This window comes from Suncus etruscus, chromosome 10 (assembly GCF_024139225.1).
Source record: "Suncus etruscus isolate mSunEtr1 chromosome 10, mSunEtr1.pri.cur, whole genome shotgun sequence".
NCBI lineage: Eukaryota > Metazoa > Chordata > Mammalia > Eulipotyphla > Soricidae > Suncus > Suncus etruscus.
Genome location: NC_064857.1, coordinates 37,151,504 through 37,221,416, shown reverse-complemented (window position 1 = coordinate 37,221,416; position 69,913 = coordinate 37,151,504). Strand labels below are relative to the sequence as shown.

General features: G+C 48.8%; 3 protein-coding genes and 1 non-coding gene across 6 annotated transcripts; 2 read left to right on the top strand and 2 right to left on the bottom strand.

Annotated features, from left to right (window-relative positions):
• Positions 1–4,435: 4,435 nt before the first annotated feature.
• LOC126021673 (U6 spliceosomal RNA) lies at positions 4,436–4,542 on the top strand. The gene has a single exon (XR_007500167.1). It is a non-coding gene; the product is annotated as a U6 spliceosomal RNA (small nuclear RNA).
• Positions 4,543–14,205: 9,663 nt separating this feature from the next.
• DPM3 (dolichyl-phosphate mannosyltransferase subunit 3, regulatory) lies at positions 14,206–14,895 on the top strand. Its single transcript, XM_049782373.1, has 2 exons — positions 14,206–14,236; positions 14,548–14,895. Exon 2 carries the CDS (start codon positions 14,553–14,555, stop codon positions 14,829–14,831), a length of 279 nt encoding a protein of 92 aa, XP_049638330.1. The 5' UTR covers positions 14,206–14,236; positions 14,548–14,552; the 3' UTR covers positions 14,832–14,895.
• A 1,030-nt stretch (positions 14,896–15,925) lies between these two features.
• SLC50A1 (solute carrier family 50 member 1) lies at positions 15,926–19,257 on the bottom strand. 3 transcript variants are annotated; one of them, XM_049782330.1, is made up of 6 exons: positions 19,146–19,257; positions 18,750–18,827; positions 18,507–18,630; positions 17,367–17,525; positions 16,170–16,289; positions 15,926–16,081 (listed from the first exon to the last, which is right to left on the bottom strand). In XM_049782330.1, the coding sequence occupies exons 1-6, from the start codon at positions 19,226–19,228 to the stop codon at positions 15,980–15,982; spliced, it is 666 nt and encodes a 221-aa protein (XP_049638287.1). In that variant the 5' UTR covers positions 19,229–19,257; the 3' UTR covers positions 15,926–15,979. The 3 variants fall into 3 exon arrangements, with proteins under 3 accessions (XP_049638287.1, XP_049638288.1, XP_049638286.1); XM_049782331.1 differs by having other exon boundaries at positions 18,507–18,656; positions 19,146–19,243; XM_049782329.1 differs by lacking the exon at positions 19,146–19,257 and having other exon boundaries at positions 18,507–18,656; positions 18,750–18,993.
• Positions 19,258–21,134: 1,877 nt separating this feature from the next.
• On the bottom strand, positions 21,135–27,821 carry EFNA1 (ephrin A1). The gene is made up of 5 exons (XM_049782344.1): positions 27,641–27,821; positions 24,016–24,308; positions 22,289–22,354; positions 22,090–22,137; positions 21,135–21,963 (listed from the first exon to the last, which is right to left on the bottom strand). Exons 1-5 carry the CDS (start codon positions 27,730–27,732, stop codon positions 21,851–21,853), a joined length of 612 nt encoding a protein of 203 aa, XP_049638301.1. The 5' UTR covers positions 27,733–27,821; the 3' UTR covers positions 21,135–21,850.
• Positions 27,822–69,913: the final 42,092 nt, after the last annotated feature.

The window sequence follows — 69,913 nt, the reverse complement described above, 5'->3', positions numbered from 1 at the left end:
GCAAACACCTACCCACTATCATATTGCTCTGGCCCCTGGAATTCACATTTTCTTTTTTTTTTTGGGGGGGGTCCACACCTGGCAGTGCTCAGGGGTTCCTCCTGGCTCTACACTCAAAAATCGCTCCTGGCAGGCTCGGGGGACCATATAGGATGCCGGGATTCAAACCACTGACCTTCTGCATGCAAGGCAAACACCTTACCTCCATGCTATCTCTCCAGTCCCAGAGAATTTACGTTTTTAAAAGGCAAAATCGTTGCAAATTGAATTTTCCCTCTCTGGAGCTGCTGCCAACCTTGTCTTTAGCTAAACCAATATAAGCTTGGCCCATTTCTTCTTTCTTTTTCCTGTCACACTGATCGGGGAGGGGAGAGGGAGGCAGTGGGCAGAAGCCCAGTCCCTAGGCTCCGTAGTCAGATCATCTGGGTGTGTACTTCATTTTGCTCATTTGTGGAATGGAGGTAATAATAGAGCCTCCTTCACATGGTGGCTGTGAAGATGGACAGATAATGCATATAAAGTGCACATCACAGTGTCTGCTCAGTAATCAATCAATGAATGTCAGCTGCTAGGTTCATCTCCATGTGCCCTGCCCACTCCTGAACCAGTAACCCGGGATGACAGATGACTCAGTGCAGACAGAGTTCTGTGTGGGAGAGACAAGCGCTGCTGCTTACGACTGACATGACCTTGGGCCCATCACTGCCCCTTTACTGTCTGTTTTGACTTCCTCATTCCATCCCTGGGGATAAAAAATTACCTACAGAGCACGGTGGGAAAATTGAAGCTGCCCTTGTTCCATAGCATGTAATAACCATCCATTGTACACGGCATATATGACTCACTGAAGGCTTCTCCTTTCTCCATGAATGAGTTTTATAGTTACAACTCAATCTCTCTCTTTTTGGGTAGAGGGACAAGTCCTTCTTATGCTTTCCCCCCAGCTTTCTTTCTTTCTGGGGAGGGGTTAATCTTCTAGGGTCAGGCTAAGCTGTGGGTCAATGGAATCAAATTTGGTTAAGCAGAGCAGATATCTGCCTAAAGCCCTGATTATGTGAGTGCCTGGAAGTCATCATGACCCAGGAGGTTTTGATGATAACTTGAAGAATCGGGGGGTAAACAGGGCAGTAGAGGAGTGGAGATTTAGAATCTCAGCCAGGATTTTTGTCTTGTTTTGGCTGCACTTAGTGATGCTTGGGGCTTACTTCTTTTTTTTTTTTTTTGGTTTTGGTTTTTGGGTCACAATCGGCAGCGCTCAGGGGTTACTCCTGGCTCTAGGCTCAGAAATCGTCCCTGGCAGGCATGGGGAACCATATGGGATGCTGGGATTCAAACCACTGTTCTTCTGCATGAAAGGCAAACGCCTTACTTCCATGCTATCTCTCCGGCTTCTTGGGGCTTACTTCTGACTCTATGCTGGTGGGATTTGGGGGATGATGTAGGGTATTGCAGATTGAAGTCTATCAGCTGAGTTCAGGCAAATGCCTTATGCACTGTACTATCACTCTAGCCCTAGCCAAGCTTCTGTGTGTGTGTGTGTGTGTGTGTGTGTGTGTGTCTGTGTGTGTTTTGTTTTGTTTTGAGGCCACACCTGGTGACACTCAGGGGTTACTCCTGGCTATGAGCTCAGAAATCACTCCTGGCTTGGGGGGCCATATGAGACGCTGGGGATAGAACCCAGGTTTGTCCTGGGTCAGCCGTGTGCAAGGCAAGCGCCCTACCGCTGTGCCATCGCTCTGACCCCAAGCCAACCTTCTTAAATATGGGTCATGACTCTCTACAGTCTCACAAAACTTAGTTGGGGGAGGAATGCAGAAATCTTAACATTTAGTTTTCAGGGGGCAGAGAGATAGCATGAGGTAAGGCATTTGCCTTGCATGCAGAAAGACGGTGGTTTGAATCCCGGCATCCCATATGGTCCCCTGTGCCAGCCAGGAGTGATTTCTGAGCGTAGAGCCAGGAGTAACTCCTGAGCACTGCCGGGTGTGACCCAAAAACTAAAAAAATAAAGCAAAAACATTTAGTTTTCAAATAAATTTCTCTGAGACCTATTATTAAATAAATGTTTAATTTGTATACATTTCATTTACCGATATACCTGGGTTACATAAACATTTCTGAGTCAAGGGGCCAGAGAGATAACACAGTGGTAGGATGTTTGCCTTCCAAGCAGTTGACCCAGGACCCATAGTGGTTTGAATCCTGGCATCCCATATGGTCCCCCATGCCTGCCAAAGGCGATTTCTGAGTGCAAAGCCAGGTGTAACCCTTGAGCACTGCCGGGTATGGCCCAAAAACCAAAATAATAATAATAATAAATAATAATAATAATAATTCTGGGTCTCAAAGGAGTTCTGTATGAAAGAAGTTTAAGGAATACTGGTTTATGGCATCTGACTTGCAAGTATGTGAGGTCATGAGTTGAATCCCCAGTGTCCCACATGCCATTAGTGACATTTGCATCTCTGTCTGTAGTCCCTAGCAACCTCGAGTGATATCAGTCATACCACAGCCACACAGTGTGGAATAAAGAGCCAAAGGGCATGACCACTGGCAAGCATCCCAATTTTTTTGTGTTTTTTATTTTGGAGGGCCACTCTGGCTCAGGGTTATTCTTGGCTCTGTGCTCAGAAATTGTTCCTAGCAGATTTGAGGGACTATATGGGATGCCACGGAATGAACCCAGGTCAGCAGCATGCAAGGCAGAAAACTTACCTGCAGTGCTATTGCTTTGATCCTATTTGTTTTTGTTTTTTGGACCATACCCAGTGGTACTGAGGGGTAACTCCTGACTCTGTACTCAGAAATTACTCCTGAAAATCTCAAGAGACCATATGAGATGCTAAGGATCAAACCCAGGTTGACTGCATCCAAGGCAAATGCCCTACTCACTGTGTTATCTCTCTGGCCCCATCAAGGATCACAATTTAAAAAAGGATTTTCGGGGCCGGAGAGATAGCATGGAGGTAAGGCGTTTGCCTTTCATGCAGAAGGTCATCAGTTCAAATCCCGGCGTCCCATATGGTCCCCATGCCTGCCAGGAGCAATTTCTGAGCATGGAGCCAGGAATAACCCCTGAGCACTGCCGGATGTGACCCAAAAACCACAAAAAAAAAAAAAAAAAGGATTTTCAAGGGCCAGAGATCTCAGGTGCCCAATGGGTTGCTCAAGGCTTAAGGAACCCTGGGGCGGGAGGAATAGCACAGGAGGGAAGACACTTGCTTTGCATGTGGTTCTCTCTGCCTTGAATCTGGTTTGAATTTCCAGTACCTCACACGATCTCCTGAGCACCATCCAGGGTCATTCCTGACCACAGAGCCAGGAATAGCCTCTGAGCCTGCTAAGTGTGGTCCCAAGGAAACAAAAGACTAAGGTGCTTCCTTTGCATCTGCAGAACCCCATCAAATTCCTGGCATTATGTATGGCCCCCTGATTATGACCTGGAGGGGTCTCTCCTGAGCACAGACCAGATAGCCCCTGAGTATGAGCCTTGAAGTATGGGTATGGACTAACACCCCCTTCTCCCCCCAAAAAAGAATGGCAAGTTCTTCAGTCAGGAAGTGTGGCCCCTACAAATGTGAGTATGAGCATCACAGTGATCCCTGACAAGCAGTACAATCTGAATGTCAGAAAGTGCTTGTCATAAATAAAGAGTGACCACCCTGTGAGCTTGCGTGAAAGCACAAATAAAGGAGCATGAACCTTGGAAAGAATCACAGGTGAAGGGCCAGAGAGATAGCACAGCGGTAGGGTGATAGCCTTGCAAACGGACCCAGGACCAATGGTGGTTCGAATCCTGGCATCTCATATGGTCCCCTGAGCCTGCCAGGGGCAATTTCTGAGCACAGAGCCAGGAGTAAGCCCTGAGTGCTGCTGGGTGTGACCCAAAAACCAAAAACAAAACAAAACAAACAAAGAATTACAGGTGAGCATGAAAGTGTTGCAACCTGATGGGCGGCCCACAGTGAGTGAGTATTCCAACCAGACACTTGTACAACCCCCCCCCCCCCCGCCTCTGGTCATTGAGGTAATAACATGGGAAGGGAATAAAAGAAAACAAAACTCCACTAGGACCAGAGACATAGCCCAAATAACATACTTTGCATGTAGATGTTCTGGATTTCTCTTTTCTTTTTTTTTTTTGGGGGGGGGCCACACCCGGTGGTGCTCAGGGGTTACTCCTGGCTGTCTGCTCAGAAATAGCTCCTGGCAGGCACAGGGGACCATATGGGACACCGGGATTCGAACCAACCACCTTTGGTCCTGGATCGACTGCTTGCAAGGCAAACGCCACTGTGCTATCTCTCCAGGCCCCCTGGATTTTTCTTTTCTTTTCTTTTTTTCTTTTTTTTTTTTTTTTTTTTTTGGGTTTTTGGGTCACACCCAGCAGCACTCAGGGGTTACTCCTGGCTCTATGCTCAGAAATCGCTCCTGGGTGCTCGCTTCAGCAGCACATATACTAAAATTGGGACGATACAGAGAAGATTAGCATGGCCCCTGCTCAAGAATGACATGCAAATTAAAAAAAAAAAATAAGAAAGAAAGAAATCGCTCCTGGCAGGCTCAGGGGACCATATGGGATGCCGGGATTTGAACCACTGACCCTCTGCCATACTATCTCTCTGGCCCCATTTTGTTTTTGTTTTTGTTTTTGGGCCACAGCTGGTGGTGCTCACGAGTTATTCCTGGCTCTTCCCTTAGAAGTCACTCCTGGCAGGCTCAGGGACCATATGGATGCTAAATGCAAATGCCTTCACAGCTCTGGCCCCTGTATTGTTTTCTGTTTGTTTGTTTGTTTGTTTTGGGGCCACACCTGGTGATGCTCAGGGGTTACTCCTGGCTATGTGCTCAGAAATTGCTTCTGGCTTGGGGGACCATATGTGACACCTGGGGATAGAACCACGATCCATCCTAGGCAAATGCCCTACCACCTGCGCCACCACTCAGGCCCCTGTTTTGTTTGTTTGTTTGTTTGTTTGTTTGGGAGGGGTACACTTGGCATTATTCATGTCTTACTCCTATGGGCTCAGAGTATCATAAGGGGTGCTGAGGATCAGATTCTGGTTGGTTGCATGCAATTCCTTTCCCACTGTACTATCTCTCTGGTCTCATGGTGCTCTACTTTGAACCAATCACTGCATGGTCCTCTGAGTACGTACTTCTAGGAGCAACCTTTTGAGGAACTGAGCACAAGTAAGATGCCATCCATGGACAAACACACACACACACACACACAAGTAAGATGCCATCCATGGACAAACACACACACACACACACACACACAAGTAAGATGCCATCCATGGACAAACACACACACACACACACACACACACACACACACACACACACACAAAGTATCTATAAAGTCACTCTTTTTTTTTTTTTTTTTGGTTTTTGGGCCACACCTGGCAGTGCTCAGGGGTTACTCCTGGCTGTCTGCTCAGAAATAGCTCCTGGCAGGCACGGGGGACCATAAACGCCACTGTGCTATCTCTCCAGGCCCAAGTCACTCATTCTTGGGGCTGGTGAGATAGTACAGAGGATAAAGCACGTGCCTTGCACACAGCTGACCTGGATTTAATCTCTAGCATTCCATATGGTTCCCCTGAGCTCATCAGGTGTGGTCCCTGAGTGCAGAGCCAGGTGTAACCCTTGAATACTGCCAGGTGTGGTTCAAAAAACCAAAATATTAAAAAAAAAAAATAAAGCCACTCATTTCACAAAGCATTTGTTTTATTTTATTATTTACATTTTTGTTTGTTTTTGTTTTGTCCATACCTGGTGATGCTAAGGGATTACTTAGGCCTGGTTCTGCACTCAGAAATTATTCCTGGGGCCTGGAGAGATAGCACAGCGGCCATTTGCCTTGCAAGCAGCTGATCCAGGATCAAAGGTGGTTGATTCGAATCCCGGTGTCCCATATGGTCCCCCGTGCCTGCCAGGAGCTATTTCTGAGCAGACAGCCAGGAGTAACCCCTGAGCATCGCCGGGTGTGGCCCAAAAAACCAAAAAAAAAAAAAAAAAAAAGAAAAAGAAATTATTCCTGGCTACGGGGCCAGAGCCATAGCACAGCATTAGGGCATTTGACTTGGATGCAGCTGCCTAGTATGAACATGGATTCGTTCGATCTCTGGCATCCCATATGATCCCCTGATCCAGGAGCAATTTCTGAGCAGATAGTCAGGAGTAACCCCTGAGTGTCACCGGTGTGGCCCAAAAACCAAAGACAAAAAAAATTATTCCTGGTTATGATCAAGGGACCATATGGGATTCTGGGGATTGAACCCAGGTTGCTTGAGTGAAAGGTAAGTACCCTACCCTCTGTACTATCTCTTGGGTCCTTCCACAAAATATTTAATGAGAAACAATAAATAGCTCCTTATTCACTTTTCACATCTAGGTACATACTTTCTGGGTTTTTTGGTGTGTGTGTTTGTGTGTGTATGTGTGTGTGTGTATGGGTGGCCTTTGGATTATATCCAGTGGTGCTCAGGTGTTACTCCTGACCTTGTGCTCAGAAATTATTCCTGGCAAGCTTGGAGGACCATATGGGATGCTGGTGATTGAACCCGGATTGGCCATGTGCAAGGCAAAAGCCCTACCCTCTTTGTGTGTTTTCTTCCTTTGGGAGGGGGGTTACACACACTTCTACATCAAAACAAGAAACTTTTGCTTCCTGGCTGCATCTTTCTTGGGGGTTATACCTGGCAGTGTTCAGTGTTTACTCCTGGCTCTGAGCTAAGGGATCACTCTAGGTGGGGCTTTGGGACCATATTTGAGATATTTGAGACCATATTTGAGTTCTATCAGATATCTATTTGATAGAACATGGGGCAGCACTGGACAAGGTAAGCACCATCCCGGCTATACTATCCAGCTCCTTTGACTGCATCCTTTAATATTTATCCCAGTATTTCTAAATATTATTAATATATATAAACATATAGTTTTTATTGGCCACACCCAGTGATTACTTTTTCTCTGTGCTCAGAAATTACTCCTGGTTGGCTTGGGATACCAGGGATTGAACCCAGGACAGCCAAGTGCAAACCAAATCCTTATGGGGCCTATTCCTCTGGCCCCACTATTATTATTTTTTGGGGGGATCATACCTGGCAGTGCTCAGGCGTTACTTCTGGCTCTGTGCTCAGAAATTTCTCCTGGAAAGCATGGGGGACCATATGGGATGCTGGAATTTGAACCACCGTCTTGAATTGGCTGCATGCAAGGCAAACACCCTACTGCTGCGCTATCTCTCCAGCCCTCAAATATTCTTTTTAATCTTACACATAATAATCTGGGGCAGACTTGGGACTGACCCGGGTTCAGTTCCTGGCATCTCATATGGTCTTCTGAGCCTACCAGGAGCGATTTTTTTTTTAAATTTTTAACTTTATTTAAGCACCGTGATTACAAAATTCATTGTTAGGTTTCAGTCATACAGTGTACACCATCCTTCACCAGTGCACACTTCCATAGGAGCGATTTCTGAGCACTGAGCCAGGAGTAACTCTGAGCACCACCGGGTGTGGCCCAAAAACTAAAAAACAAACAAACAAATAAACAAAAGATCTCCAAGCACTACCAGGAGTGATTCCTACCGCTGCCTGGCTCCAGGATCTTATGAAATTATGAGAATCACCTTAACAGTTGTACTAGCTTTCTGATCCTCAGTATTTTCGTTCTTTTTGTTTATTTGTTTCTGTTTTTGGTCTACACTTGGCAGTGTTCAGGACTTATTCAGGAGTCACTCCTATCGGTGTTCAGGGGGACCATATATAATGCTGGAGATGGAACCCTGCAGGTTGTTCGCATGCAAGGCAAGTGCCCTATTCACCATACTATGGCTCCAGCACTAGTATTTACATTATTTTGGTTTTTGTTTTTGGGTCACACCCAGCAGTGCTCAGGAGTTACTCCCAGTTCTATGCTCAGAAATCGCTCCTGGCAGGTTTGGGGGATGATATGGGATGCCGAGATTCGAACCACCATCCTTCTGCATGCAAGGCAAACGCCCTACCTCCATGCTATCTCTCCAGTTCGTATTTACATTCTTATGTCTGTGAAAATATTCTTCATGGCTGAGGTTATTGTTTGGAGTGAATCTGTGAAAACTGCTTTTAATTAACATCAAGAACAGGGGCTGAAACTCTTTGTTTTCTAAACTCATTGCTGGTCCTGAACTTTGTTATTTGAACTCAACGAAGTCAAACAGCACAGTTCTTGCTAGAAATCTGAGTCATGTGGATAACTTTGGCATAAGAAACAGATTTGATTTCTTTTTTCTTTTTGTCTTTTTTGGCCCATAGCTGGTGGTGGTCAGAACTAGTCCTGACTCTGCTCAAGAATCACTCCTGGGGCCGGAGCAGTGGCACAAGTCATAAGGCGTTTGCTTTGTGCGCGCTAGCCAAGGACGGACTATGGATCGATCCCCTGGCGCCCCATATGGTCCCCCAAAAGCCAGGAGCAATTTCTGAGCGTATAGCCAGGAGTCACCCCTGAGCATCACTGGTTGTGGCAAAAAACAAAAACAAAAACAAAAACAGAATCACTCTTGGTAAGGCTGGGAGGGACCCTGCCGGTGCTAGAGATCAAATCCAAGTCAGCTGTGTGCAAGGTAAGTTCCTTCCCTGCTGTGTTATTGCTCCAGTCCTTGATTTCCACTAGGTCCAAAGCTTGATACAACAGTGGAAAACATTCTATATTTGAAGTGATAGCACAGTGGGTAGGGTGTTTGTCTTGCATGTGGCTGACCTGGGTTCGATCGCTGGCATCCCATATGGTCCCCTGAGCCTGCCAGGAGTGATTTCTGAGCTCAGAGCCAGGAGTAACCCTTGAGTGCTGCCAGGTGTGGCCCAGAAACCATAAAACCAAACCAAAACAAACAAAAGATTCACTCCTGACAGGCTTGAGGTCTATATGAGATATCAGAAATTGAACCTGGGTTGGCCACATGCAAGACAAAATGCTTCCCCCACTGTGCATTGTAAAGCACAATATTTATCTGTGGTCACTATATTTATCTTAATTTTGTAATTATTTCTTACATAATTCCTTATAATTAATTTTCTTCCTTCCTTCCTTCCTCCCTCCCTCCCTCCCTTCCTTCCTTCCTCCCTTCCTCCCTCCCTCCCTTCCTCCCTTCCTCCCTTCCTCCCTCCCTTCCTTCCTTCCTCCCTTCCTCCCTCCCTCCCTCCCTCCCTTCCTTCCTCCCTCCCTCCCTCCCTCCCTCCCTCCCTCCCTCCCTCCCTCCCTCCCTCCCTTCCTCCCTTCCTTCCTTCCTTCCTTCCTTCCTTCCTTCCTTCCTTCCTTCCTTCCTTCCTTCCTTCCTTCCTTCCTTCCTTCCTTCCTTCCTTCCTTCCTTCCTTCCTTCCTTTTTGGTTTTTGGGTCACATCCGGCAGAGCTCAGGGGTTATTCCTGGCTCTACACTCAGAAATCGCTCCTGGCAGGCTCGGGGGACCATATGGGATGCTGGGATTCGAACCACCATACTTCTGCGTCTAAGGCAAATGCCTTACTGCTGTGCTATTTCTCCGGCCCCGTAATTAATTTTCTTAATTTTGGAGTTTCCAATTAGATCCTTAGAAACCTTGGTTCCTGTGTGTTGTTGATTCCACCTTTCACTTACATCCTTCTTACTTTGAACCAAAACACTGTTTTTGTATAAATATTACCTACACCCAAACCTTTCCCAGGTCCTGTAATGACCCAGATTTTTCTTTTGTTTGATGAGCCGCTGAAGTTACCCTAGTGTGCTCTGTCTTGCATCAACAAGTTAATAAATAAATCTAATTGTCTAACTGCAGTTATTTTCCCAGCGGTCTTTATCACACAGGGCTTTATTTTGTTTTTTGGAGTCACACCCAGCAGTGCTCTGGGCTTAATCCTGGCTCTATGCTTAGGGATCAAACTCCTAGCAGGGTTTAGGGGACCCTACATGGAGCTAGGGATCAAACACAGGTTAGCCATGTACTAGGAAACAGCCCTCCCTGCTGTACTATCTCTCTGAACTCGAGACTTGTGAATTCACTGTCTCCTGCCTGGCCAGGAGACTGGTATTACTCCCAGATCCTTGTGGTTTTGGGAATTAAATCCAGGATCTGACACATGTAAGACAAGGGCTGTACCACTGAGTAACATCCCTGCCCTGGTTGCCTCTCATTTCTTTTATAACTCTTAATTCTCTCTGACGTTGATAATTGCCTGACCCTTTCTTCTTTGACTTGGTTTTCTATATACGTATCATTAATTCAACCCCAAACTTTCTTTGCCTTTATTGTTTTTAATTTTATTATTATTATTTTGGTTTTTGGGGGCCACACCTGGTAACACTCAGAGGTTACTCCTGGCTATGAGCTCAGAAATTGCTCCTGACTTGGGGTCCATATGGGATGCCGGGGAATCAAACTGAGGTCCATCCTAGGTTAGCAAATGCCCTACTGCTTGTGCAACCACTCCAGCCCCCTTTTCTTTGCTTTTAGTTAGATATTTTTAGGAGGTTACACCTAGAAGCGCTCAGGGGTTACTCCTGGCTCTGAGCTCAGAAATGGCTCCTGGCAGGCTGGAGGGACCATATGGGATGCCGGGTAGACACCTTCTTAGACGCAGAAGTATGTCTACCTTCTGTCCCTGGTAGTACAGCGTCCAAGGCAGACACCCTACTGCTGTGCTATCTCTCCAGCCTAGTTAGAATATTTTTTGTTTGTTTTTGTTTTTGTTTATGGGTCACACCCGGCAGCGCTCGGGGATTACTTATGGCTCTTTGCTCAGAAATTGCTCCTGGCAAGTTCAGGGAACCATATGGGATGCTGGGATTCGAACCACTGTCCTTTTGCATGCAAGGCAAACACCTTACCTCTATGCTATCTCTCTGGCCCCCTAGTTAGAATTTTAAAAAATATGGGGTCGGGTGGTGGCGCTAAAGGTAAGGTGCCTGCCTTGCCTGCACTAGCCTTGGACGGACCTCGGTTCGATCCCCCGGTGTCCCATATGGTCCCCCAAGCCAGGAGCAACTTCTGAGCACATAGCCAGGAGCAACTCCTGAGCGTTACCGGGTGTGGCCCAAAAGCCAAAAAAAAAAAAAAAATGTTAGGGCCTGTGGTTTACAAAACACCTGTGACAAAAACACCATTCTAGCATCACACCTCTCAGCAGATGTCCATTTCCCTCCATCATTGTTTCTGTGCCACTCCAAGCACAATTTTGTAGACCAGTTTTTAGACACATTTTTTTTTGTTTTTGTGGGTTTTTTTTGTGGGGGGTCACACCCCGGAAAAATCAGAGTATTTCTAGATTTGTATCCAAGAATTACACCAATTGGTGCTCAGAAGACCAGATGAGATGCTGGTGTCAAACCTGGATTGGCTGAGGCCAGAGCTATAGCGCAGTTGTAGGACATTTGCCTTGCACGCGGCCGACCTGGGACTGACCTGGCATCCCATATGGTCCCCCACGCCTACCAGAAGCCTGCCAGGAGTAACCCCTGAGTGCTGTTAGATGTGGCCAAAAATGAAACAAAATAAAACAAAAAACACAATAGGGGCCAGAGAGATGGCATGGAGGTAAGGCGTTTGCTTTGCATGCAGAAGGACAGTGGTTTGAATTCCAGTATCTCATATGGTCCCTTGAGCCTGCCAGGAGTGATTTCTGAGCATAGAGCATAGGCTCAGGAGCCCCTGAGCCTGCCAGCTGTGACAAAAACAAACAAACAAAAAAAAACCCCACAAAAACCTGGATTAGTTACATGCGAGGCAAGCACTCTACTCTACTATCTCTCCAGAAACCCAGAAAACTCTTTTTCAGATAAGAATACACCTCACAGGGCTAGAGATACAGTCTAGAAAGTAGGGTGCTTGCCCTACACACAGCCTACTGGGGTTTGATCCCTAGCCCAGCATTCCATATAGTCCCCTAAACACCACCAGGAATAATTCCTGAATGTAAAGTCAGGAGTAACCCCTGAGTGCTGCCAGGTGTGACCCCCAAAACTTAAAAATATATATAATTCTCAATATCTTAAATATATCAAATAATTCCTATGTCCCCACTCTCTAATTCTTAATTCTGTCCTCAGAGATCATTCCTGTGAAGGGCTTGGTGGACTCTATGGAGTGCCTGGGATTTAACCTGGATCTGTTGTGGCAAGATAAGAGCCCTGGGACACCGCCTGGGGTTCTGAGAAGATAATACAGAAGATAAGATGCTTGCTTTGCTTATGGCTGACCCTGATCCCCAACACTGCAGATAGTTTCTTAGTTTCTTAAGTACCACCAGGAGTGATCTGAGTCAGAAGACCTGGTATAGCCCCTGAGTATCATGCAGGGTATGATTCAATTTCTCCCCCCATGCCAAGGAAAGACGCCTCCTGCAGCTCTTCTGACTGCAACCAGTCTGGATTGCATTGCCCCCATCTCAAGATCGTGTTCTAACTAAATCTCAAACTATCACTATTGTTTGCTTTCTATACTTTCTCTTGAACTCCCCAACACTCTCTTGAACTCCCCTACACCTGAGGAGGGACCGTGTATCTTGAAGTCATTATTTCACCAAACACTCAAGAAATGTGCGAATGCAAGAACGAAGAATAAATAAGTGGGGAGAGGGGGGTTATTGGTGGTGGGAATGTTGCACTAGTGAAGGGGGGTATTCTGTTTATGACTGAAAACCAATTACAATCATGCTTGTAATCATGGTGCTTATTTTATACATATTAAAAAAATAAACAATGTTTTCCTATACATAGATGTACATGGAATCTATTATGCTGAGTGAAATAAGTCGGAGAGAGACAGAAACAGAATAGTATCATTCATCTATGGATTTTAAGAAAAATAAAAACTTTTGTATCTTTTTTTTTTTTTGGTTTTTGGGTCACACCCAGCGGTGCTCAGGGGCTACTCCTGGCTGTCTGCTCAGAAATAGCTCCTGGCAGGCATGGGGGACCATATGGGACACCGGGATTTGAACCAACCACCTTTGGTCCTGGATAGGCTGCTTGCAAGGCAAACACCGCTGTGCTATCTCTCCGGGCCCAAAACTTTTGTAATAATTCTCAGAGAAAATAGAGATGAGGGCTGGAAGGCCCAGCTTATGATATGAAGCTCACCACAAAGAGTGGTGAGTAAGTTAGAGAAATAACTACACTGACAACTAACATAACAATGTGAATGAGTGAAGGAAGTAGAAAGCTTGTCTCAAATACAGGCGGGAAGGGAAGGAGGGAGATTTAGGGCATTGGTGATGAGAATGTTGCACTGGTGAAGGTAGGTGTTCTTTATATGACTGAAACCCAACTACAATCATGTTTGTAATCAAGGTGTTTAAATAAAGATATAGGGACCAGAGAGATAGCATGGAGGTAAGGCATTTGCCTTGCATGCAAAAGGACGGTGGTTCGAATTCCGGCATCCCATAGGGTCCCCTGATCAGGCCTGCCAGGAGCGATTTTTGAGCATGGAGCCAGGAGTAACCCCTGAGCGCTGCCAGGTGTGATCCAAAAACCAAAAATAAATAAATAAATAATAAATAAATAAATAAATAAATAAAGATATAAAAAATAAACAATGAGATTGGGGGGGGGTCACACCCAGCAGCGCTCAGGGGTTACTCCTGGCTCTATGCTCAGAAATCACTACTGGCAGGTACAGGGGACCCTATGGGATGCCAGGATTTGAACCCATGACCTTCTGCATGAAAGGCAAATGCCTTACCTCCATGCTATCTCTCCAGCCCAACAATGAGCTTATTAACATGCCTGATTAAAAAAGAATAATAAAAAAAAGAATAAATAAGTGAAAAGACAATGGCAGTTAGTTGAAGGCAAGAAAACTGAGTAGAGGAGGATTGTGCCATGGTTGCAAACTTTAAGGGAGTCTTCAGATGTTTTTACAAGCCCCCAGCCCAGCTCGTAACGGGGGAGTCCTCTGGGAGAGAAGTAGCCTAATCCCTCCTGGCAGGCACTGTGGAACCAGATGGGATGCCGGGATTCGAACCATCATCCTTCTGCATGCAAGGCATGCGCCCTACCACTGTGCTATCTCTCCGGCCCCTCCCAGGTTGCCATAGGATGAGCAGAGAGCTAGGGGAGAGACCTAGGCAAGATTCTCTGGAAGTCCTTTCACCGTGACTACAACTCCCAGAATGGTCCGCGGAGCGCGGGCCCGGGCGCATGCGCCAGCGAGGACTTCCGGTTCCGGCTTCCGGCCTCTCCGGGAAGGGAAGGTGCGGTACTATCAGGTAGGGCCTGCGAGAGTGGGCCTGGCCGGGGAGCGCAGGGAGGGCGAGAGCGGAAGGAATAGTGTGGGAGCTCGACGAGCTGCAGAGGAGCGTGGAAGGGATCTCAGACCTCTATTTTTGGGGGGGGGGGGTCACACCCGGCAGCGCTCAGGGGTTCCTTCTGGATCTGCATTCAAATCATTCCTGGCAGGCTTGGGGGACCATATGGGATGGCGGGATTTGAACCACCGTCCTTTTGCATGCAAGGCAAATGCCTTACTCCATGCCATCTCTCCAGCCCCATCAGATCTCGATTTCTCCTCCTTCTGCAGTGGCCATGACGAAGTTGACACAGTGGCTCTGGGGACTCCTGCTCCTGGGCTCTGCCTGGGCGGCCCTGACCCTGGGCGCCCTGGATCTGAAGCTGTCCTCGGCGTGCAGGGAGGTGCTGTGGCCGCTGCCCGCCTACCTGCTGGTGTCCGCCGGCTGCTATGCCCTGGGCACCGTCGGCTACCGCGTGGCCACTTTCCACGACTGCGAGGACGCCGCCCGCGAGCTGCAGAGCCAGATCCACGAAGCGAGAGTCGATTTGGCCCGCAGGGGGCTGCGCTTCTGACCCTCCTGATTCATTCCCGCTCGCTCACCCCACGCCCCATTAAAGAGCATGTTTATTTTCCTAACTTTTGTTTAGCACGGGGAATTGGTATTCTGGGGCCCACCAGACTAGATGAGGCTGTCTCAAGCCGTTCTGCAGCCTGCCATGCCCCTTCCTTTTTTGCAAAACTTCAAAGGAAGCAAAGGGGGGCCCTTGAGTTCTCAAGATGTGTCGTGCCGTGGCATTCTCCTGGTCTGGCTCGCTTCTTTAAGTGGTATTTCATGAAATCTCACTCCTGGCAGGGATGGAGAGATCATATAGGATGCCAGGGAGTAAACCTGATTGGGTTGGCCGCATGCAAGGCAAGCACCCTACTTGTTGTGCTATCACTGGAGCCCCTTGACTAGTTTTTATGAGCCAGCTCTACTAACCCAATAAGGGAGTCAAACCGTGCACTTCTATTCTTCACCAAACCAGACAGGTTGAAAATCACTCGATTGTATGTGATGGCTAACCTTTTTGAGCCCGAGTGCCCAAATTGTAGTACAAAACCAAAGAATATCCTCAAAAGTGCCAGCACATCAACCTTAATAACAAGATTTTAGTATCTAAAAAGCATATCTTCATTGCGGACCTTCCCGCGTGCCACCGCTGGAACGCGTGCTATAGGTTCGCCATCGTGGGATAAGAAATGACCAGGATGGAATCCAAGTCCTAGTCACACAAGGCATTCACTGGACCCTGAGCCACATCTCCAGCCTAAGATAAGGGCTAGAGCCACAGTCCAGCCTTGCATGTGACTGAACCGGGTCCCATCCCAGCATTCCATATGGTCTGAACCCACCAGGAGTATTTCCTGAGCATCATAGGTGTGGCCCAAAAACCAAACAAAAAAATCATGCAAGATAGTCAGATTTAAGAGGCAGGGATAGGGAACAGTTTATTTTAAGGCACATTCTAAATATTTCTCCCTAACTTCCCAAATTGAAAAATATCATTTCAAAAAAAAATATATAAAAGTGATCCATTTCCCAGGTCCCATTCTTCTAAATGAATCTGTCTTTGGTTCCTCAATTCTCTGAGACAGCTTTGTGTTCTGCGGCAGGATTAAATGGTTCGAACAAGCATTCTCTTTGGCATTAAGGTGTCTAGTGGGCACATGAACTGCATCAGGATTGCAAGAGCTCGTAGCTCCTGTCTCTGTCCTGTGGGTACTTCCAAAAGAGCCAGAGGCGAAGAAGGCTGGTGAGAATTCCTGGAAAGTTGGGCACCTGAAATCATGAGGATTTGTAAGAAAAGGAGCAAAGCTCTCAACCCTTGCATGACTGTGTCCCCTCCCCTCATCCCTCTTCAGCTCACTGTAATGTAGGGGTCCTGGAAATGGAGCCCATAGTAGGTCCAGGAGGCAGAAGAGAGGAGGGAAGCAATAGTGAGTGGCCAAGAAAGGCCTTGTGTGGACTTAGTGTGAATGATCTTGGCCTGTGGAAAGATGAAGGACAGATGCATAGTGAAACACTTACCTTCGGCTGGAGAGAGAACTCAGGGGCACATGTATGTGGTACCAAAGACTGGTCTTGGGACTTCTTTGGTTCAGGTTTAATCCCCAACACCATACAGTATGCCAACCCTTGCCAGAAATAACCCTGAGTACTAAACAAGGAATAATCCTCCCCCCAACTTAAAAAACAAAACAAAACTGCTGCTGTGTCTAATGACCTTTCTTGTTTGGGGGCCACATCTGGCTATGCTTGGTGGTTACTCCTGGCTGTGCTCTCAGGAATCACTCCTGGCAGGCTTGGGGAGACCATATGGAAGTCTAGAGCTTGAACCTGGGTCGATCTCTACCCTAACCCCTGTATTATCCTTCTAGCCCCCCCTTTTTTTAGTTCTTAAGTAATTATTTTTGGGGGGCCACATCCAGCGATGCTCAAGGCTTACTCCCACCTCTGCTTAGGGTCACTGGTAGGTGCTGGGGATGGAACCAGGGTCAGTGTATACAAAGCCAGCACCTTGCCCACTGCACTATCTCTGTTTTGTTTTTTTGGGTCACACCCGGCAGTGCTCAGGGGTTACTCCTGGTTCTATGCTCAGAAATCGCTCCTGGCAGGCTCGGGACCATACGGGATACCGGGATTCATACGGGATACCGGGATTCGAACCACCGACCTTCTGCATGCCTTACCTCCATGCTATCTCTCCGGCCCCCATTATCTCTTTAGTTCAATCAAAAGAAAGCTCAAACATCTTTGCCAATCATCTGTTACCCAACCTTTCCCTATCTCCCATTCACTGGCTTTCACTTTCCAAGGCCTGAATCTTAACTTCTTTAGGAGAAGCTAAGGTCTCTGACTAAGGGAATCATGACCCTTCTTTCTTGTTTTAAATTTTGAGACACACCAGAAGTGCTGAGGGGTTACTCCTGGAAGGCCCAGGGGACCATATGGGATGTTGGGGGTCAACCCATGTCCGCAGAGTAATGCAAATGCCCTACCCGCTGTGATATGGCTCTGGCCCCTTATGACCCTTCTTATCTCTCCTATCTCCCTGAACACTCACCAATCCAGCCATTGGTGAGAGGTACATGAAGATGGTACAGACACAGCAGAAGAGGCCCAGCTGCTGCAGCTGCTCTTCCTCAGGCACTAGCAGCCAAAAGTAGCTGAAAGCCAGGAGCGAGAAGCCCAGCAGGGTTACAGTCTGAAGGAGTACAGTGCGCTGCAAGGGGGGGGGGGAGAGTGATCTTCTAGAAAAACCTTCCCAACAGCCTGCTGAAATGTCTGCTGCAAACAATCCAGCCCCTTTTCTTTCAGTCTTTGGGCCACACACCACAGAGCTAGGGATCATTCCTGAGACCTGCTTGCATGCAAGACCGCTGTCTCCTCTCTTTCCAGCTTGTCCTGCCCTTTTTCTAACCCTTGTCTAAGACTCCAGGATCACACTTCTTTTTTTTTTTTTTTTTTTTTTTTTTGGGGGGGGTCACACCCGGCAGCTCTCAGGGGTTACTCCTGGCTCTATGCTGAGAAATCACTTCTGGCAGGCTCAGGGGACTGTATGGGATGCCGGGATTTGAACCACCGACCTTCTGGATGCAAGGCAAAAGCCTTACCTCCATGCTATTTTTTTTTTTTTTTTTGGGCCACACCTGGCGGTGCCCAGGGGTTACTCCTGGCTGTCTGCTCAGAAATAGCTCCTGGCAGGCACGGGGGACCACATGGGACACGGGACTCGAACCAACCACCTTTGGTCCTGGATCGGCTGCCTGCAAGGCAAACGCCGCTGTGCTATCTCTCTGGACCCGGATCACACTTCTTAACCTCTTCCCCTCAGCCCCTTGGGCTCACATCTGCTCCTCCAACAAGAAGGAGGCTTCCCAGATTGGAAAGGGTATTGGTTGTGATCTGGGTAACACAGAAGGGGAGACGGGTCGGTGCTTGTGCTAAGTGAATGAGAAGCAGAGCAAAGCATTTGGGGCTCAGCCACTGGCCCTGGCTGAATCAGGCAAGAAGCCCTTTCCCCCTGCGAGCAGCCTTGACAAGGGGCATGTGTCAGGAGGGTTCCATCTGGAATGCCTGCCAGGCCTTCCAGGAAAAGAAGCAGTGCCATTCTGCTGATCTTCTAGGAAGCAGGTCTGCAGTGCCAGCAGGGCAGGGCAAGGTGTGCCACGCAGAAGGGGGTGCAGGGAGGGTGGGCATCTACCTTCCGGGGGCAGAAGTGCAGATACATCAGGACGTAGAGGGTCTGCAGGGCAGTGCCCACGGCGTTCACCACGATCACCGTCCAGTCTCCCTTCAGGGCCCCGTAGCTCAGCCAGCTCAGGGTGCTGCGGAGGTGGAGGGGTGGCAATGGCTGAGGGGGGAAGGGGTTGAGTGTGGAAAGGAAAGGGGGTGCCTCTTCATCACCCCTCATCATGCCCACTCCTCTTGGGGGGGCAGCTCTCACTTGATGTCCGTGGTGAGAAAGGGCAGGAATTGCACATGCTCCACGCTCCGTGTCTTCCATATGTGCCTGAAGTCCGAGCTGCAAGGGCAACCCCCACCGAACCCCCCCAAAAAGCAGGGGTGATTTCAGGGAGACTCCTGGAGTGGCAATCCCTCTCTGCCTGTCATCTGTGGTCTTCCCGGATCCTCCCTCAGCCCAGATCAAGAGACTAACCTCGTCCTTGAACCCTGATCCCTCTGACCCCCTTCCCACACTAGGGGTGTGTGTGTGGGGGACCCCAGATTCAGGATGCAAGCCCAGGCTGAGGCCCAGTCACCCATCCTGTCTCTCACTCGGCTTCCCAGGCTTCTTGGTCCTGCCCCAGCCCAGCCCAGCCCAGCCCCGCGGCGCTCTCACAGGCCCGAGGAGAACATGCAGAGGGTGAAGAACACGCAAGCTCCTGCAAGGAGCGAGTCGCCCACGCCGCCGCCCGCCTCCATCCCGCCCCGGTGGGATTCCCGCACAGCGCGCGCCGTGCCAGCCAGCCTGCCAGCCACATCCGGGACCTGCGACCCGAGGCCACGCCCACCACAGAATACGCTCCCGTTGTTGATTACGCCCCCATGTAACCACGCCTCCCGGAAGTGAAGCCGGAAGTCGGCCAGTCCGAGAACGACGAACCGGATCTCAGGTTCCCGCCCCTGCCTGCGCCTGGCTGGGGGATCCTATGGGACGTCGGGGATCGAATCCAGGGCCATCCTAGGTTAGCGCGTGCAAGGCGAACGCCCTACGGCTTGTGCCACCGCTCCTCCGGTCCCCCTCACTGGCAGCTTCTAATGTTCTTGGCTTACTTCTTACCTCTCCCTCCACTCACTACCAGTCCTCTAGCCTGTCCGCCATTCAGTCACCCCCCATGATCTTGCTAGGCCACCTCCAAGTGGAATTCAGAATACAGACCCCCATAACGGAGAAATAGGGCTCTAAGTTGGAGTGTTGTAGCCAAAACCCATGAATTTTGCCTGCAGTTCTGAGGTCGGTTGTCTGCTGCACATGTACTCCTGAGCACTGTTTGGAAATGACAGGAGCACTGAGCTGGGCGTAGCAGTTACCATTGTTTTTTTTCCAAACCAAAGAAAAAAAAAGGCAGCGAATCTAGTTTATTAGTGGACTCAGCTCATGCTTTATTTATTTTGCATGTTGTCAGCCCAGGGGTTTATCCACCATCTAGAGTGAACCCCCCAGTATGGGATTCTGCATACCCTTCAACCTGTGGCTCCTAAAATGAAAAAAAAAAAAATAAGCTGCTTTTTTTTCTTTTCCCATTTTTTGGGCCACACCAAGTGGTGCTCAGGGATCATTCCTGAAGGACTCCAGACCATATGACGATGGCGAACCTATGGCGAAGGCTTGCAGCTGGCACGCAGGAAGGTCCGCAATTCATAAATTTATAAAATTTATAAAGTTTTTATATACTAAAATCTTGCTATTAAAGTTTAATTGACATGCTGGCACTTTGAGGAAATTCTTTGGTTTTGTGCGGCAGTTTGGGCGCTTGGGCTCAAAAAGGTTAGCCATCACTGCCATGAGATGCCCAGGTCTGTAGCATGCAAAGCAATACCTTATCTGCTGTATTACGGTTCAGGCTCCAAAACAAACAAGTTGCTTCCCAGCCAGAGTTGCTTCACATCTGAATCTTAGCTGCTCAGAATTTGAAAGGTTTTTTCCCCCTTCTGAACTTCCCAGGTTCTCCCCTAAATAACAGGGATTTCCAGGAACCACCAAATCTTTGGAAGGAGTTCCTGTCACCCTTCAATTACAGGCCAACTCACCCTCGAGTGTAATCTGCCAGAATCAGTCCTCTATCACCAAGTACATATCACTGCCCCCCCTTCAGTCCTGCTGCTGGGAATGTTCCCTCCTTCCTCCCACACGTCTGTTGGTGGGGCTATGGGGCGGATGCATGCCTCAGCTGGCGTTCCCCCAGCCCTGACTCACCCGTGAGTACCTGAACGGAATGGTATGCCAAGCCCCAGCGCCCAGAGGGTGGGAGTGGGACTGAGACTGGAGAGGAAGTGCTTTTAAAGTGGGTTACAGGCTAGAAGGTGTAGTGGGAAGAAAACACCCCAAGCCTTTCTTTTAGTCCTTTTTCTTTGGTTTGGGGAGGGCACACCTGGCTCTGCTCAGGGATCACTTCTGTTGGGGCTCTGAGAACTTTGTAGTGCCAAGGATATAACTGAGATGGGCTGGATGCCAGCCAAAGCTTTCCTCTGCTGTTTCCTATCTCATGCCCCCATCCCCAGCCTCTAAGAGAGCTGAGAACACGTGTTCTTTGGAGAAAGGCAAAATATCACACACTGCAAGGGACTCTGTGGTCCTAAATGAGGGTGCAGAGGCAGATGACACACATCCAAAAACAAATGGCTTTATTTCAGGTGAGGAACTACCACCGTTCCTTGTATAAAAAAAAAAAATCCAGTTGTAGAAATCAACACAGACATACACAGAGCGAATTTATATACAGATCCTGTACTGTGGGCCCTGCCCTTGCAACTACATTCTGAGAACAGGCTACCACGGCCTTCCCGCTAGCACAGCTCGGGGAAAGGCTTGCAGTGCGCGCCCCTACAAACCTCCCCGTGGTTGCCCCACCAACCAAAATCTTGGGGGAGATGCGGGGTCAGCTCAAGCTTTGCCTCTCTCTCTTGTACCAAGTTTCCAAGCTGCCGCTGCTTTTCCTTCAGTCAGTTCACACGCGCATCCTGGCCAAGCTCAGAGTCCACCTTGCGTGTGTCCAGGCTGTTCCAGCTGGGTTCCCCTGATGCCCTGTGTGGGAGTCCCAGCAAACTTGTTTTTCTTTGGCATAAAGGCAGGAATGGCAAAAAAAAAAAAAAAAAGGCCCTTCTTCCACGACTCTGTCCCACTTAGGTGGAAGGAGGGGTGTCGGCACCATCAGGCTTGCTGGCCTCCTTTGGGTTAAAACCCTGAACACTGACCCGTTCTGAGCTTGTGCATGTGGGTTCCAGAACTGGGGCTTTGTTTGGGATCAGCAGGGACAGGGGAGGAGGGCCTGCCCCTGCAACCTCCGCCCAGTTCCACTCCTAAGGCCGGATGTGGCGCCATCTTCATGGGGCCTGTAGCAGCAAGAACGGCAATAGCAGAACCGCCCAGGCCAGTGGGAAGAGGCGAGGAGCAGCGCTGTGACCGATGCTGTGTAGTACCTGCACTGTGGGGTCATCTGCAGAGACAAGAAAGCAAAGGAATCTAGGGTGAAGAGTCCACTAGTGACACTGACCCCCCCAAACCCCCAAGCCCACCTCCTCGCCTGCCCTCTTCCAGCAGACCTGCTGCTCAGCTGTCTTACCTGACAAACTCTTGTCCTGTGGGTTGGCATGGGCTTGAGGGTTGTGAGCTGAAAGAGAAGAGAGAGTGGTAAGGTCTAGACTGGGAGCGGAGGGCTGGGTGGAGACTTCCTCAACTACACCAGACCACCAGACCACCAGACCACCAGACCAGGCCTAGCAGAGATGGGGGAAGGAGATTACAAGGACCCCAACACTCACCGATTTTTCCATTGATGGTCACCTTCAACCTTAAGCACTGGTCTTCTTGTTGATGAATGGGTTTGGCTGCAAGACAGAGCCACAGGTTATTAATCAGGAAGCTTGTAATCAAAGCGCAAATGTCACTAGGCCTGCTTCCTTTTGCCTAATTTCTGCCTGAACGCCCCTGCTTTAGACAAACACATCAGTAGGAGTAAACAGGCTACAGTGGTGGGAGGAAAGAGGCACTTTTCCAGCCCCACATTCCACCCTTCACTCCAGACCTGTATGTAGCGGGTGGATCCCTTTACTGTGTCCTCTCCTCCCTGAGCTTTTTTTTTATTCTGGGTTTGAGGCCCACACCCAGTGGTGCTCAGGCATCACTCCTGGCAGGGCTTGAGGAAGTCCATGTGGAGTAATGGCTTGGCTTTGTCAAGGCGAGAACCCTACTTTCCTGCTGTCCTCTCTGGACCTGAACCACTTAATTATTATTTTTTTAATTTCTGGTGTTGGGGCTTGAACACCAGCCTCTGAACCTCATTCCAGGACCTCTCTAGGCCATTTTACTTTTGGGACACACCCAGTGGCATTCGGGGTTACTCCTGGCTCTGTGCTCCGAAATCGCTCCTGACAGGCTTGGGGGACTATATGGGATGTCCAGAACTAAACCTGGGCCTGTCCTGGATCCGCTGTGTGCAAGGCAAACACCCTACCACCGTGCTCTCTCTCCGGTTCCACCATTTTACTTTTTTATTTATTTATTTTGGTTTTTGGGCCACACCCAGTAGCACTCAGGGTTACTCCTGGCTCTGTGCTCAGAAATCGGTTCTGGCAGGCACGGGGGATCATATGGGGTGCCGGGATTCGAACAACCATCCATCCTGGATTGGCTGCGTGCAAGGCAAACGCCCTATTGCTGTGCTATATCTGTTTGGCCCCTTATTTTTTAGAGATTGACCGGACTTTCCCCAGGCAAAGCCTGTGCTTACCACTCCTCTGTCTAGTCTACAGAAATGTATCTTAGTACCTGCCCAATCTGGGGACTGGAATGATAGTACAGTGGAATGGCTACCTGCTTTGCAAGAAGCTGACCTGATCCATAGCATCTGTTATGCTTCCCTTAGCATCACCTCCAGGAGTAATTCTGAGCATTGCTGGGCAGGGCCCAAAAACCAAACCAAAACAAACTCCCACCCACACACTCATGCCCTCAAGATAATGATCCCCAGTGATCTGAAGCTTTCTGGACCTGTCCTGCCCATCCCATGTTCACTGTTGTCCCTTACTCCAGTAGAGAAAGATATAATAAGTTTCCTTTGCTCGGTCTCTGGTCCCCTCTCTACCTGTTGTAAACTGAGGATCACCTTCCCAGTGCCCAAGTACACTTCTGATCTACCATGTTATACAGTTAACATGGTGTTCCTTTCTTTCTTCCTAGAGGACAGCGAACCTGTCATGATTTTTTTTGGGTGTGTGTGTGTGTGTGAGATTTTGTTGCCACACCCAATAATGCTCAGGGGTTGCTTCCAGTTAAATATTTGGGGGTTAACCCTGAGCATGAGAAACCATGTGGTATTGGGGTTGGAACCCAGGCCTCCTGTGCTCAGCCCAGTAAGCCTCTCTCCCGCATGCTTTGTGCCCGGAATTGTGATGTGATGCCACTGTGATGGGAAGGCAAGACCGAGAGGCCACTGCCTAACCCACACAGTCTGAGTATAAGGGTGCCAACTATAACCAATGGAACTCACAGATATAGTAGTAACTGTGTCCTTCTTTAAACTCCTTGCCCAAGGTGAAGGGGGTGAAACGCTGGAACTTCTCAGACAGCTTCTCAGGGCCATGCCGGGCATTGGGATGGTTGCACAGCCAGCGGACCTGGTCCTTAGACTGAGGTTGGCACATCTCATACTGCTCCTGCTCCACCAAGTACAGTGTGTAGCGTTCCATGTCTGCCTCTGCCACCCTGTCATCCTCATAGTGTGGGCAGATGATGTCTAGGTAGTCGTTGAGGTGCACACGCACTGTATAGTCGTTCCGGAACCTAGGGTGGGGGACAGAGGGCAGGTGTGATGCTGAGAAGCCAGACCAGGACCTGATCCATGCTGTGATGCTTCATACCAAACCCTGAGCCCTGAGAGGTTCACCCCAAACCTCAACCTCCCACATATAACTTCCCTCAAGCTTCTATTGATCTCCCACCACCACCAAACACCCCACCTCTGTCCCTCATTAGTGCTCAAAAGACCACCGGGCATTCTGGCTCTGCGCTCAGGGATCACTATTGATGGGGCATGGAGAATTCTGTGTGGTAGCAGGGATGGAAACTTGGGTTGGCTGAGTTCAAAGCTTTAATCCCAGATATTTTATCCAAGGCTGGGCTTCCAGATATTTCCTTAGCTCAGAGATCATTCTACCCAAAAAGATTTCCCTTAAGTCTTTTCTTCCAGCAGCTTGTCTAAAGGCCATTTAAAAGCTCTCAGCCTGAGATCTCTTTGCTGGCTCTAGGTCAGGGTCCAGGGAGTTCTGACTCATTTGTTCAGGTGCTAGTGCTGCTCCAGCCACACTTCCTTCACTCTCCGGCCTTCTCTCCAAGCCCTTTTCTTGGAAGTGAAAATTCACATCCAGAAGGGCAATTCTTTCTGTCCCCTCAAGCCTTCTCTACCGACTGCTCCCATGTATGCTGGGGGTCCTTGTACCGTTTTTTTTGAGAGCACCCCCCAAAATTAGTTCTGCCACTTTATGTTGCAACCCCCCATGGCAACATTTTGTGGATGGGTACGTTGGGAAATGGGAAATGTGTATGTGTGTGAGAGAGAGAGAAGAGAGATAGAGAGATGAGATGCTCAGGGATCACTCCTGGGGGGCTTGAGGGTTTCTTGGTGGTGCTGGGGACAAATCCAACTGGTAGGAAACTGGTTTACAACTTGTTTTCCTCCCAAACAAAGACATTCCCCTCCTATCTACCTTCTTCTTCTACAAGTCAAAGACCCACCTGGAGGGAACTAGCTCAGATAAGCCTTTTGTTTACCACTCTCCTCCCTCCACCAAGGCAGTTGTGGATTGAAGGTTTTAATAAAGGACTGCAGATTTGGCGGGCAGCTCCCCCCAAGGGGGAGAAAGCTCCCCAAACCTTGAGCATTGTCACCCTCCTCATCTCAATCCGGTTTATTTTGCACAGTGACCCTGCACCAGTCCTGTTCTCCCAGGGCTTGGGGTGTTGGAGACTCACAGTACAAGGAAAGGGCCTTCTCTCTCTTCTGTCCCTGGCACAAACCCCAGCCCCCCTCCCAAACTGCGGGGTCCACCGCCCCTCAGGCCCCCTACAGCTGCATATACCTGGCTCCAGTGTGGGTGGGGTCCTGCTGAGGGTAAGGTGTGTCTCCCCACCTCCCTTCTCCAAACTGGTCAGCTTCTCTGAATTCCCCCAAGCCCTGCCAGTAGACTCAGCAAATTGGCTGCCAACTTGCTTCCAAGTGAGGCCCTGGGCATGGGTGGCGGGGGAGGGACAGGAGCTGGGCCAACAGGGCTGCGAGGTGGGCACCCCACTGCCCAGTCAGCAGGCGCCCTGAAAGGCCTGGGCCAGCTCAGCTTACCACAGCCCCTCCCCCCTGTCAAGGGGGGGGGGGTTGAGAGCCGAGAGAGAAGCAGAGAGAGGCTTTTAAAATTCCTCTCTGGAGAGATAAACATAGAAGCCATTTCAGAACAGGTATTTCAGCTCAGGGCCTGGCGTCTCTCCACTCCTGAGGAGGCCACTGACTCACTCTCCTCCTCTGCTGCCGCCCAGCACCCATGGGAACCTGTGAAATTGTACATGGTGGCTCTGGATAGCCCCTCGGACCTCAAGCAAAAAGGCCCCTGTGCCCACTTGTGTGTATGTGGGCACAGCCTTGGCCAAGGGAGCTTGGGCACCTGCCCGTCCAGCATGGGGGAGCCAAATGCTTGGCACACGCTGGGCACCGCCCTCCTCCTCCCTCCCTCGCCATGCTGACCCCTGCCTGGGGCTGGAGATACCAGAACCGATTCCCACTGCCCTGAGTCACTCCTGCTGCTGGCCTCACACCACCCAGTTCACCGCCACCTCATCTCTGTCCCGGAGCCTGGCTCCACTCTGGGGCTGCTTTCGTTGGGCCTAGGTTATGTAGTGTGTACTACAAGGGGTGGGCACACCCAGGCCCAGCCTCCTGGAGTGTAATCTGCTCCCCTGACTCGGCTCTCCCGTCTGGGAAAGGGAGGTTGGTGGGGGCAAGGAAGAGGCTCCTTCCTGAATGAGAGGAAACCTGGGAGCTTGGGAACGGAAAAGGCCAGGGTCACCCCCTCCCTGCTCCAGGCTTCCTGTCCCTCCCCCTCCCAGCCAACACCTGGCATGGGCATAAACAAGGACTTTGCTCTCTCTCTCTCACACACACACACAAGATGGGGTTCAGGAAGCAAAGAACTGGGAGCAAGGAGCAAGAGGGGTAGCTTTGCCGCCCTGCCCTGGCAGCTGATGCACAGGAGGAGGGCATTGCCCTGGGGGTGGGCAACAGGCTCTATCTTCCATCTGAGGAAGCACTCAGCAGACAGGGCTGCTGCAGGGTCAGAGGGCGCTGCACCCCATATTCTCAAGTGGCTCTTGAGGCTGGGTGCTTGGTGCAGAGTGGCTGGGCCTTGTGAGGCCTGGCTTGACCTCAAGTTGTGCCCCCTCCCCACTCTGCACTTCCCTGCCCCCTCCTCTCCCGTTTCCTCGCATATATTGTTCCTGTAACTTCAGCAAACTCCAGAACACAAAAGGTCCCCACGTAGTTTCTTCCTCCGGTGCCATTTGCTCAGAGCCCTAAACCTTTACGCAGGAGAAATTAACTCCTTCCTGCAAGCTTCCGTTTAACTCCTCATTCCTCTTCCACCGCTTCAGCTACGAGCTGGACTTCGTCAACTGGCCATCCCCTCGGCCTAAATAAAGCCCCACCCCCCCAGTGCTCCTGGGAAGGCCACAAAAAGACTTGCAGGTGTCAGTGACCAAAAAAGGGGGTCGCCGCTACTACCCAGCTACCTGTCAAGAGTGGGCAAATGCCCAAAGACAGACCGAGGCGGCTAGAGACACTTTCCTGAAGCAAAGGCCCAGCCCAGGAGCGCTGAGGATGTGATCCCGGCTGCTGCAGCGGGCTGACTCGGGGTGCACTGCCTCCCAAAGTGGGGTGAACTGCGGAGCAGAAGTTTTACAGTGCAAGCACACCCAGCTGGACTCCTCCGGGCGTTGGGGTGATGTCCCGTCTTGGGGGATCATACCCTGGCCCGCTCTGATCCCCAAAGCTCGGCTCACGACAGTGCAGACAATCGGGAGGCGCCGGTCCCCGCCGGGCTCCGGGCCCTTGCGCCCTGAGATTGGAGGCTTACTTGGGGTTCGAGCTGTTCCAGAAGACGGTATGACGGTCCGCAGCGGCCAGACTGCAGCACAGACCCAGGAGAGGGGCCCAGAGGAGCTCCATCACGCGGGACCGGGCCGGGTCGGGCCGGGGGAACGCGGGGCTCCTGGGGGTCGGGCTTCCCGCGGGCTCTCCAAGACGCGCCACCAGCTCCGCGCGCACCGCACAGCTCTGGCCGCTCCGCCCCGCGACTCCGCCTTTTGGGCCGGCGCCGCCCGCCACCCGGCCCGGCCCGCCCCGGCCCCGCCTCGCCCGGCAAGCGGCGGCCCCGGGGCTTGGGGGGCTGGGGCGGTGGAGGAGGGGCGCGCTGGTCGGGGTGGAGGAAGGCGGGCAAGGGCTGGCGCGCAACTTTGTGCCCCGTGCGTGGGGACCCCAGCCCGGCTCCCTCCGGGTGTGCAGTGGCGGGCCGGGCACAGGTCCGCGCACTTGCTGGCCGGTGCAGGACCCCTGCACCTTTGCCCAGAAGCCCTGCCCGCCCGGTTGGAGGTGCTGGGGGCCCACATTCCCTTCTGGCTCTGGCCTCCATCTCGGCTCGGCTGGCTCGGTGGAGATGCCCGCACTCGGCCGCCCTTCCCTACACACGCTGCTGTTTGTTTCTGTTGGGTTTGTCAATGTTGCCTTTGTTCGCGGGGTTGTGTTGTGTCATCCATCGCCTGCAAGCCGGGAATAAAGTGCGACCCTGTGTTATCTTGTGTGCTACGCGCCTCTGTCTCCCCTGGGGCCTACGCGCGGGGGTGAGGGTTGGAGCGGTGGGGGCTTGGGGAGCCTGGAACCGCGTTGGGGGTGTCTGCTTTTGTTTGCAGAGGCTTTCTTGACATGTGTCTTTGTGTGTGTGTGTGTGTGTGTGTGTGTGTGAGATGAGATGAGAGGCCGTTCTGGGGATAGTCTGTGTGGGGTGCACCCCACTGGGAGGCAAAAGGAGGTGAGGTGTGTGTGTGTGTGTGTGAGAGAGAGAGAGAGGGGTGTGTGTGTGAGGGGGTGTGTGTGTAGGTGAGGGGTGTGTGTGTGTGTGTGATGCCAGCGACCCCCTTGCAAACAGGCTTGGGGTCCGGGAGAGCGCGTGAAACTTCTGAGTGCGCAGACAGAAGTGCGCGCGCGCCGTGCAAACAGGGTGGGTGGGTGGGGAATGCCGGCGGGAGGGGAGGGCGGGGTGCTGGGCAGGCGTCGCAAGGCCTGAGCTCCCCGGCTGGTTCGCCCCAGGCCCCGGCGTGGCCCCCCTGCTCCGCGCCGTGTAAACAAACCCACTGGAATTCGCCTCTCCGGGCTGCTGTGCGCGCCGGGCTCCGCGGCCGTCTGGAGAGGGCTGGGCTGGGCGGGCGGTGGGTGTCTGCCCTGGGGCTCTCGGGGTGGAGAGGGCGGGCAGGTGTTTGATCCCCAGCCTGCTCCGGAGTGTGTCTGGGTGGGTGGGGAGGGCCCCCGAGAGGCTGCAAGGGGGGTGACTTCTGCGTGCCGTGCGGCTGGCGGTGCGCGCTCCCCGGCTTGTAGTGGGATATGTTCGCGCACCCCCCAAACCCAACTCAGGTCAATTCTACCAGGCGGCTGTGCCTCGCGGGGAGCCGCAGAACCCGTGCGTCCCGGGTCCCCAAGACCATTTCACCCCATGTCAGGCCAACCCTACCAGGAGGCTATGCCTCGCAGGAAGCCGCAGAACCCGTGCGCCCCGGGTCCCCCATAGCAATATCATTCTTCCCTCTTCCAGGCCTGACTACCACCCCTGTAATTACAAGAGGCCGGGACGCCATGGCTGCTCCGCCGCTGACCCCCACTGGAGAGGAGCCTCAAGTGGGGAAGGGCCCGAGTTGGCCCCCCCAGATCCTGTGGGGTGCTGTAGGTGCCGCTGCCCCGCGCCGCCGGGAAGAAATATTTACTGAGCCCCGAGCCAAAGTGGAGGTGCACGGTCCGTGCCAGGCCCACCGTTCACCTGCCCCGGGACGTGCCCAGCCCCGCGTTTACCCGATGATTCGCCCGCCTCTCTGTCTCTCCCCTCTCCCGCTGTGGCCAGAGTCTAGGCCAGAGCAGCCCTGGGAGGTGTCGAAGCACGTTTTGTGCACCTTGGAGGGGGTGACCCTAAGGTGTCCTCCCAAGCGCGTGACCTGCCCGCTGTCCGTTTGACCAGACTCTCCATCAGGGCTGGGAACTGGATTTTGAGGACAGTTGTATTGTCAAGGCCTGACTCCCGTCCTGCCTGCCCTATAAATATTTGCACATGACTTTGAACCCCACTGTGGGGCTTTTACTGGACTGCGGTTCTCCAGGGGATCCGGGAGAGGCAGTTGAGTGGGGAGAACGGGGTGCTGGGAACTCCTCAAAAGAGGGTGACCTTTGGGACTTAAGCCACTATTTCTGTGAGGCGGTCCCCACGGGGAGGGAAATTTTGGGGTCTGGGACTGCTCCGCCCTAGCAGGCAATGCAGGCTCGGTCCTTCTACCCAACCCCGGCGGGGCTACGTCCCTTCCCGCCTCACCTGCGTCTAGATCTGGAGCAAAGTGCGTGGAAAACAGATGGGGAGGTTTCTGGTGGGCATTGCAGAGCAATTCTCCCCGTACTTGGCGCTACCCCCAACTTGCTTGCGCTATGCTTGGAACCCAACCAACTCTATGTGTCAACTCTGGGCTAGCCGCGTATTCGTACCTCTGTTCTATAGGGGGGTGTTAGTGGGGTGTTTTGAGTGCGTGTTCTTTGGAATATAATGGGGCGATCCGGTGCGGTGATGGGCACCTAGGTTACAAGGATCTTTCTGCACGCAAAACCCAGCTTTGGAGCGTCAGACAGATGAGTCACCAAACTTAGAAGCGCGCTGGCGGGGTCCGTTGACCCACCGTGCCCGGTCGCAGTGCCAGGACGCACTCCGGGCCGCTGCGGCGCCTGCTGGCCTCGGGGCGGAGGTACAATGCACGGTGCGATCCGGAGACTTGGCTTCCAGTCTAGACCCGCAGACAGATTCCTTCCCCACCAGCCCCCAGCCTGCCCAGGCGGGTCTCATCTTGGTTCTGCCCTGGGCCACCACTCACCGCAGTGTTGTGAGCTGGTGGTGCTGGCGCTGAGCACCCCGACCCGCAGGCAAACATCTGTGCTGAGTGGCGGGACCTGCGTGAGCTGTCTGTCTGACTGTCTGTCTGTCTGTCTGCCTGCCTGCCTGGGAAATTCCCCTCCTGAGCTCTTTCTGGGAGGGAATTCCAGAGGGGCAAGACTACCCCCCACGAGTGCCTTGGGGAGCCCGGCCTTTTGTGGGGGGGTATACTGTCTCCCTAGAGGATCGTTACTCACCTAGAGACTCTTTATTTATTTATTTATTTATTTATTTATTTATTTATTTTTTAGATTTTGGGTCACACCCGGCAGCGCTCAGGGGTTACTCCTGGCTCTATACTCAGAAATCGCTCCTGACAGGTTTAGGGGAGACCATATGGGACGCCGGGATTCGAATCACCGTCCTTCTGCATGCAAGGCAAATGCCCTACCTCCATGCTATCTCTCTGACCCTGGAGAGTCATTTTAGTCTGGAACAGGCAGAGCTTTTGGGCTTGCTACCCCATGCCCTGTGATCTACCTAATGGAGTAGGGAAGGCCCAAATCACAGGCACAGGGCACCCACCAGGTAGCCTTATGGAAGCCCCAGGACATTCTGGACACTGGAGTAATGGGCAGGTAAACCTGGAGCAGTGTCACTGGCTAAGGAGTTGGACCATGCCCAGTAGTACTCAGGGTGGCTTCCAACCTTATGCTCAGGGGTCACTCCTAGTCCTTGGGGGACTATGTAATACCAGGGATCGATCTGGGTTGGCCATGTGCATAGCCTCCATGTCCTTTTGTAAACTAAAGTGTTTATCAGACCCACCAGCTGGAGAGTTGCAGGTGCGTGATCCGAACTGGAGGAGAAAGGCCCCTCCATCCATCTCACCATCATCCAGCCCCAACCAAGGCTTTTTTTTTTGGGGGGGGGTCACACTTGGCAGCACTCAGGGGTTACTTCTGGCTCTATGCTCAGAAATCACCTCTGGCAGGCACAGGGACCATATGGGATGCCAGGATTTGAACCACCAACTTTCTGCATGAAAGGCAAATGCCTTACCTCCATGCTATCTCTCTGGCCCCCAGGGCTGTTTTAATACAACAATTTCCTACTTTCTTAGTAATATGGATTTTTCAAATAATTAGCCATGGTTAATATTTTTCTCTCCTATCAGCTTTATTTTTTTTTTTCAGGCCACACCCGTTTGATGCTCAGGGGTTACTCCTGGCTAAGGGCTCAGAAATTGCCCCTGGCTTGGGGGGACCATATGGGACACCAGGGGATCGAACTGCAGTCCTTCCTTGGCTAACGCTTGCAAGGCAGACACCTTACCTCTAGTGCCACCTTGCCGGCCCCTCCTATCAGCTTTTTGCTTCAGAGATTTGTACGTTTTGTGGGGGTCACACCTGGCAGTGCTTAGTTCTTACTCTGGGCTCTGTGCTCAGGGATCACTCCTGATGGTGCTCTGGTTTCCTATATGGTAACAGGAATCAAACCAGGGTTTACCATGTACAATAAAAGCACTTTAACCCCTGTCTTATCTGTCTGACCCCTTGCTGGTAAGTGTTGTTTGCATACTTTTATATGGTGTGATAAGGGCAAGGGTGTGACTCAGTAGTGGAGCACATGCCTTACACATGTGAGGTCCTGCACTGCAAAAAATAATCATCATAACACTCATAGTGCGATAAATGATTAATTTATATTGTATCTTCTTAACTCTTTTTTTTTTTTTGGCCACACCCGGCAGTGCTCAGGGGTTACTCCTGGCTCCATGCTCAGAAATTGCTCCTGGCAGGCACGGGGGACCATATGGGATGCTGGGATTCGAACCGACCTTCTGCATGCTATCACTCCAGTCCCTTCTTAACTCTTTAAGATAGAAGCTGAGTCTCATAAACACTTTGGAGATGATGTTTTTAAGGGCAGCATAATATTTCACTGGGGATTTTAAAGTCTGTCTTTCAAAAAGGTGGGTAGAAATAGCCCACATGTACACTTGGAGTTTGGGTTTTTTTTTTTTTTTTTTTTTTTTTGGCTTTGGGGTAACACCCGGAGGCGCTCCTGGCTCTGCACTCAGAAATCACCCCTGGCAGGCTCGGGGACCATATGGAATGCAGGGAATTGAACCAGGGTCCTGGGTTGGCTGCATGCAAGGCAAATGCTTTACTCCTCTTTATCACTGATCTCACCTCTCCTCTTTCTCACTGTTAATACAGGATATTTAGAGGGAAGGGGAGGGTCACACCCGGCAGTGCTCAGGGCTAACTCCTTGCTCTGCGCTCAGAAATAGCTCCTGGCAGGGTCAGGGGACCATATGGGACGCCAGGGATTGAACCCAGGTTCGTCCTGGATCGGCCTCTTGCAAAGCAAATGCACTACTACTGTGCTATCTCTCCAGCCCCCACATGTAACTTAGAAGTCTTTGGTGACTGAGCAATTGAACAGTTTGGTTCCTGGAATTTAAAAAAGTCTCATAGGTTTACTTTCATTCCCCAAGTGTGTAGGAGCAGGCCTGTTCTGGAGTGGAATCTGGATGGGGCTGAGGGGCTCAGCAGAGGAGAATAGCTTCTCATATTCTTGAAAATGAAAATTAAAAAATACTTTATTTTATGGCTGCATGAGATCTGGAGCATCTACTCATCTAGTTTTTGAGGAATTTTACAGATGTGGGAAAATGTTTTTGAGATTTTCCAAAAGGCATTTTGGAGGGCCAGGAAGAGGCTAGAAGGATGGGAATACATGCTTAGAACATAGGAGCCCCATGATCAATTTTTTCTCTTTTTTATAATATCTTCATTTAAGCACCAAGATGACAAACATGTTCATAGTTGATACATGTTTTTTATGACATCAGTCATAAAAAAGAGAGGCTGGAGCAGTGGCGCAGAGTGTAAGGCGTCTGACTTGCGCACGCTAGCCTAAGATGGACCACAGTTTGATCCCCTGGCATCCCATATGGTCCCTAAAGCCAGGAGCAATTCTGAGCACATAGCCAAGAGTAAGCCCTGAGCGATGCTGGGTGTGGCCCAAAAACAAACAAAAAAGAACATCCCCCTTCAGTGCATCCTTCCCAACACCAATGTCCTGGAAACAACCCAGATACCCAACAACATGATGAGTGGCTAAAGAAATTGTGGTACATAAGCATAATAGAATACTATGCAGCCAGATTCTGGCTATTGTAAATAGTGTTGCAATGAATATAGGTGTGCAAAAGGCAAATGCCTTTTGTATTGTGTTTTTGTGTTCCTAGGGTATATCCCTAGGAGTGGTGTAGCAGGATCATATGGAAGCTCAATTTCCACTTTTTTGAGGAATCTCCATATTGTCTTCCATAAAGGCTGGACTAGACTACATTCCCACCAGCAGTGAATGAGAATCCTTTATCCCCACATCGCTGTCAGCCCTGGAAGTACTTGCCATAGCAGTTAGGAAAGAAAAAGATATCAAGGGGTCAGAGAGATAGCACAGCAGCATTTGCCTTGCAAGCAGCCGACCCAGGACCTAAGGTGGTTGGTTCGAATCCCTGTGTCCCATATGGTCCCCCATGCCTGCCAGGAGCTATTTCTGAGCAGATAGCCAGGAGTAACTCCTGAGCACTGCCAGGTGTGCCCCTCCAAAAAAATTTTAAAAAGAAATTGATATCAAGGTCATCAGATAGGAAAGGAAGAAGTCAAACTCTCATTTTTTGTAGATGATATGCTACTATATGTAGAAAAATCCTAAAAACTACCAAAAGTCTTCTAGAAACAATAGATTCATATATAGCAAAGTGACAGGCTACAAAATTTATTAACATGCAAAAATCAATGGCCTTCTTTTTTTTTTTTTTTTTTTTTACTGAACCCAACCTTCAATGGCCTTCTTATACACAAATAATGACAGAGAAGAAATAGACAATACCCTTCATATTAGTGCCACAGAAACTCAAATACCTTGGAGTCAACTAAAGAGGTAAAGGACCTATACATAGAAAACTGGTTCAAAACACTGGTATACAAAACACTGATTGAAGAAATAAAAGAGGACACAAGGAAATGGAGACATATACCCTGTTCAAGGATTGGGAGGATTAACATAATTAAAATGGCAACACTTCCCAAAGCATTGTACAGATTTAATGCAATTCCTCTAAGGATACTCATAGCATTCTTCAAAGAAGCAAAGAAGTGGATAAAACACTCCTGAAATTCATTTGGAACAATAAACACCCATGAATAGCTAAAGCAACCCTTAGGAAAAAAGATGAGAGGCATCACTTTCCCCAACTTTAAATTGTTCTACAAAGCAGTAATTATTAAAACAGCATGGTATTGGAATAAAGACAGACCCTCAAATCAATGAAATAGACTTGAATATTCGGAACATGTTCCCCAGACATACAATCAATTAATCTTTGATAAAGGGGCAAGAAACACAAAAGAATGAAAGCCTTTCTACAAGGAAAGCCTCTTCAACAAGTGGTGTTGGAACAACTGGTCAGCCACATGCAAAAAAAGCGAACTCAAATCTCCATCTAACACCACGCACAAAAGTCAAATCCAAATAGATTAAAGACCTTGATTTTAGATCCAGGACCATAAGATATATAGAAGAACATGTTGGTAAAATACTCCATCACATTGAGACTAAAGGCACCTTCAAGGAGGAAACACCACTGTCCAAACAAGTGGAAGCCGAGATAAACAGATGGGACTATATTAAACTGAGAAGCTTCTGCATCTCAAAAGAAATAGTGACTAGAATACAAAGGCCACCCACAGAATGGGAGAAACTATTCACTCAATACTCATCAGATAAGGGGCTAATATCCAAGATATACAAGGTACTGGCAGAACTTCACAAGAAAAAAGGGACTGGAGAATAGCATGGAGATAGAGCATTTGCTTTGCATGCAGAAGGACAGTGGTTCAAATCCCAGCATCCCATATGGTCCCTTGTGTCTGCCAGGGATGACTTCTGAGCATAGAGCCAAGAGTAATTGCTGGCAGTGGGTGTGACCCAAAAACAAAAAACAAACAAAAAAAAAAAAGAAAAAAATCTAATTCCATCAATAAAGAAATGAACAGACACTTACTCAAAGAAGAAATACTAATGGCCAAAAGACACATGGAAAAAATATTCCACATTACTAATCATCAGGGAGATGCAAATTAAAACAACAATGAGGTATCATCTCCTGCTACAGAGACTGGCACACATCCCATGATCAATTTTTAGCATCACATGGTCCCCAAAGCACTACTAAACTTATTCCTCAAAAAGAAAAAAATAGAGGTCCGGAGACATAGCATGGAGAGATAGCCTTGCATGCAGAATGATGGTGGTTGGAATCCTGGCATCCCATATAGACCCCCGAGCCTGCCAGAAGTGATTTCTGAATGTAGAGCCAGGAGTGGCTCCTGAGCACTGCCAAGTGTGATCCAAAAACCAAATAAATAAATAAATAAATAAATAAATAAATAAATAAATAAATAAATAAATAAATGAATGAATAAATAAATAAAATAGGGCCGAGCACAGAGGTTAGGGTATTTGCTTTGACTGACCTGGGATCAACCCAGGTAGGACCCCCAAAATCCCATATGTTCTCCCGAGCCTGCCAGGAGCAATTTCTTAGCACAGATCCAGGAGTAACCCTGAGCACTGCTGGGTGTAGCTCAAAAATCCAACCCTCCCAAAAAATAAAGAAAAAGATAGGGTCGGAGAGATAGCATGGAGGTAGGGTGTTTGCCTTGCATGAGGAAGGACCATGGTTCAAATCCTGGCATCCCATATGGATCCCTGAGCCTGCCAGGAATGATTTCTGAGCATAGAGCCTGGAGGAACCTCTGAGTGCTGCCAGGTGTGACCCAAAGACTAAAAAAAAAAAAAAAAAAGATAGAGAAATTAGGGTACAGAGACATAGTACAGGTGTTCAGGTGCTTGCCTAGCATGCAGTCAACTCCAATTCTAACTATCCCTCACATTGTAGCGGCTCCCCAGAGTTCCATCACGAGTATATCTGAACTCAGTCAGAAGTAAGTCCTGAGCACTGTCAGGTTTGATCCAAAATTAAAAAAAAAATTTTTAATGAAAATTAAAAATTAAAAATTAAATTAAAATGGAAAGCAAATTCTCAGGCCTACAGGTTCAGTTCTTATTGACAAACAAGGGAATGTAAACAGACTCCAAAATTTTAATTCACGGCTCAGAGAGGGCTGGCTATGAGAAAAGGTGGCATGTCCCCAGGACTCTTCCTTAGAGTTCACTGCAGGGAAGAGGAGGTTAGGTGAGACTGGGAATGTGAGGGAGACTGGTGAGGTAGGTCTGGGGAAGACAAGGTTACAATTTCAGCACAGAGAAAACCAGAAGGTGTTCCTTGCTAACCCCTCTCCCATTCAAAACAGACTAATCTCCCATGTCCAACGCCATGCTGGGAGGTGCTATAGACTCTGAAATATATCCTTGCCCGCAAGGAATCTAAGCTATGGCACGTATATAATTAGAAGAGAAGATAAGAAGGGAATGAGGAAAGATAGAAGAGTGAGTGGGCTAACAGGCTGTGACCCACAGAGGAAGGCAGGGAGGATGTTTTCCTGAGAGAGGGAATATTTGAAATGGTTTTTGGAGGCCAGGTTGGTATTCTCCCTCAGGGAAGAAGGGCATGGGTGGAGAGCTCTGGGCAGGAATGCCCTGGTGTTGCCAAAGTCAGGATGTGCTGGCGGAGCGGCAGGAGATGGGGTCTGCTCTCCTGGACAGCAGGAGCGTCACAGCTCGAGGTGATGATGGAACCTCTGACTCACATGAGACACAGGGCAGCTCGGCCCACTGCCAGGGCCAGAGAGCTCACAGGCTTGAGTGGTTCTTGACAAATACACAACCTTGGATTATCTTCTTGCGGCTCCATGAAGCCCCTTTTGGAGCCACCAGGAAGATGACTCAAAGGACTGAGGGCATATCTTGCATTTGGAGATTAATTCCAGTCACCGTAGGGTCCCCAGGAACAATTCCCCCAAGAACTGAGTGGGTAGAGCCTGGGAAAATTGCCAAGCATGGCCACGAAAGGTAAAAAATCAATCGCTGAAGGAATAAAGCTTTTTTTTTCTATTCAGCTGAGCCTATGGTTTGGGGTAACTGAGACATGTTGCTAATCGCCTTGAGCACCACAATCAAGGGTCTGAATATTATTCTGTGACCCAGAGACCCTTAAGTGGCCTGGAGAGATAGCATGGAGGTAGGGTGTTTGCCTTGCATGCAGAAGGATGGTGGTTCGAATCCCGGCATCCCATATGGTTCCCCAAACCTGCCAGGAGTGATTTCTGAGCGTAGAGCCAGGAGTAACTTCGAGTGCTGCCAGGTGTGATGCAAAACAAAACAAAAAACAGAGATCCTTAAGTAGGAAACACAATTAGATCTGTATATCTTTTCTTTTTCCTTTCCCTCCCCTTGGGCCATATGTAGTGGCACTCAGGGGTGACTCCTGGCTCTGCACTCAGAAATTACTTCTGGCAGGCTTGGTGGACCATATGAGATAGCCAAAATCAAACCACCATCGTTGGTTTGGCCACAGATAAGGTAAACACCCTACTGCTGTGCTATCACTCCTGCCTTTCCTTTTTTTTTTTTTTTTTTTTTTTAAATTTTGGGTTTGGGACCTCACCTGGCAATGCTCAGGATGCTCAGGGCTTACTCCCGGCTCTGCACTCAGGAATTTACTCCTGGAAGTATTTGGGGAAGAATCCGGGTCAGTGATGTGCAAGGGAAGTGTCCTATCTGCTATATTACCACTATGGCCTCTAAGATCTGTATTTCAGGAAAAAAAATTCTGGATAATGAAATGAAGAGAGAGGGAGATGCTCAGAGGTACAGGCAGGTTGGGTCAAACTTGTTGACATGTAAAAATAAACTGAAATAAAAGAACAGAATGTCCTCTGAGCAGAAATTGGTTGTTTTTGTTTTTGTTTTGTTTTGTTTTGTTTTGTTTTGGGAGGGCGCACTTGGCAGCACTCATGGCCTATTCCCAGCTTGACTTTTTTGGGACCCAACCTGCAATCTCACAGTTTTATATATATATATATTTTTTTTTTGGGGGGGGGGCCCACACCCTGTAGTGCTCAGGGATTATTCCTGCCCTAAGGGATCACTCCTAGCAGACTCCAGGGATCTAACATGGTCTCAGGGATCAAACCCAGGTCAGTCAGTACAAGGTAAATGCTCTTGCAACTGCACTATCTCTCCAGCCCCAGTAGATTAAGTTTGTAATAGAACTTCCCTTGCCCTCCAATTATAGAAGGATTAGCAAAAAAACTTGGAACAACACAAATGAAGTGCGGGGGGGGGGGGGGGGGGGGGGAGGGGGGGAGCCATCCCCAGAGGTTAATTCTCAGGAGCCCGCACACCTCGGCTCTATAATGTTTTATGGGAAATATCTTTGCAAGGTTACAGTTTAATGCTATATGTTATAGCTGGCTTGGAATCCCTATATTTGTGTAACATTTTACTACCTTCCCGAGTTTTCAGCTGTGGCACGGCTTCTTTATAGACTCTTGCCCCTGGCGAGGTGGCCACAGCAGGGATTCTGCCCCTTCCCACTCGGTGGAGAAACTGAGGTTCAGAAAGACAACGGGACAACAGGGGCTGTACCCAGTGCCTTGCTGCCCTCTGTTCTGGAATTCTCTACCCCAAAGTACTGGGTTAGCCCAGGGATCAAGGAGGTGTAGGAGAGAGGGAGAGAAAGGTGCTGGGGAAGGGGCTCCTGGCAGAATCCAGGGCTGAGGGGAGGATGGGCTGGTGTGGGCATATGGAGGGTTACCCAGAGCATGTGTGGGATGGATGCCTTGTCTAGATCTAAGGTCTGGTTTTGAGTGTGTAATGTGTGTGTGTGAGTGGAAATGTGTGTGATGCATGTGTGTATAAGAGCGTGTGTGTGTGTGTGTGTGTGTGTGTGTGTGTGTGTGTGTGTGTGTGTTTGAGGCACATGAAGTCTTAATCTCCAATTCTCCCTGCACATCTTCCTTTGGATCTCCCTTCCCTTGGTGGTGTTGCTGGGGTTGATGGTGGCTGTGCTCGCCTATAAGTCGCACATCTGGGCCATGGTGCTGGCAGATTTGAGGTCTCAGTTCTTTAACTGCACTGCTCACCGAGCTGCCCTTCCTGCCCAGTATACCCCTTCAGCCTTGTTCACATACAGTGGCACCTGGAAGGCAGTGTAGCCATAAATAATAGAGAGCTGAACAGCCAGCCAGGTGCAAATAGAGCAAGCCAGATTCAAACTTTTATTTTTGGGATCACACACGGCAGTGTTCAGGGGTTACTCCAGGCTCCGTGCTCAGAAATCGCCCCTGGTAGGCACAGGGGACCATATGGAATGCCAGGATTCGAACCACCATCCTTCTGCATGAAAGGCAAACGCCTTACCTCCAACCTATCTCTCTGGCCCCTCAAACATTTTTTTTAATTTTATTTATTTATTGATTGGTTGATTTTGGGGGCCACACCTAGCAGCACTCAGGAGTTACTTCTGGCTCTGCACTCAGAAATTGTCTCTGGCAGGCTGGGGGACCTTATGGGATGCCAGGAACCAAACCGGGTCCCTCCTGGGTCGGCCACATGTAAGACAAATGCCCTACCGCTGTGCTATCTCTCCGGCAGATTCAAACTTTTTTTTTTTCCTTGGTCACACCCGGCAGTGCTCATGGGTTACTCCTGGCTCCACGCTCAGAAATCACTCCTGGCATGCTCAGGGGACCATATGGGATGCCGGGATTCGAACCAATGACCTTCTGCATGGAAGGCAAATGCCTTACCTTCATGCTATCTCTCCATAGATTCGAACTCTTGGAGCACACACTTTGCAAGGCAGCTGCTCTAAGCCCCTGCAGTATTCCACCAGGCCCATCTCTTTATCCTCTGGCACAGATTCCAGACTGTGGGGTGAGGAGTTTCATGTCAGCACATGTATGGCACCGCATACTTACACTTGCCCTGGGCGCTCCTAAGACAATAAGTTGTCTACCAGCTCCTTTCTCCTGAGGGTTCCCCATGAGCAAACCTGTAGGGATGGTCAGCATGGGAGTAAAGATTTATAAGCTAAGATAGCACAGCAGTAGAGTGTTTGCCTTGCACACGGCTGACCCAGGACGGACGATAGTTTAATTCCCAGGATTCCATCTGGTCCCCCGAGCCTGCCAGCAGCAATTTCTGAGCATAGAGCCGGGAGTAAGCCCTGAGCGCTGTCGGGTATGACCCAAAAACCAACATAAATAAATAAATAAATAAATAAAAATAAAAAATAACAAGCTAATACTTGCTAGTCATGTGCCTTAAGCCATTGCTGCAACTTATGGCCCTGGAAAACATTTTTCTCTCTTTTGGGGGGCATGTCAGGCTTTGAGGCCACATCTGTTAGTGCGTGCAGGTTACTTCCAGCTTAGTGCCCGGGGTTGCTTCTGTCTGTACTCAGGAGCCTATGCATAACTGAGGATCAAACCAGAAACTCCTGCTTGCAAAGCCTGGCCTCAGCCATTGAGCTCAGACTAGCCTATCTAAATCCATTCTCTTGGGGCTAGAGAGATAGTGCAGCAAGTAGGATGCTTTCTTTTTTCTTTTTCCTTTTTGTTTGTTTGTTTTTGGGCCACACCCAGCAGTGCTCAGGGATTACTCTGTTTTTTATTTGTTTGTTTGTGGTTTTTGGGTCACACCCGGCAGTGCTCAGGGGTTACTTCTGGCTCCACGCTCAGAAATTGCTCCTGGCAGGCTCTGGGGACCATATGGGATGCTGAGATTCGAACCACCGACCTTCAGCATAAAAGGCAAACGCCTTGCCTCCATGCTATCTCTCCGGCCCCCTCAGGGATTACTCTGGCTCTGCACTCCTGGCAGACTCTGGGGATCTTAAGGAATGCCAAGAATCGATCCCAGGTTCATCCCGGGTCAGCTGTGTGCAAGGCACACTACCTTTCACTACCGATGTGCTATCCCTCTGGCCCAGATAGGATGCTTTCCATTCATACTTCCTACCTGGGTTTGTTTACAGTCCCTTCCAGAATTGACCCCTGACTCAGAGCCAGGAATAAGCCTTGTGAACTGCTGGATGTGGCCCCTCAAAAATAAATAAACAAAAGAAAACACAAACGAATACCATTTCTTGAGGTCAGTTCGAGTGTCTCTTGGTTGACCAAAGTCACCTCAGTGATGCCAGATTAGACCATCCTGAAAGAGATTGGAAGAGCTGTGAGTGGACAGGAGAAAGAAGGGGAGTCCTGAGTTCCCATTTCTTTCATCTGTAAAATGGAGAGCAAGCTTATTTTCTCTTTTTTGGGAGGGGACATACCTGGCTGTGCTCTGGGCTTATTCTTGGATCTGTGCTCAGGGGTCACTCCTGACAGGAATCAGGGGACCCTATGTGGTGCCAGGGATTGAACCTCTGTTGGTCACATACAAGGAAATCACCTTCCCCACTGCATTTTTTTCTGGCCCCTGAAAGAAACCCCATATCTTGTAGCTTACAAGGACCTGAGGTCCAATCATGCCAAGTCCAGAGAAAGGCAGGGTAGGTTTCCTCAGGAACTGTCCATTAAGGAAACGCAGAGAAGGAGGGAGGTGTGGAAATTTGAGGGTGGATAATGGGCCAAGTGCCCTGGGAATCATTCCATCAGCTTGTGTTTCTAGAACATATTCTCTATTCCAGTGCTTCATTTGAAGCACTTCGCCTCCATTAAGGCTCTTAATCTTCACAATCACCAGAAGAGGGAGATAACATTATTAGCCTTCTTTTAGAGGAGCAAGCTGAAAGCCCAGAGACATCAGTCCCTTCCCCGAGGCCACACAGCTCAAGGGACTGAAGTCAGGATCTGAAATCAGGTCTTCTAACTCGAGACTCCTGCAGTAACAAGACCTCCAGGCCTGCTGGAGAATCCTGGAGGATGCCTTAGAGAGGAGTGAATAGGACAGGTCACTGGAAACAGATTCAAGGCCAGATTGGACCCATCCTTGTGGTATTCATGGCTTACTTACTCCTGGCTTTGTGTTAAGGGGTTACTCCTGGTGGGGCTTAGGGACCATATGGGGTACTAGGGATTGAACCTGAGTCTGCTGTGAGCAAGGCAATTATAGTTGCAAGGAAAATATACCCATTATAATCTCTCTAGCCCTGATTGCTATTATTAATTTGAAACTTGGGCTATACCTAGTGGTGCTCTGGAGAAAAATGCGTTGCTGGGGGGGGGAGGGCAGTCAAACCCAGGACCTCTTGCATTCAAAGCATGTGCTCCAGGGCCTTGAACGTCATCAGTCCCAGAAGGGTTTTTTTGGATGTTGGAATCTGGGCCCAGTTTAAAGATAAAGAGAGAAGCAAGAGGGTAAAAGGGTGGTGCACGAGGGAACCCGAGGACATGGCTTTAGGGAAGCTTATTGGGCTGGGGTTCAGGGCAGAAGGCAGCACCTCTTTTTTTGTTTTTGTTTTTGGGTCATATCCGGTGGTGTTCAGAAATTACTCCTTGCTTTTTTGCTCAGAAATAGCTCCTGGCAGGCTCGGGGGACTATATAAGATACCAGGGATCAATCCCGGGTCCCTCCCGGGTTGGCTGCATGCAAGGCAAACACTCTGCCGCTGTGCTATCTCTGGCCCCCAAAGGCAGCTCCTCTTGGTGGAGGGGGCAGCTGCTTCTCAGGGTGGGGCTGGAGAATGAGGGTTTTTAAAGAGCCTCTTCCCAGATTATCTGCTCCTCACCCTGCTGCTCCCTCACTGCCCTTCAAGAGCCTGGCTTTAGAGACCAACTGTGGGGTGCTGGTGCCAGTCCTGATGCCTATTAGGTACTGGCCTGGGAAAGCAACTGGGTGCCCCAGTTTCCTCATGGACAGACTGAACAGCACCATAGTGCTCAGCCAGGGCCAGGGGAGAGACTACAAGGACTGGAGCATATGTTTTGGTGGAGGGAGACCCCAGGTTCCATCTCCAGTACTGCAGGATCCCTCAGCCACTGAGGAGTAGCCCCAGCATAGCTGGGTATCGTCCAGAAAAGAAAACGACGCTGATCTTAGTAGTAGCAACAATAATGCCTGTTCAAAGGCCCTTCAGGGAATTAAGTTAGATAATGTGGGGGCCAGAGCGATGATACAGCCTGTAGGGCCTTTGCCTTGCACACTGCCAACCTCGGTTCAATTCCCAGCATTCCATATGGTCTACCAAGCACCATCAGGAGTAACTCCTGAGTGTAGAGCCTAGAGTTACTCTTGAGCAATGTCGGGTGTGATTCCTCCACAAAAAAAAAGAAATCTAAAATAATTAGATAAAATATTGAGAGTTCTTAGGGCCTTCATGATCCACCCAGCTCCAGTAACAAATATATTTTTTGGGGGGGTCACACCCGGCAGAACTCAGGGGTTACTCCTGGATCTACGCTCAAAAATCGCTCCTGGCAGGCTCAGGGAACCATATGGGATGCCGGGATTCAAACCACCGTCCTTCTGCATGAAAGGCAAATGCCTTACCTCCATGCTATCTCTCCAGCCCCAGTAACAAATAATTTTAAGAGGCCACAGGGTTAGGACAGAAGGAACTTACAGGCAGACAAGCCTGGTTTGATTCCTGGCACCACATATGTACTCTGATTCCCTCCAGGAATGATCCCTGAGTACAGAGCCAAAGTAATCTCTGATCAGGTGTGGACCCAAAATGAGAATAAAGTAGTTTCACGAACCCCTCTATCCCCAACCTATTATTTTTTGGAGGGGCTTGGGGGACCATATGAGATTCCGGGAATCGAACCACCACCTGTCCTGGGTCGGCCGCATACAAGGCAAATGCCCTACTGCCATGCTATTACTCCAGCCCCTAGAAGTGCTCCTTCTGGCTGCATGAACCCCAGTTTTCACAGGCTGTGGGATGCTGTCTTGTCTCCCCAGGGTCACAGGCAAGGGTATAAATGTAGGGATGGGGGCTTGGTTATCAGGCTTCAGGCCTTCCAGGAGTCCCCGCTGGCCAGCAGGGCACCAGATGGACCCCTCAGTCTCCAAGGCTCCCTCTACAGCCTGTTACCCACCCCTGCCCTCTTTCCTCTCTGCGACCATGGGCACCCTCAACACTCTCCTGCAACTTGTTTGCATCTTCCAAGGGTCTGTTTCCCCAGAACTCTCATCTTAGGAACAAATGAAAGTGGAAAAATTCCTGGACATCCTGAGACACAGTCAAAGACTCAAGTCAGAGGGTGGGGAGTCAGTGGTGGGGGTGGGCACAGAGTCTGAAACCACCTAGTTAGCAACACAGCCCCCCAAAAGGCCCCTCTAATCTCCAGACCTCAGAAAGTAGATGTGGGGTGGGAGAGTGGGATGCATGGAAAAGGGAGGAGGGGCTGAGGAAACCCCACAAGAGATGGACGTATTCCTCATGCTGGGGGGGGTCATCGTGGCATATATATTTGTCAAAGCTATCACCAGTTTAAAGACTCAACTCGTGGAGATTCGGCAGGTGGTGTGTGAAGGGGAAGGAAAGAAGGAAAGCACTTGCCTTGCACAAGGCTCTATTTTATTTTTATTTTTATTTTTGTGGGGGGTCACGCCCACTGGTGATCAGGGGTTACTCCTGGCAGGTTCGGAGAACCATATGGGATGCAGGGATTCGAACCACCATCTTGATCAGCTGCAAAGCAAAAGCCCTACCACTGTGCTATCTCTTCGGTCCCAAGGCACTATTTTAATTCCCAGCACCATTAAGATCCCCTAAATACTGAGAGGAGTAGTCCCTGAGCACAGAGCCAGGAGTAAGCTCTGTGCAACTGGATGTAGCCCCAAACTAAAAACTAAGTAAAGGTTTAGATAAGACAGTGCTGAGTGTAGGGTGGGGCCATCAGCCTCACATGTTCCAAGCAGAGTGTCTTCAGGGACACTGTTGAATGCTGTTGAATCCCCAGAAGAGGAGTCTAAAACACCTCTTGGAGCTCCCAAATGTATGTAATTTATACTTTGGGGGCTCTTGAGCCATACCTGGGTTGCTCAGGAGCTATTTTCTGACTCTGTGCTTGGGGATCAAAATGAAAATAACTGCATGCAAGGTGTCTTAACCTCCTGTTCTGTTTCTACACCAAATAATCATTGATTAAAGCCAAAAAATAAACAACATGGGGGCCGGGCAGTGGCGCTGGAGGTAAGGTGCCTGCCTTGCCTGCGCTAGCCTAGGATGGACCGCGGTTCGATCCCCCGGTGCCCCATATGGTCCCCCAAGAAGCCAGGAGCAACTTCTGAGCGCATAGCCAGGAGTAACCCCTGAGCGTCACAGGGTGTGGCCCAAAAAAAATAAACAACAACATACAAACAAAAGACAAAGGTCAGAGAAATAGCACAGAGGGTAAGGCACTTGCCTTTCATACCACCAACCCAGATTCAATTTCTGGACCTCCTTAGAGGCCCTTAAGCACCATTAGGAGTGATCCCTAAGAGCAGAGGCAGGGAGGTCCAATGCTTGACCCCGCCAAAGACAACAAATAGTACCCATGATCCCAGATTCTGAGGAGACTGGGGGGACTGATATCAGGTTCCCTGGAGGATTACTTAGTCTTCCTAAGACCCAGCTGCTGCGGCAGCTCAGTTCTGAGGCACTCTCTGAGATTCCCTAGAACCTGCTACAAAAAGGGCTTCCCCTCTCCCCTCAGCTAGAACTGGAGGTTCACAGGTGCACCTGGAATCTGTAGAACGGGGCCTCCCAAGCTGAGGGGTGTCCTGGGGAGCTAAGAAGTTTCTTCTTTCCCCTTGGCTCCAAGAGCGCCTGTAAAATAAACAGACTGGAAGCTCCAGGGACGGCAAAGATAGAGATAAAATCAAAACAGAAGGACAAAGAAAAAAAAGGAAAGAAAGAAAGCAAATAAACACAAACCCACCTCTTACCACACACACACACACACACACATACACACACACACACACACACACACACATGCCTCCTCCAGCACAGCCAAGCTGGGTGGGATGCGGGGGCAGGCCTGTTTGGGGGTGATATTTATACAAGGGGCTTTGCTCCTCCCTCAGGCAAGTCATAAAATGTGAAGGCGCATTTGAAAATGGTTTAAAATGCTCCCAATGTGTTTCCTGTCTGGCGGGGCTGTGTGTGTGTGTGTGGGGTAGGACTGCTTGTGCCTATGTGCCTGCTCAGACATTAACGAGGGGCTCAGTGTCAGGGGTGGCCAGGAGCCCCCCACGCAGGAGTAGGCACAAGAAAGGAGGTCTGTTGTTGAGCCCGGTGTGTGTTCCGGGACTGGAATGTGGGGAAGGGGCAGCAGCACTGGCGAGGCTGGGAAACGCACATCTTTTACAAAGTGCCCTGATTATAAATCATCAGTTAACGGCCTTTCAGGGCATGCCTGCAGGTGTGTGATTTTTACTTCCTAAAGCAAGTAGGTGAGATGCTTTGCGATAGCATGTCCTCATTAGAACAACACCACATAGGGACCAGAGCAGTGGCGCAAGCGGTAGGGCATTTGCCTTGCATGTACTAACCTAGGATGATCCCTGGACGTCCCATATGATCCCCCAAGCCAGGAGTGATTTCTGAGCATATAGCCAGGAGTAACTTTTGAGCATCACCAGGTGTGCCCCTCCCCAAAGGAGCAACGCCACATTCACTATGGCAAACTGCATCTGTGCTGTGGCTCTGACCGATGCCTCCCCCCATGTGGCCACTGCCTTTGCCCAAGTGGCTTCTGCCTGGGACGTGGTACCAGCTGTCAAATCCTGTTCATCCTTCCTGCTGGCTGCGGCCCACCTCCCCACGGCGCGAATTAATCACTCCCTCTTCTGGGCCCCTGTGACATTCTGTCTTTTACAATGTTTACTTTGTTCCTTCCTTTCTGAAATCAAGCCCAGTGCGGATCTGTCCGCCTCGCTCGTCCTTGGAGGCCCAGAGCTGCGTCTTGGCTGTTTGTGCCCAGAGTGGGCTCCAGTTGAAACGTGAATCAAGCTGGGTTTTTTGTTTATTTGTTTGTTTTTATAAAATTCTTTTAAGAGGATTACTTCACAAAAAAGAAAGACTGCCTTGGCCTAAATTTAATTTGAGAAAAGCCAAATGATGGTATTAGGATTTGAGGGGAGGCCAGAGAAACAGTATAGGGGTTAAGGCACTTGTCTTTCATTCAACTATTCCAAGTTCAGTCCCCAGCACCCAGTATGGTCTATCCCTTAAACCCACCAGGAATGTTCCTTGAATGCAGATCCAGGAGTCAGCTCTGAATATAGCTGGGTGTATTCATATTAGGGTTGAACAAAACATATTGGAGTTACTGTTGGTTTTTTTTTATCTTCTTCTTCTTCTTCTTCTTCTTCTTCTTCTTCTTCTTCTTCTTCTTCTTCTTCTTCTTCTTCTTCTTCTTTTTTCTTTTTTGGTATTATATTCTTGGAATTTTCCTCTTTTATCTTTTTTCATGAAAAGGAAAATCTTCACCCTGGTAATGCTCTGTTGATAGCCAGAAGGAATCCATTCACTGGGATTTGTGCTCTGCAGTGGTGCTACTCCGATATGCTGCCCTGGAGAATAGGCACTGGGTCACAGAGCACAGCTTTTTGCTCCTTTTGGGTAGGGTGAGGTGGGTAGACAGCATTCAGGGCTTACCCTGGCTCTGTGTTCAGGGATCACTCCTGGTAGGGCTCAGGAGTCCCTAGGACATGCTGGAGGGTAAAACCTAGATTAGTCATGTACTAGATTAGCAAGTCCCTTGACTCCTGTTAATACACACAGCCTTTTTTTTCGGTGGGGGGAATGTTTTTTGTTTGGTTTTATTTTTCATTTGTTTGATTTTGTTTTTGGGCCACACCCGGTGCCACTCAAGGGTTACTTCTGGCTCTGTGCTCAGAAATCACTCCTAGGGGCTAGAGTGATAGATAGCACAGCAGTAGGGTGTTTACCTTGCACACGGCCGACCTGGGACAGACCAGGGTTCAATCCCTGACATCCCATATGGTCCCCCGAGCTTGCCAGGAGTGATTTCTGAGGCCAGAGCCAGGAGTAACTCCTGAGTGCTACTGGGTGTGGCCCAACAACCTCCCAAAAAATAAAAATTAAAAAAAAAAATCACTCCTGACAGGCTGGAGGGGACCATATGGGATGCTGGGGATCAAATCTGGGTAGGCTGCATGCAAGACAAACACCTTACTCGGGGCCCGGAGAGATAGCACAGCGGTGTTTGCCTTGCAAGCAGCCGATCCAGGACCTAAGGTGATTGGTTCAAATCCCGGTGTCCCATATGGTCCCCCGTGCCTGCCAGGAGCTATTTCTGAGCAGACAGCCAGGAGTAACCCCTGAGCACCACCAGTGTGGCCCCCCCCCAAAAAAAAACAAAAACACCTTACTCACTGTACTATTGTTCTGGTCCTTTTGTTTGGCTTTTTTTTTGGGGGGCCACACTGGTGGTGGTCAGAGATCACTCTTGGTAGATCTCAGAGGACCCTGCGTGGGACTCAGCTAAACCAAGTGGAAGACAAGTGCTCTGGCCTTTTCTCACTGGGCCAAGTTTGCCTAGATGATGGCATTTCCTGGCACGTGGCTGGTGAAGGACAGTGGGTCCTTTAGTGACCGGGCAGCAAACAGGCTGCTGATTTCTGGGCGGTGATCATGTTTTGAATTCAAACCTGAGCCTGGAAGGATGCTTTGTTTAGATGAATAATTCAAAGATTCCAGCACACAGCCTGGATAAACGGAGCTATGAACGGAGACAACCCATACATCTAGCTTTTGCGTTGCTCACAAAGAAAGAACAAGTGGGTTGGCAAATGGCTCAAAGCACTGAACTCAGGCTTTGCATGTGGGAGTTACAGATTTGAGCCCTGGCATTACACGGGTTCCCTGCACATCCTTGGGACCCACTCATAGGCACAGAACTAGCCCATAAGCACTGCCAGGTATGAGTGCTGGACAAGAACAAAACAGAAAGAAATGACAAAAGGTGGGGATAGCATGGAGGCAGGGTGTTTGCCTTTTGTGCTGAGGGACGGTGGTTTGGATCCCGGCATCCCATATGGTCCCCTGAGCCTACCAGGAGCGATTTCTGAGCATAGAGCCAGGAGTAACCCCTGAGCGCTGCCGGGTGCAACCCAAAAACCGAAGGAAAAAAAAAAAGACAAAAGGAGTTTGGGGAGAGAGTTCAAAGGGATAGAGGCATATCTAGTACTATATGACCTCCTTAGCAGCCCCAGGTATAGCCCTGGTGGTGCTATACCATAAAGCCATCATGGTGTGATTTATTTATTTTGGGACCACATCTGGTGGTGCTCAGGGCTTTCTCCTGGCTCTGTGCTCAGGGATAATTCCTAAAAGAGCTTAGGGGACTACATGTGATGATGGATCTGGGTCTAGAGAGATAATACAGCAAGTTGGGCACTTATTCTGCACATGGTCAATCAGGGTCCAATTCCTCAGCACCCCAATCCCCACCAGGAGTGATCCCTGAGCATAGAACCCGGAGTAGCCTTGAGCATTGCTGTGTGTGTCTCCCAAACCCAAGTGTCTTAACTAACCCCTGTACTGTCCTGAAGCTCCAGATGGTTGGAGTGGGGTGTTAAATACCAGCCCAAGGGAGGGGGGGTGTCTTCTGTCTCAGTTTCCTCATGAGTCAAGTGTGAGGATCTTAAATTCCTTCCAGGGGCAGCCTTCAACCCTCCACTCCTTTAAACACCTGTCCTCCTAAGCCCCTCTATGATACTCTCCCTTGAACTTCAGACACATTAGGCTTACAAATAAAAAACAGCTACACAAGTTAAGTCTGAATTTGTTTTTATTTATTTATTGTTTTGGGGCTATCCTCAGTAATACTTAGACTTACTCCTGGCGCTGTGCTCATGGATCACTACTGGCAGGTTCGGGAGACCCTTTGGGGTACCTGGGATTGAATTTAGGTTGACCACATGCAAGGTTGGCGCTCTTCTCACTATATGATTGCTCCAACCCTATTAATTTTATTTATTAAATAAAAAAATTTTGAGTCACAGATAGTGGTGCTCAGGGCTTACTCCTGGCTCTGCACTTACGTGTCACTCCTGCAGGGCTCAGGGAAACCACACATAGGGCTGAGGATTTAACTAGGGTTGATCACATGCAAGGAAGTGCCCTAGCTGTTGTACTATTGCTCTGGTGCCCAGTTAAATCTGAATTTTAGATAAACAATTAGTACTTTAAAAACAAAAATTTTTATTGAACCACTGTGAGATAAAGAGTTAAAAAATTGTTGGTGAGAGCCAGAGCCATATATGGCACAGCCGGTAGGGCCTTAGCCTTGCATAAACTCAGCTTCGATCTCAGGCATCATATATACATATATCCTATATATATATATATATATATATCCCTAGCATCCCTGAGCCTGCCAGGAGAAATTTCTGAGAGCAGAGCCAGGAGTAACCCACGAACACTACCAGATGTGGCCCAAAACCCAAACAAATAAATAAACAAAAAAACTGTTGATGATTGAATTTTAAGTGTACAATGATCCAGTACCTATAACTTCCCATCACCAATTATTTCCCCAGTTTTTCTCTCTTCCTGTTTGCACCTCATCTCCTGCCTCTCTATGCTTTGTGGCAGACACCCTCCCCCTCTCTCATTCTCTTATTTGTCCCTTTTTTCCCTTTTAGACACTGTGGTTTGCAATACTGTTACTGAAAGTGTACCATACGTATCATTTTACCTCCTTTCAGCACCCAGTTTTTTTATCCAAAGCGATCATTTCTAACTATTATTGTTAGAGTGGTCCTTTCTCTGCCCTAACTACGCTCCCCTCCCCCACATGAGTGCTTTTTAAGTAGAAGTGTGACCTATATAATATTTGGGACACTCTTACACTCAAAGAAAAAAAAATAGTATTCACGGATTCTCTAAGATTCAGATCAACGGGAGGTCCTGTGGCTTTTCTGACAGTGATACGTAAGCTCCGCTTCTTTCCAGAAGCCTCCTGGGTCAGCTTGGTGACAACTTCACCCTCTGAACTGCCAGGGCCCTTTGGCACTTGATTGGTGCCTCATTCAGGAAATAGCACCACTTTGTACTTATTAACAACTGACCACATGTCTGTGATACCGGTCACGTAGCAAGGTGCAAACCTGTCCTGTTAACTCTCCGGGTACCCCCACGAGGCTGGAGTTAGCGTCTTTATGCAGGCTCAGAAAAGGTCAAGGCCACTCAGCTGGACTTCCATGATGTCATGAATTAAGCCCAAGTATTGGGCTGGATTCCAGACTTCAGGCTGGCTTGGCTTCTAGTGTCAGGGATAGTATTCAATGGGTGTTCAAAGGGTGCTGGACCCCAGTTCACAGTGGCATGAAGCCTGTCAGTCATTATGGGATCTCCAAAGGAAAAGCCAGAGAGTTTGGGGGTCAGGATGGATTTGAGAACTGTGGGTCGTAAAGATGATGACAAAAATAAAAGCGTGGCCTTTTAGGGAAGAACAGGAAGAGTGCTAAACTTCTAAAAATTCCTTTCTTTCTTTGTTGTTATTTTTGTGTGTGGGGGTGGAGTAGCTGTGAGGACCTCATACTTGGTGGTACTCAGGGCTGACTCCTGATTTTGTGCTCAGGGATCACTCTTTTTTCTTTTCTTTTCTTTTCTTTTTTTTTTTTTTTTGGGTTTTTGGGTCACACCCAGCATCGCTCAGGGGATACTCCTGGCTCTGCTCAGAAATCGCTCCTGGCAGGCTTAGGGGACCATATGGAATGCCAGGATTCGAACAGTACATCCTGAATCCGCTATGTGCAAGGCAGAAGCTCTACTGCTGTGCTATGTCTCCAGCCCCTCAGGGATCACTCCTAATGGCACTCATGGACCCTGTGTGATGCAGGGGATCGAACTTGGGGTCTGGTGCATGCAAGGCAAGTGCTTTCCTACTGGATGATCTCTCAGGCCCCACGTCTAGACATTTCTCAGGCGCTGTTTGCTTTGGTGTGTGGATAGTTGGATAGTTCGAACGTTGGCTTGAAGCACTGTGAAACTTGCCCTTGAGCAAAGTCCTGCCTGACGCTTCTTTGATAAAGCCTAGTGAGTACGTGATGAGTGGCAGAGTGCATCGGCCCTGGATCAACACACTCCTTCCTAGCTCTCTGGTCTTGTGGGGTTGAAGTTTAGCACTCTGGCCTGTCAAACTGTGGTTCAGGCATAACCAGGCAGCCTTTTCTGATGTCTGATTCCTTTCTATGTTCTCTGTCTAGCTATAGGGCACTACTGGGTGTGGCTCCCCTCCAAAAAAAAAAAAGGCAGTAACAACAAAACACAGTTCCTCTCACAGCTTGGATCTCAGTTATCTTACTCATGTCACTTCTTTGTTTGTTTACTAGAGCATGGTGGTCAAGCACATTTGGTTCCTAGATGGAAAATACATCACAGACATCAGGGGGAATAGATGCAATGGTACCTGGGCCAGGACTGTCCTGTCCTGACAAGCAAGCTGCAGGCTGCATCTGTTTTGTTTGTCTGTTTGTTTTTTGTTTTTATTTTTTTGGGGCCACACCCAGCGGTGCTCAGGGGTTACTCCTGGCTGTCTGCTCAGAAATAGCTCCTGGCAGGCACAGGGGACCATATGGGACACCGGGATTTGAACCAACCACCTTTGGTCCTGGATCGGCTGCTTGCAAGGCAAACGCCGCTGTGCTATATCATCTGGCCCTCTTTTTCTTTTTTTTTTTTTTTTTTTTTTTGCCACATCTGGTGATGCTCAGGGGTTACTCCTGGCTATGTGCTCAGAAATCACTCCTGGCTTGGGGAACCATATGGGATGCCGGGGGATCATACTGTAGTCTGTCCTAGGTTAGTGCTTGCAAGGCAGACTCCTTACCGTTAGCGCCACCACTCTGGCCCCAAGTGCTCAGGATTTACTCTGGTCTCTAAGCTCAGGAATTCTCCTGGTGAGGTTTGGAGGACCATAGTGGTGCTGGGAATTGAACCCAGGTCTGCTTCATACAAGGTAAGTGCCTTCCCCACTCTCTCCTATCTCTCCAGCCCCATCCTCTTGTGGATCTTTATTCATTCCAATTTATGTAAGAAGGTGGAGAAAAGGAAAGTTCCAACCTCTGCTGATCATCCATGTGGGGGGCATCCTTTCTATTCCTGAAGACCTTTGATGCATTTCCAGGTCAGCAAACCTATATAAAAAGTGGTGTTGGGGGCCGGCAAGGTGGCGCTAGATTAGAGGTTAAGGTGTCTGCCTTGCAAGCACTAGCCAAGGAAGGACTACGGTTCGATCCCCCAGCGTCCCATATGGTCCCCCCAAGTCAGGGGCAATTTCTGAGCGCTTAGCCAGGAGTAACCCCTGAGCATCAAATGGGTGTGACCCGAAAACCCCCCCAAAAAAAGTGGTGTTGGGGGGCTGGAGAGATAGCATGGAGGCAAGGCATTTGCCTTCCATGCAGAAGGTCAGTGGTTCAAATCCCGGCATCCCATATGGTCCCCTGAGCCTGCCAGGAGCGATTTCTGAGCATAGAGCCAGGAGTAACCCCTGAGCAGGGCCGGGTGTGACCCCCTCCCCCCCAAAAAAAGTGGTGTTGGCACTTGAACTTTAATCCATCACTGTGAGTACTTAGCTCTTCCAGTGGCAGCATTCAAATCCTGTTCTTCAAAAGCTTCAGGGAGCTGTGGGGTCAGTCACATGCATCTATTTCTTTTGTCTGTTTTTCTTTTGACTTTTGGGCCTCCATGGCGGTGCTCTGGGCTTGCCTCTGGCTCTATGCTCAGGGATCACTTCTGGCAGGGCTCATGGGGCCATAGGAGATGCCAGGAATTGAACTGGGATCAACCATATGAATAACAAACCCTTGACCCTGCGCTATCTCCAACCTCTGTGTCTATTTCTTAACATCACACCTCAGGGACAATGAGCGGTCAGTGGCAGACTATACAAGAGCAGCCCGGCTCTTCAGTATAATCAAGAAAGTCAGGATCCATGGTTGCATGAGGGTCAAACAAGCGACATGGTGACTGACGGGGTGAAGAAAGACTTTATTGACACTCACACCAGCAAGCTAGATGATAACTGAATCATGGCTACAAGCGTTGTCTTCCCAGTTCCAAAAAGGGATCTTTATAGGGAAGAGAAGGGGCCGGAGTGAAAGCACAGTTGTAAGGCTTTTGCCTTACACATGGCCAACCCAGGACAGACCCAGGATTGATCCCCCATCCCATATGGTCCCCCAAGCCTGCCAGGAGTGATGCTGAGTGCAGGGCCAGCAGTAAACCCTGAGCGCTGCCAGGTGTAGCTCAAAAGCCAATAAATAAATAAATAAATAAATAAAAAATAATAGGGAAAGAGAAGAGGGGAACACATTTTATGGAGGGCTAGGTTACGGGCTGGTAGTTGCCAGGGCGATCAATGAATTATTCTTTTTTTTTTTTTTTTAGTTTTTGGGCCACACCCGGTAACGCTCAGGGGTTACTCCTGGCTATGTGCTCAGAAGTTGCTCCTGGCTTGGGGGACCATATGGGATGCCGGGGGATCGAACCTCGGTCCGTCCAAGGTTAGCGCAGGCAAGGCAGGCACCTTACCTCCAGCGCCACCGCCCGGCCCCCAATGAATTATTCTTAGTGGATCCTCTGAGGCACACTTTCCCTGAGACTGATGATTTCTGTCGAAGGTAACTTTTGGAAAAACATAATGGGGACATTCTCCACATTTATTTTTGGTTTTTGGGTTTGGGGGACCATATGGGTCTCCGGGGGATCGAACCACGGTCTGTCCTAGGTTAGCGAGTACAAGGCAAATACCCTACTGCTTGTGCCACCGCTCCAGCCACCATTCTCCACATTTTCAACCATCCCTAACAGGAGAGGTTTCCTGGCTTTGCATTAAAATCAACTCATTTCCTTGGGGTGCCTCACCTCCAACTGCCACTCCCCGTTTTATGGTGGTGCTGAATCAATTCTGCTTCCTGCTATAAATCCCTGAAATCTAGCATAAGAGGGAGCTATTTTCTGATATTCACACCCCTTCTTTCAGCTAGTTCTTCTAGTTCCCACTATCAGTAGCTTTGGAGATGGGAAGCTTATAGAGATATTGGTAAACAACTCAGAGGTTTGCTAAAGTGAGGGTTTGTCTTGGGAGAGAAGTGGGATAGAACAAACAAATTTTGGGAAAAGTTCCTTACAAAGATTATTTTGGGCAATTCCTACCCACAAAATAATCTGTTTTACCCAAGACATATTTGGGGGTGGCAATTTTTTACTGCCTTTTCTGTTTTATTTTGGAGGTCATACCCAGTAGTGCTCAGGACTTATTTCTGGCTCTGGTCTCAGGAACCATTCTTTTTTTTTTTTTGTTTTTTTGGGCCACACCCTGTGACGCTCAGGGGTTACTCCTGGCTATGCGCTCAGAAGTTGCTCCTGGCTTCTTGGGGGACCATATGGGACGCCGGGGGATCGAACCGCGGTCCGCCCTAGGCTAGCGCAGGTAAGGCAGGCACCTTACCTCCAGCACCACCGCCCGGCCCCTCAGGAACCATTCTTGAGGGGTTCAGGGTACATATGGGATGTTAGGTATCAAACCTGGATTGGCCACATTATAAAGTAAATGCTCTACCTACAGTACTATTGCTCTGGTGCCCAAAATTTTGTTTGCTTCTTTATACTCCTACCTCTGGGACCTCCTAAGAAGCTCTACTATTCATAACTTATTTGGCCAAATTAAGTAATAGTGCCTGTCTCTCAGTCCTGGTAGATTGGCCCAGGCAAGAAGCTATATCTAAACCCTTGACAAAGAGTAAAACAACTGAAATGGGAATCAACTAAAAGTGGAAATCAGGGGCCGGAGTGGTGGCACAACAGCAGGGCATTTGCCTTGCACACAGCTGATCTAGGACAGACAGAGGTTCAATCCCCTGCCTTCCCATATGTCCCCAAGTCCGGAGTGATTTCTGAGCTCATAGCCAGAAGTAATCCCTGAGCGTCACCGGTAGGGGTATGTGTCAAGAGCTCCAGGTACAGCGGGTCCTGTTCTTTTTTGCTCGTTTGTCTGTTTTTGTTTTGGGGCTACATTTGGCAGTGCTCAGGGGTTTCTCCTGGCTATGCGTTCAGAAATAGCTCCTGGCTTGGGGGACCATATGGGACACCGGGGATTGAACCCAGGTTTGTTCTGAGTCAGCTGTGTGCAAGGCAAATGCCCTACCACTGTACTATTGCTCCAGCTCAACAGGTCCCATTCTTAATCAAACATCCACAAATGATGTGTTCCTGGCTTTACTGCATCTCTTTGGGCCACAGGCTCTCAGGAAACAGTACAATCATTGAGTCTTCCTGTTGACCATATCAAGTTCTCTATCTCCAGCTGCCTGGCCTTTAGAAGACTGTCCAAATTTGAAATCAGTACAAGTCAACAAGGAAAAAAGGCTTGGAGGGCCAGCTCAGAAAGACACAGATTTCTTATTGATTCCAATGCATAAGCAAAAACCTCTCTTTTTTTTGGGGGGGGTGGTCACATCTGGCAGCGCTTAGGGGTTACTCTTGCTCTACGCCCAGAAATTGCTCCTGGCAGGCTCGGGGGATCATATAGAATGCCAGGATTCAAACCACCGTCCTTCTGCATGCAAGGCAAACACCTTACCTCCATGCTATCTCTCCGGCCCCAGCAAAAAAAACTTCTAAAAAATTATTAAGAGCCAGAGAGGAAAAGGAAAAAAAAAAAAAAAGAAAGAAAAGAAAAGAAAAAAGAAAAGAGCCAGAGAGATGGGACCTATGTTAAGATGCTTCTCTTGGGTCAGAGCAATAGCACGAACAGGTAGGGAGTTTGCCTTACACACGGCTGACCCGAGTTTGATCCCCAGAATCCAATATGGTCCCCCAAGCTTGCCAGAGCAATTTCTGAGTGCAGAGTCAGGAGTTTCCCCTGAGTGCCACTGGGTGTGCCCCCCAAATAGATGCTCCCCTTGCTCCTGGTTGTCTCTGACTCCATCCTAGAACCATATAAAGTTCCCCAAGCATGGCCATCTTCTAAGAGCAGAGCCAGGAGTAAGCCCTGAGCATAGCCATGTGTAGCCCAACAACCAAACTGAACAAAAGGAGTCAAAAAGATTGAGAAGACCTGGGTCTGAGAGATAGCATGGAGGTAGGGCATTTGCCTTGCATGCAGAAGGACAGTGGTTTGAGTCCCGGCATCCCATATAGTTTCCCGAGCCTGCCAGGGGCAATTTCTGAGCCTAGAGCCAGGAGTAACCCCTGAGCGCTGCCAGGTGTGACCTCCCCACACCATAAAAAAAAAAAAAAAAAAAAGATTGAGAATACTAGAATCTGATTATGCCGGCTAGAGCAATAGTACAACAGGTCTGCACTTGATTTACGCAAGGCTTACCTGAAGTCAACTCCCGGCATCCCATGATCCCTGATTGAAGAGCCTGAGAAAATCTCGACCACCCCCCCAAAAAAACAAACAATAAAAGCCAAATGAAGGGGCTGGAGAGATAGCATGGAGATAGGGCGTTTGCCTTGCATGCAGAAGGACTGTGGTTTGAATCCCAGCATCCCATATGGTCCCCCGAGGCTGCCAGGAGCGATTTCTGAGTGTAGAGCCAGGAGGAACCCCTGAGCGCTGCCAGGTGTGACCCAAAAACCAAAACCAAAACCAACCAGCCAAACAAACAAACAAACTAAAATCCAAATGAAAAACCAGAATCTGACTTTTTCATACTACCAAAGTTTTTTCTCTCCACCTTCAAGCTGATGAACTATATAATTACAGTAAAATACTGTTTACTTCTTTTTTTGTTTTGAAGAGGTTTTGTTTTATTTATCTATTGGTTTTTAGGCAACACCCAGCGGCGCTCAAAAGTTATTCCTGGCTCTGTGCTCAGAAATCACTCCTGGCAGGCTTGGGGGACCATATGGGATGCTGGGGATCAAACCCGGGTCTGTACCAGGTTGGCAGAGTGCAAGGCAAATGCCCTACCCACTGTGCTATCTCTCTGCCCCTAAATGTACTTCTAATAAACATGGCTAGTTATTTTGTATAAGCACAGTAAGAATTATAAAGATTCCTTTATCCTGTATTGGTAGAGTTTGATCTTGAACTTGAGTGACCCCTAAGCCCAGGAACAAATCATGTTTCTCAGGCTTCATCCACACTAATCAGTCCTTTAGAGACAGGAGTCTGAAGTCCTTATTAGTACAGGGTAACCAAATCAGAACATTGTGGCTTAGCCTAATTTCCAAACTACAGAACTCAGGCTCTTCTGTTCTAGCTTTCTTAACCCTTGGGAGACCTTCAAAGCTTTGTCTGTTTATTTCCCTTGGATCAGAGCTTCTTCCAACAATGCTCTTGAACAAGTGCTCTTTGAGGCCCTCATGTCTTGAAGCTGGAGTGGTAAAGCAGCTGGCCTGGGTGCAGAGGCTCTTGGCAGGACCCTGGCTGTTAGGAAATAAGTTCGATCTTAGGACAACTGAAGCTTAATGTGCAGCTGATATGACAAAGGTCCAGATTTTTTTTTTTGGGGGGGGGCACATCCAGCTGTGTTCATGGCTCACTCCTAGTGGGATTTAGAGGAACCATATGTGCCAAGGAATAAAATCAGATCAGAAGCATACAAGGCAAGCATCTTACCTTTGTACTATCTCTCTAAACCCAGGACTAGGTTGTTTTGTGGTTTTTTGTTTGTTTGCTTGTTTGTTTGGGGGCCATACCCAGTGGCACTCAGGGGTTACTCCTGGATCTGCTCAGAAATCACTCCTGGCAGGCTTGGGACCATATAGGGTGCTGGAGATCAAACCCGGGTCAGCCTCGTGCAAGGCAAGCACACTACCCACTGTGCTATTGCTCTATCCCCAGATCTACGGTGTTTTTTTATTTGTTTGTTTTGGTTTTTGGCTTTTGGGTCACACCCGGCAGTGCTGAGGGGTTACTCCAGGCTCTGTGCTCAGAAATAGCTCCTGGCGGGTATGGGGGACCTTATAGGATGGCAGGATTCGAACCACCATTCGTCCAGGGTTGATGGTAAGGCAAACGCCTTTACCGCTGTGCTATCTCTCTGGCCCCATAGTTCTAGGGTTTTATAAGAAAAAAAAAGTATTTACTATTAGGATACACCTACAGCACTTGTATTTTGGAGTTAACTCAATCCTTGAGGCTTCATAGTATCCAAAGGGTACTTTGTCACTCTGCTAATAAACTAGAACCCTTTATTTATCTGTGTGTGTGTGTGTGTGTGTGTGTGTGTGTGTGAGAGAGAGAGAGAGAGAGAGAGAGAGAGAGAGAGAGAGAGAGAGAGAGAGAGAGAAAGAAAGAGAGAGAGAAAGAGAGAGAGAGAGAGCTGTTCAGGGTTTATTCCTCACTCTCCTGAGGGATCACTTCTGATCATGCTTGGAGGACCATATATGGTGCCAGAGATTGAACCAGGTGACCCCATGCAAAGCAAGTGCCTTAACCCCTGTACTATCTCCAGTATTATCTCTCTGTTGAAAGGATGTACTATTTATCCTTCAAACAATGGATCAAACACTTTGTTAAAATTTATCTTAAATTCTAAAGTAGTATTGCCTTTAACATTCCAGACAAAATCTCAGGAATATAACTTGTTTCCAAAGATCTATTATAAAGAGAGAAAGGATCTCTTTGTGTAGTTTTGCAAACAACATGCTGCCTGGAAACATTAAAAAAATATTCTAGGGCCTGGAGAGATAGAACAGCGGTGTTTGCCTTGCAAGCAGCTGATGCAGGACCAAAGGTGGTTGGTTCAAATCCCGGTGTCCCATATGGTCCCCCGTGCCTGACAGGAGCTATTTCTGAGCAGACAGCCAGGAGTAACCCTGAGCATCGCCGGGTGTGGCCCAAGAACCAAAAAAAAAAAAATTCTAAAGGCGTCAAAAGAGGGAAAAAATGATTGTTTTAATTTTATTTATTTGTTTATTGTTTTTTTTGGGTCACACCCGACAGCTCTCAGGGGTTCCTCCTGGCTCTACGCTCAGAAATGGCTCCTGGAAGGCACAGGGGACCATATGGAATGCCAGGATTTGAACCACCATCCTTCTGCATGTAAGGCAAACTCCCTACCTCCATGCTATCTCTCTGGCCCCTTAATTTTATTTATGATACATACAATTTACTATGTTTCTACAGATTAAAACTTATTCTCAATAGTCTACAGTACCACGTACAGAATCTTAACCTAATGATAATTTTAAAACATGTTTTATTGATTGAGATTCTGTGATTTACATGTGTTAATTCATTGACCTAAATTTTTTAACTTTTGGGGCCGGAGAGATAACATAGAGGTAAGGCATTTGCCTTGCATGTAGAAGGACGGTGTTTCGAATCCCGGCATCCCATATGGTCCCCCAAGCCAGGAGCGATTTCTGAGCTCATAGCCAGGAGTAACTCCTGAGTGTAGCGGTTGTGACCCAGAAAAAAAAAAAAAAAGTTAACTGTTCAGTTTTTCCATCAACTCAGAAACTTTTCTTCTTTTTCTCCTCCTCCTCCTCTTCTTCTTCCTCTTCTTCCTCCTCCTTCTTCTCCTTCTCTTCCCCCTCTTCTTCCTTCCCCTCCTCCTCTTCTCCCTCTCCTTATCCTCCTCCTACTTCTTATACACTTAGTGGTTCCTGTGTTTTATTTTGGTTTGGTTTGGTTTTTGGTTTTTGGGCCACACCCAGTGACACTCAGGGGTTACTCCTGGCTATGAGCTCAGAAATCGCTCCTGGCTTAGGGGACCATATGGGACACCGGGGATTGAACCCAGGTCCATCCTGGGTCAGCCTCCTGCAAAGCAAACACCATACCGCTACGCTATTGCTCCGGGCCCTGAGTGGTTCTTGTTGATAAATCCTGGCTCTGTTCTCAGGGATCACTCTTAGCCGCAGTCAGGGAGCATATGTGCTACAATTACCCTACCCCTTGTAGTGTTTCTCCAATCCAATTTCTGGGAAACTTTGTCTTACAGGTATTAAAAGGCTACGGGGGGGGGGGGGGGGCGGAGAGATAGCATGGAGGTAAGGCATTTGCCTTTCATACAGAAGGTCATCAGTTCGAATCCCGGTGTCCCATATGGTCCCCCAAGCTTGCCAGGAGCAATTTCTGAGCATGGAGCCAGGAATAACCCCTGAGCACTGCCGGATGTGACCCAAAAACCAAAAAAAAAAAAAAAAAGGCTACAGAGGACCATGAAACAATACTCAACTACCCATTTGAACATAGTAGCAAAGATTTCAAAACTGCAACTGAAACTTTGTTTTCTTAAAACCAAGACAAGATTTACAAATCTGGGCGTCTCTCAGGAGTTACTCTTGGCTTTACACTCAGGAATTACTCCTGGCTGACTTGGTGGACCATGTGGGATGCTGGGTCAAACCCAGGTCAACAAGTGCAAGGCTATGATATTGCTCTGGCCCAACTTTAACTTTTCTTGTTTGTTTGTTTTGTTTTTGGGTCACACCCAGTGGCGCTCAGAAGTTACTCCTGGCTCTGCACTCAGAAATCGCCCCTGGCAGGCGCAGGGGACCATATGGAATGCTGGGAATTGAACCGATGTCTGTCCCTGATCTGCAGCATGCAAGGCAAATGCCCTACCGCTGTGCTCTCACTCTGGCTCCAACTTTAACTTTTTTTTGTTTTTTGTTTTTGTTTTTGTTTTTGAGTCACACCTGGCAATGCTCAGGGGTTACTCCTGGCTCTACATTTAGAAATCGCAGGCTGGGGCCCGGAGAGATAGCACAGCGGCGTTTGCCTTGCAAGCAGCCGATCCAGGACCAAAGGTGGTTGGTTCGAATCCCTGTGTCCCATATGGTCCTCTTTGCCTGCCAGGAGCTATTTCTGAGCAGACAGCCAGGAGTAACCCCTGAGCACCGCTGGGTGTGGCCCAAAAACCAAAAAAAAAAAAAAAAAAAAAAAAAGAAAGAAAAAGAAAAAGAAATTGCAGGCTGGAGGACCATATGGGATGCCGGGATTCGAACCACCACCATCCTGCATACAAGGCAAATGCCCTACCTCCATGCTATCTCTCCGGCCCCCAACTTTAACTAATTTTTTCTTTTTTTTATATTAATAATTTTTATTTGGGGGGCCAGAGAAATAGCACAGTGGTAAGGTGTTTGCCGTACGCGCAGAAGGACAGTGGTTTGAATCCCGGCATCCCATATGGTCCCCCGACCCTGCCAGGAACAATTTCTGAGCATGGAGCCAGGAGTAACCCCTGAGTACCTCTGGGTGTGTTTTTGTTTTTGGGTCACACCCAGAGGTGCTCAGGGGTTTTGGGTCACACCCAGAAGTGCTCAGGGGTTACTCCTGGCTGTCTGCTCAGAAATAGCTCCTGGCAGGCATGAGGGACCATATGGGACACCGGGATTCGAACCAACCACCTTTGGTCCTGGATCGGCTGCTTGCAAGGCAAACGCCGCTGTGCTATCTCTCCGGGCCCCCCCCCAAAATTTTTTTTTTATTTCAACCAAAGTGATTTACATATCATTCACAGTGGTATTTCAGGTACATAATGACATTGAATCAGGGGCACTCCCACCACCAATGTTGTCCTCCCTCCACCCCAGTTCCCAGCATGCATCCCATATCGCCCCTCCTTTGCCTCCCGGGCTGTTAGTACAAGTGGTCCCTTCTGTGTCTAGCCTGTTGTAGATTGGGTATTGATTCTGTTGTAGTTGGCTTTGGATGTTGTGTTCAAGTCTGATCATTTTTTTTTTTCTACTCAATGTTCATATGACTTTTTGGTCTTGGTGTCCTCCATTATTTCCCCCTCAATTTGAGAGGCAGAACAAGATGGTTCAAGTTAACTTTAACTTTTTTTTTTTTTTTCGGTTTTTGGATCACACCCAGCAGCGCTCTGGGGTTACTCCTGTTTGCATGCTCAGAAATCGCTCCTGGCAGGCCCGGGGGACCATACGAGATGCCAGGATTCGAACCAATGACCTTCTGCATGAAAGGCAAATGCTCTACCTCCATGCTATCTCTCGGCCCCAACTTTAACTTATTTTTTTGGGGGGGTCACACCCGGCAGCGCTCAGGGGTCACTTCTGGCTCCAAGCTCAGAAATCGCTCCTGGCGGGCACGGGGGACCATATGGGATGCCGGGATTCGAACCAATGACCTTCTGCATGGCAAACGCCTTACCTCCATGCTCTCTCTCCAGCCCCAACTTTAACTATATATATATATATATTTTTTTTTTTTGGATTTTCGGGCCACACCCTTTGGATGCTCAGGGGTTACTCCTGGCTACGCACTCAGAAATTGCCCCTGGCTTGGGGGGACCATATGGGACACCGGGGGATCGAACCGTGGTCCTTTCCTTGGCTAGCGCTTGCAAGGCAGACACTTTACCTATAGCGCCACCTCGCTGGCCCCAACTTTTACTTTTTTTCTTTTTTTGGTTTTTGGGCCACAGCCAGGGATTACTCCTGGCTGTGTGCTCAGAAATAGCTCCTGGCAGGCACGGGGAACCATATGGGACACCGGGATTCGAACCAACCACCTTTGGTCCTGGTTCGACTGCTTGCAAGGCAAACGTCGTTGTGCTATCTCTCTGGGCCCCAACTTTAACTATTTTTTGGGGTTTTTTTTTTTTGGGGGGGGCCACACCCGGCAGTGCTCAGGGGTTACTCCTGGCTGTCTGCTCAGAAATAGCTCCTGGCAGGCACGGGGGACCATATGGGACACCAGGATTCGAACCAACCTCCTTTGGTCCTGGATCGGCTGCTTGCAAGGCAAACACCGCTGTGCTATCTCTCCAGGCCCAACTTTAACTATTTTTTTTTTTTTTTTTTGGTTTTTGGGTCACACCCGGCAGTGCTCAGGGGTTACTCCTGGCTCTATGCTCAGAAATCGCTCCTGGCAGGCACGGGGGACCATATGGGACGCCGGGATTTGAACCACGGACCTTCTGCATGAAAGGCAAACACCTTACCTCCATGCTATCTCTCCGGCCCCAACTTTAACTATTTTTAACAACCTATTCTAACTATAGTTTCTTTCATTAAAACACAATTCTTGGGCTGGAGAGATAGCATGGAGGTAAGGCGTTTGCCTTTCATGCAGAAGGTCATCGGTTCGATTCCCAGCGTCCCATATGGTCCTCTGTGCCTGCCAGGAGCAATTTCTGAGCATGGAGCCAGGAATAACCCCTGAGCACTGCCGGGTGTGACCCAAAAACCACAAAAAAAACAAAAACAAAACAAACAAAAAAAACCCCACAATTCTTTTTTGTTTTTGTTTTTGTTTTTGGCCACACCCGGTGGTGCTCATGGGTTACTCCTGCTGTCTGCTTAGAAATAGCTCCTGGCAGGCACGGGGGGACCATATGGGACACCGGGATTCGGACCAACCACCTTTGGTCCTGGATTGGCTGCTTGCAAGGCAAACACCGATGTGCTATCTCTCTGGGCCCTAAAACACAATTCTTAAACCTTCTATACATTTCTTTAGATTCATTCTGTCCTGTACCTTTTCTTCATTTCATTTCCCAAATAGCAGTTTCACTGTAAGACAGAGTTCTTTTCTTTTCCCAATCCTTTGCTTTCTCCATTGTCTTTTTATTTAAAATATATATATTCTTTATAATCCCTTTTATAGGTTTAATCATTTTTAAAAGTGCTAAACTAAACTAAACTTTTCTAATAGCTCCCATGATTTAGCAACTTGATTTTCCCAAGAGATTTGGAAAAAAGTTCCTGACATATCTTTAAATAGTTACTAAGAGTCCTGACATATCTTTAAATAGTTACTAAGAGTCAGAGATATTATATGGAAAGGCTTTTTTTTTTTTTTTGGTTTTTGAGCCACACCCGGTGACGCTCAGAGGTTACTCCTGGCCATGCGCTCAGAAGTCGCTCCTGGCTTGGGGGACCATATGGGACGCCGGGGGATCGAACCGCCGTCCGTCCAAGGCTAGCGCAGGTAAGGCAGGCACCTTACCTCCAGCGCCACCGCCCGGCCCCTGGAAAGGCTTTTTGCCTTTGCAAACAGCTAACTTTGGTTTGATCCCTGGAATCACATATGGTCTTCCAAGCTCTGCCAGGAGTAATCCTGAGCACAGAGCCAGGAGCCAGTCCTGAGAACAGCTCGATGTGGACCCCCCCCAAAAAAAAGAATAAAAAGGGTGGGTTGGGGTGATAGTACAGCAGGTAAGGACACTTGCCATGTTTGTGGCCAACCCAGGTTGAATCCATAGCATCCCATAGGTCCTTGAACCTGCCAGGAGTAAGTTTTGAATGCAGAGCCAGGAATAACTCCTTGAACATCACTAGATGTTGGCAAAAGAAAAAATAAAGAAACAAAGAAGAAGAAAAGAAAAAGGGAAGAAAAGAAAGAAGGAGGAACAAAGAAAGAAAGAAGGAAGGAAGGAAGATAAAAGAAAGAAGGAAGGAAGGAAGGAAGGAAGGAAGGAAGGAAGGAAGAAGAAAGAAAGAAAGAAAGAAAGAAAGAAAGAAAGGAAGGAAGGAAGGAAGGAAGGAAGGAAGGAAGGAAGGAAGGAAGGAAGGAAGGAAGGAAGGAAGAAAGAAAGGAAGAAGAAAAGAAAGAAAGGAAGAAAGGAAGGAAGGAAGGAAGGAAGAAGAAAAGAAAGAAAGGAAGAAAGAAAAAGGAAGGAAGGAAGGAAGGAAGGAAGGAAGGAAGGAAGGAAGGAAGGAAGGAAGGAAGGAAGGAAGAAAACAATAGTACAGTGGATAAGGCATTTGCATTGCATGTAGCTGACCAGGGTTTAATCCCTGGCCCCACTTGCCTGTCAGGAGTAATTCTTCAGTGCAGAGCTAGGTGTAACCTTTAGTACCACTGAATGTGTCTCCCAAAAGAGGAAAGTTGACCTGGGTTTAATCTATAGCATCCCATATGGTCCCCTGAGCACTGCTGAGAATGATCCCTGAATGCAGAGCCAGGAGTAATCAGAGCATTGCTGGTTGTGGTCCAAAAACAAAACAAAACAAAGCAAAACAAAACAAAACAAAGCAAGGAAGTGAGAGAATGAAAGAGAGAAATGTTGATTAAAAACTCCAAAGTTGGGGCCGGAGAGATAGCACAGCGGTGTTTGCCTTGCAAGCAGCCGATCCAGGACCAAAGGTGGTTGGTTCGAATCCCGGTGTCCCATATGGTCCCCCGTGCCTGCCATGAGCTATTTCTGAGCAGATAGCCAGGAGTAACCCCTGAGCACTGCCGAGTGTGGCCCAAAAAAAACAAAAACAAACAAACAAACGAACAAAAAAACCCTCCAAAGTTGAGCTGGAGAGATAGTATGGAGGTATGGCTTTTGTCTTGCATGCAGGAGAACGGTGGTTCGAATCTCGGCATTCCATAAGGTCCCCCGAGCCTGCCAGGAGCAATTTCTGAGCGTAGAGCCAGGAGTAACCCCTGAGGGCTGCCGGATGTGGCCCAAAAACCAAAAACAAACAAACAAAAAAACCTCCAAAGTTTTTTATAGGTTCAAGAACCAAAAGCTTTCAACTTACTTGTGATGCAACAAATCAATAAGCACCCCCCCCCAACCCAAACAGATCCCAAATTCACCTTCTCTTAGTGAAAGGACAAAAAGAACCACAACAGTTTTAGCTAAACCTCTGAGCCAGAATAGCTATCAGCCTTACTGATAATTGCTGCTTGGCCTTTCATTCTTAGTAACAGAAAAGACCGAGTTTAGACTTTATAGCACATAAAACAAAACACAGAGAAAACAGCTCTCCAAATTCTCAGATTTGAGTCCGAAAACCACAGCACATGGCATGTAACACGAACAACAACACAAAGCACAAGGAAAAAAGCATCCAACTGCCAATCCCCAAGGCAGGCACGTGTGTGCATGATAAGGATGTGTGAGACAATGCCCACTTTCTAGCGAAGGGACATTCAAGTCTCTAAACTTAGAGAATTACACCATTTGCTGATCTCTGGCAACTATTCAGCTTGTCCTGTTTGCTGACTAGTGAAACCAGATCTGAATGCCAGGATTTCTGATTTCTCTGCGAATCTACTTTCAATCTTCCAGAGTTCTTGCAAAGCAGTGAGGGTATCTTTTAAATCACAATTTACCTTTTTCTGGCATTCTTTCTGGGAAACAGCAGTCAGAAGTGGCCACATGCAGATGGAGGATTCAATTTACAGATGGGGTAAAAGCCCACCACTAGAGCCAGAGCCATGGCACAACAGTAGGGCGTTTTCCTTGCACACTGTTGACCCCAGATGGATGTAGGTCGGGTTTGATTCCCAGCAGAGGCTCCCCTGAGCCTACCAGGGGTGATTTTTGAGCACAGAACCAGAAGTAACCTGAGTGCCACCAGGTTCAGCCCCAAAACAAACAAAAGTTTATAACTATTCCCATCTTGGAGAATGCTCACAAAATTTCCCTGATTCTACAGGGGCCTAGAGAGAAGACTCTCTTGTGAGTACTTGGGTATACACTCCAAGGGGACCCCCACACAGACTCACTCCAGCTGTTTCATTAACCCTTTGGGAATGTGAGTAGAGCATATTATAACTGAATATTCTGTTCCACCGCTCTCTGAGCTGTCCGGGTGCCAACAGAGAAACACAGTGTCTTGGTAGAAAGAGCTTTAGAGAGGGGCCAGAGCGGTGGCACAGCAGTAGGGCATTTGCCTTGCACGCGGCTGACCCAGGACGCGGGTGGTTGGATCCCTGGAGTCCCATATGGTCCCCCTGAGCCAGGAGCGATTTCTGAGTGCAGAGCCATGGGACATGGGGCAGGTGTAGGTGAGAAGAGGGAGGGGTTCTGTGTTGTGTTGCCTGTGATATAACTGACTCCTTCCAGGAGTTGGGTCCCTGTGTCTGCAGTGGGTTGTCTGCTGTTCCTCTCTCCCAACCTCGACCCCCTGGGACATGCTTGGGACATCTAAGATTGAGGAGCCTGCTCTGAGATTCCATCCATACAGACAGACCTCACATCTCACCAGCCCCACAAGGCAGGCATCAAACCACACCTAGTTCCACTTATTGTCCCCTTCGTGGAAAATGATCCCTGCACCTGATTTCTTGGAGAGCAGGGAACGCAGCTGAAGCGAGAAATTGCTCTTCCAAGAAGGACAAAATCTCACCCAAGCTTTCCAGATCCAGCGCCTTCCTTCACGGAAAAGCACTTAGGGAGGAGGAGATGAAGAGTGAAGTGAAACAGTTTCATTTGGGAACTGAAGGGAGGGCAAGAGAGAGAGACGCCCAAGATAGAACATGGCTGCTGCAGAGTGCTTAAAGCCAAGTGCACAGCCCAAGCTGGCATGTGCAGGCCATTTCCCTAGAATGAGGAAGTGTTCCAAGGAAAGAATAACACTTCGTAGGGGACATGCGGGCAAATGCGTTCATAGGGTAAGAATGTCCACATCTGAGGAAAATGTAGGTCAAGGGGCTGTGGTTTAAAACAGAAAATACACATCTCTGGGGGATATGCGGGTAAATGGCACCTGTTCTCTGTCAGGTTTATCTAGTTTTTCCCCCAAATACCCCCTAAAGCTGATTGCTCAGGGGTGAGAGCTTGGAGCTGCAGATAGTGCTTTGACATTCTTTAAGTTGCCTTTGTTCCTGATGGAGCCTGCCCCCTACCAGGGGGTCCTGCCAGAATCTGCTGCTGGAATTCTGCATCTCAATACTTTCAGGGCTCGTTGGAGGATTCCAGCCTCTCTCAAAGGTCTTTATGCCTTGGGGCTGAGTTAGGCTCTGGGTTTGTTTTACTCCCAATATATGTTAACTGGACCCACCTATTCTACTTGACAAAGCCCTCGTCTATGTGGTCCTGAGAAGGAATTTTATAGAGAAAGAGAAGAGGGGGAAAAAAATAGAAGGCATTGGATTATAGGTTGGTGGGTGGGCATTGAAAGGATCAATAATTCATTCTTCTTTGTTTTGGAGGCCATACCTGGTGGTGCTCAGAAGTTGCTCCTGGCTCTACACTCCGGAATTACTCCAGCTAGTGATCGGGGCCATATGGGATGTCGAAGATCAAACCTAGCTTGGCCACATGCAAGACAAGTGCCTGCACCCCCCTAAGTGCTGTCACTCCAGCCCCTAAATTCACTCTTTCGAAAAAAAAATTTATCACCATGATTTACAATATTGATAATGGTTCCTGACTGATCTCCTGAGGCATACTTTCTCAGAGTCTGTAAAGATTTCTGATAAAGGTTTCCTTTAGGAAAAGATAAGGCATCTTGCCCTATATTTTCAACCTCCCCTTACAGGCTCCAATTCATTTCCTCAGGGCCTTCACAAGGATGGAGGAAGAGAGTGAGGAACAGCAGAGATTAACCACGTTTGGGGAGAGGAACTGAGTTTTGTTTACTGGTTCTCTTTGGCTAGGAGGAGAGTTTGGGTCATGCCC

Excerpts from the sequence above, each read along its gene's own strand:
- EFNA1 (XM_049782344.1), bottom strand. The coding sequence starts at position 27,732 with ATGGAGCTCCTCTGGGCCCCTCTCCTGGGTCTGTGCTGCAGTCTGGCC. Across the intron at positions 24,309-27,640 it reads TGGAACAGCTCGAACCCCAA|GTTCCGGAACGACTATACAG; the intron begins GTAAGCCTCCAA and ends CCCCCACCCTAG. Across the intron at positions 22,355-24,015 it reads ACACAGTTACTACTATATCT|CCAAACCCATTCATCAACAA; the intron begins GTGAGTTCCATT and ends TCTGTCTTGCAG.
- SLC50A1 (XM_049782330.1), bottom strand. The coding sequence starts at position 19,228 with ATGGAGGCGGGCGGCGGCGTGGGCGACTCGCTCCTTGCAGGAGCTTGC. Across the intron at positions 17,526-18,506 it reads TGCACTTCTGCCCCCGGAAG|CGCACTGTACTCCTTCAGAC; the intron begins GTAGATGCCCAC and ends CCCCCCTTGCAG. Across the intron at positions 16,290-17,366 it reads TCTCACCAATGGCTGGATTG|GCCAAGATCATTCACACTAA; the intron begins GTGAGTGTTCAG and ends ATCTTTCCACAG.
- DPM3 (XM_049782373.1), top strand. The coding sequence starts at position 14,553 with ATGACGAAGTTGACACAGTGGCTCTGGGGACTCCTGCTCCTGGGCTCT.